The 72,089-nt window shown below is 35.5% G+C and overlaps 1 protein-coding gene across 1 annotated transcript; it reads left to right on the top strand.

Annotated features, from left to right (window-relative positions):
- Positions 1 to 29,427: 29,427 nt before the first annotated feature.
- LOC149553389 (cytochrome B561, amino-terminal protein) lies at positions 29,428 to 52,766 on the top strand. The gene is made up of 7 exons (XM_089788854.1): positions 29,428 to 29,835; positions 49,018 to 49,073; positions 49,209 to 50,215; positions 50,328 to 50,526; positions 50,746 to 50,931; positions 51,299 to 51,675; positions 52,237 to 52,766. The coding sequence occupies exons 1-7, from the start codon at positions 29,663 to 29,665 to the stop codon at positions 52,384 to 52,386; spliced, it is 2,148 nt and encodes a 715-aa protein (XP_089644980.1). The 5' UTR covers positions 29,428 to 29,662; the 3' UTR covers positions 52,387 to 52,766.
- Positions 52,767 to 72,089: the final 19,323 nt, after the last annotated feature.

Below are 72,089 nucleotides of genomic sequence, written 5' to 3'. Positions count from 1 at the left end.
GCACAACCGCTTAGCTTATTTGAAGTCTCCTTGTGCACTAGGGTTTCTTTGGCAACTCAAAAAAAATAGTGTTTCTCAACACTCCCACCCAACTAGACATCAAGTGTTTCATAACACTTTTCAGATGGTTTACCTACAGTCTCCAATGTCACAATACTCACTACCAAGATCAAGCTTTGAAGAAATGGCCAAGTGACTTACACACACACTTAAACACTTAAACAATTGAGCTATGTTGATCTTTATTTACTTTGTGTGTTGTCTATGATGATTTCTTTACTATGTACTCCCTCCCTAATAGTCTCTCGAGGATGTCATTGACTAGAAGACTGGGGGCATGGGGTATGTTTTCTTGATTTTTGCTTGTGGGTATACTTTATTTGTCTATAGTGTTTTCAAGTGTTTCATGCTGATCTTATTTGACACTTGGACTTATAAAAGTATCATCCTTGACTATTTTTTTTGCAAGACCACACTTGGGGGTTATCTTGGCATTTATGCCTTGATACAGGTGTAATCTTGCTCTACTAAACTTAGGGAATCTAATCGCATAGTCATCTTGACTGCTATGTCTTTGATGCTTAGATTGGATTTCCACATACCTATCTAATATTGATCATATTCATATCCTCATAATTGCACTAGTAATGGATATATGATCTCATGATCTCCCTAATAAATGCTCAATGATGAAATAAGAGTCTAAATGTTATGTGTCCCTTGCTGGTAAACCACTTTGCATATTAGTTCACATTTTAGGTTCATTTTCTAGTTTAGTCTTGTATTTTTGCATATGGGGAGAAGTCTCTCTTTATCCTTTTTTTTGCGGACCTGTCAGCTAACTGTTTTCACATTCTTCTTTGCTTTCTTTATCACGTCTTTCCCCTTCTTGATCTTTCATTTCGTATCTATCTTGCTATCCTATCATCACAAGGGGTTAATCTAAACATCAGATCCAATCCTTCAATGTGTTACACCTTTTCAAAAACATAAAAGTCTATACCATACACACGAGAGCTAACAACATCATACATAAGAGAGACACGTGAGCATAAATATCCAACCAAATGCATACATGAGCAAGAAACAAAAACATCACATGGAAACTAAAATGCTAAAACATCCATTTGAGACGAGTACACAAGATTGCCAATCGAATCCAATATCTCATATGTGTGTGTGTGTGTGTGTGTGTGTGTGTGTGTGTGTGTGTGTGTGTGTGTGTGTGTGTGTGTGTGTGTGTGTGTGTGTGTGTGTGTGTGTGTGTGTGTGTGTGTGTGTGTGTGTGTGTGTGTGTGTGTGTGTGTGTGTGATAATACATATACAAAAAGAATGAGATCCAAAATCTGGATATCCACCTCAAAAATAAATGATGTACAATCAAAACATCAGCCTTAGCCTATGACTGACTTGCACCCTTTGTAGTAGGTGGAGGTGGTGGCCTTGGTGGTGGAGCCTGTCTCCTATCCGATGGTTGTACTGTACCCTCTGATCTACAGGCCCGCTCAGAGTAGTCGAGAAGCCCCTCCCCTGGTAGTACTACACCCATGTAGGTGGCATAATAATATGCATCCCATACACTATGATGTGATGTCTCTCACCTCGTCGTGTCCCACTCCCTCCAGAGCTCATTTGCTTGTGCTCGCTCATCCATGAGCTGCTAGTCATGCACTGCAATAGTAACTCATGCTACTCTACCTCTAATGCATGGATCCTAGCATCCTACTCATCATCACCCCCTTCACCGGCTACTCTGGCTCTAACTCTGCTATCCTACCTATCGCCACCTCAGTAACACCTCCTCCTCCTCTGCCTCCTCCTCCTCCTCCATCTCCCTTGTTGCCTATGCTTGCATCCTCCTCCTCCTCGATCGGGTACCCTCTCCAACCTCCATCTATCTCACACCTCAGCCTCTATGTCCCCCTCCTGTAGGTAGCACATCAGGCTCAGTAAATCATGGGAAGGGGTGTCTCTGTATCTCATATATAAATATATAGGATCTGCCACATCTGGGTGATAATCCTAGGGAGTCACTACCAGAGCTGTTATATCTTGTACTGTTGTCTAACAATCTAGCATTAGTAACCATCCTAGGGCCTCATCTAAGCACATTCGAGTGTAGGTGGTAGTCTCCACCGATATCCCCTATCACTCTACAAACTACCACCATACTCGGCTGATCACAAACCACTCTATGATATTTGAGCTCTGACCCTCCAATGGCCTACTATATCACATATAATCTAGCTCCCAAGAATCTAACCATCTGTGGAACTCTTGGTATGACCACCATGTGAATTTCCTCAGCTCATCAAAAACACGTCGATAGTAGGTCACATCCCCACTATGTCTCTGTGGGATAAAACCTCTATACCCAAAAATGTAGGGTTGGCTCCACTCTCATGGCTGCAACCATGGTCGGATCACAATAATGTGCTCCCAAGCCTAGATCTGTGCTAGCATTGCACCACATGCCCATGAGCCACCTCCGTGGTACACTATCTCATGAAGCTTGTGATACATCTCTACCTATATAGCTGGCCCCCATGCCATCCTATGTGGCTGTGACACCAAATTACACACTAATAAACTCCATCCTAGTGTGAAGCCCTTCTAGCCTCGGTCTATCACTAGGGCCTGGGCTATCAATGAACATAACAAGCTCGACAAAGGGAAATCATCCCTATACTTGGCAATCAATCTCTCCCAGCCCAAATGATGATCTAGGATGGTCACATCCTGAAACAATAGTTGCATCCACGCTCACCCCTCTATTGGGGTCTGATCATAATACACCTATGACATCACCAAAGCTTTGCATCAGTATTCCTGACATTCAAAATCAAAATTGATAACACATGACCAAGAACTATTAATAAAACAACTTATTGGCTCACCATGACATGGCACTCGAAGAAACATCCTCTAAGGTAATTGAAGCCTCTCCAGTTAGTAAATGAAAAGTGTTATGCTCACTATGCCATCCCTCAGCTAGTGCAGTCAATAATTCATGGTTTGCCTGTATATGGGGCATCCATATGACCCATCACAAACCCATAGTAGATATGGTGGCCTGCTCATCATTGCTCAAAAGACCTACAACATGTAGCCCCACCACTTTGGGGGTTTTGATATGTAAAGCCATAAATACATCCCGTCAACACAAAATGCACAAACATTAGTAACATCTCAAAAACATGATCATAACGCAAAAAATTCAAAAAACCATGCCAAAACAAAGCTATGTGATACTTCTTTTAACTGTAGGTGATGCAATTTGTTGAAATTTTATAGCATGACACTTTTCTAAGGGTGTGTGATACAATTCTGTCGTGCAACATTTTGCACCAACCTGAGTGACATATAGGTATGTCTCAAATGACAGTTTATGTAACATGAGTGTGATACTACTTCAAAAAAATTATGTCATGCGATATTTCCCAAAGTATATGTGTGATACTTTTTAAGTATCGTGCGATATTTTGCACAAAACCCTTCGTACATGCGAAAAAGTACATAAAACAGCCCGAAAACACAACAAAAAGAGGTTACTTACTAGTGCCTCATACTGCTCTAGCCGGTTGTGCTTGAAATGGTGTCAGTGAAGAGGAATGTTCACCAATGCCATGATGCTCTCTAGACTACTCAAAAGCTCTCACCAAATCACAAAAGACAAAATGAATTTGAAAATGACACTTGGGCCCCTTTTATAGCTTCTGACCCTATTTTGACCTAATTTGTAAACTTCTTAGAATTGCGCAAAAATTGCACCCCTAACTAATTTTGACATCTTAGATCCATTCTGGGGATTGAAATTGAAATCTGAGTTCATCTTGATGGTCAAAATCACATTTTAAAATTCTACCTTCTTTTGAGCAGTTAGCTAACCTTCTGAGACCTAATCTCTAAATCATTGTTGGGGCATCTTCATTTCTTCATGTCTTCACCATTTCTATGCTTCATATATCCTTCTATTCACCTTTTCATATCTCAAATCACTTTGTACTTGATTTGACCTCATTTTTATACTTTATCTTTCGTAGTCAACTCTGGTCAAACTGGGGCACTCTCTCACTTCCTAATAGTCATTCTTTGGGTGTAATCATTCATCTTTCATCTTGGACATTACTATATCTTGATTTATTCATATTTAGCTCATTTCTACATTCCCCTTACATCATTTTGATTTTGATCCCGAGGGGGCAGAAATACTATATCATCGCTTGCTACAGCTGTCTATTTCTTAGGAGCGTGTGATTGATCTTTTCACTTGCTTTGATCTATTTACTTTGCTAGATGTTAGTATTCTTCTTGGATTTTGACATCATATTTTCCTAGTGCTTAGTACTATCACTATCAAGTTGTACATTCAGGATTCACTATCTCTTTCTGCATTTCATTCTTCGAAACCAGATACCTATTGCTGCCTACTTAGCTTCTATTTTCTTGACATAATGTGTTCTCAGATTGATCACACATTAGTCAAAGAGGGGAAAATGTAATCACTCAAAAATTTTCCTATATACTATTACCCCCCTTCTCAACATTTTGGCTAATTTAATTAATTATTTACTTAGACCAAATTGCTAATAATCAATTGATTTGATTATAACCTATAGTTTGACTATGCTATCCTAAATTCATTATTTGATTAAAAGAACATGTCTCATTTTAATTAAATATAAGACTCCATTCTCCTAACCCACTTAAAGTGCACACATAAAGTCCTTTTCTATTTTTGAAATTAAAAGAAAAGCTTATGAAACTTTTGTCTTATATGACAAGTCAACTTATTTTCTATTGGCTAACTTGTGTGTGCACATGGATCCCTCCCATTTTCAAACTCAATCATTGATCATCCACTCTTTCAATCTTGATCTCTACTGTTTGTACAACTTTAAAAGTAAGAGAGCTTCTCCCCTCAAAGGATCCATACTCTTGAGTATTGTTATGCTGTAGGAATTCCATTGTAGTGCTTGAGAGCTTCTTGTGGAGAACACTTTTTTCTTGCATTCATCCTTTACATTCATAGCATTTTTCTTTGCATAGCATCTTAGCTTAGCTTGCACATAGTGTAATTCCTATTTTGCAAGTAGTTTAGAACACATAGTTTAACTAGGATGGTTGTAATACTTTCATTTGTGTAGCTTAGTTACATTGTGCATTATGTTCTAGCATAGTTGCATTTTGCATTGCATATATCAAAGGTTCTTTGACATTTTCATTCTTTCTCTTGCTCAAAGAATCTCTCGTTTCATGGTTTACTAGCAAGGGCTACATCTCTAAGGCTTAGCTTAGAGCCATTTTGTGTTCATTGTATGCTTTTTTACTCCATGATTAGGGAGCTCTAAGCCAACATTCAAGCTTTCCAACCCATGGAAAACCTTGGATAGAAGGGTTTAGAGAAATGCACTCTTTTTGGTGTACAATATGTAGCTTTTGATTTTTCAGAAGTGACCCAAGTGTAGGATTTGAGCAAATAAGCCAATCAAATCCACAAAGCCTTCGAATCCCTGCATGCAAAAACCTGTCACAGAAGAAAAAGACGAGAAGAGGCAAGGGTTTGCTAAAAAATGGAGATAGAAGAAAAGTTGCTCTCAAATGAAAAATGCATAAGAGATAATGAAGAAAGTACAATGCTCATCCTTATAAAGGTGAGATAGAAACCCTAAACTAAAAAGCTAGGTTGCACATTATTAATTAATAATTAATTAATAATGCACCTACAAGATAGCTTAAGAAAAATAGAGTAATAGGCAACTTAATTAATTAAATCAAAGTGATTTAATTAATAAGTGCAAACAAATAATTACTCTAACACCCCCCCTTAAGTGAAGCTCAGGAGGTAAGCTAACCTAGCATAGCTATGAAAGCAGGAAAATTGGGTCCCGGCAACAAGGCCTGATCAGGTACCCAATCACAACAAAATCTCTATAAAGAGGAGAAATAGAGAAAACCACATGGGAAAAACCCTACTCCAAAAAGAGATAGAAAAGAATGTTCCAGAAGAAGAAACAAAGAGATCAGAAGAGAATCATTGAAGCATGAAGAAGTTGCAAAGCTCTGTCAAAAGTAACTGCTAATCTGAAAGACCTCCACTGAAATAGAACTTGACCAGGTAGAGAAGACTATAATCTGCATCGAATCAGGAGGCACACAAAGGCAATCAACTGAACTCAAAGATATAGATGGCATGAAACACCAAAGCCTGAAGAGCTGATCAATCAAACCAAGGAAGCATGAGAGACAACAGAAGAACCCCCCCTAATGCAGACAAGGGTGAGGTGACAAGCACCTGAAAAAGTGGGCCAAAAGAACTGCATGTCAAGGAACCACGATCAAGATGCACAAAATAGTACATGTGTGTGTACTGAGGTGATCAATCTCAGACACTTCATGAGGCTAATGTCACAGAAGGGACACTCACTAGACAAAGGAAGATGGCAAACAAAGGCAAAAACATCAACCCCCCATGGCACTTTATCAAAGTAGTGCATGTACAATAAGGCACAAGATATAATGAATCCCAAGAATACAGTAATCTGTATGAGTGTCCTCAGATGACACTACTCGAATCAGAAGGCAAACAAAGGCAAACAACTGAAACAAAAATACAGATGCAGTATGGCACTTTATCTCAGTGCGTTGCATAAAGATGCTTACAATGAATATCAACAATGATCAGAAAAAATATAAGGCTGAAACAATAGAAGGTAGAGCCCAAAACGAAGCAACTGAAGCAACAAAATCGATCCCCGGACCTGAAACAAACAGGATATCCACCAAAATGCTAAAACGAAAAAGACTAAATAGGATGTTCCTAGAACAGAATCTGGAACAACAACTAGCATCACTGGAAAGAGCACAGAAAGAGCTTTCCAGCGATATAAAGAAGTCCAAAATCGGAGATCGGATGCTCAAGATACGCCTCCCGGAGTGCAAAACAGAACATCCGGCTTTGACTGCCAAAACAAGCAACCAAACTGCATCAAAGCTAAAAAAAGCCTACAGAAATATCTCCATCTCAGAACCAGCTTTTCGGCGCATTTTTCGGATCGAAAAAATACGTCCGTATGCTCAAGTTACGGAGAAAAAACACCAGGCCCTTTGAAATGCATGAAAAAACTATTTTTTTTTAATAAAAAAAATTTTTAAAAAAAATTAAAAACCCCGCACCACACCATGTAGGATTTGAGCAAATAAGCCAATCAAATCCACAAAGCCTTCGAATCCTTGCATGCAAAAACCTGTCACAGAAGAAAAAGACGAGAAGAGGCAAGGGTTTGCTAAAAAATGGAGATAGAAGAAAAGTTGCTCTCAAATGAAAAATGCATAAGAGATAATGAAGAAAGTACAATGCTCATCCTTATAAAGGTGAGATAGAAACCCTAAACTAAAAAGCTAGGTTGCACATTATTAATTAATAATTAATTAATAATGCACCTACAAGATAGCTTAAGCAAAATAGAGTAATAGGCAACTTAATTAATTAAATCAAAGTGATTTAATTAATAAGTGCAAACAAATAATTACTCTAACACCAAGTAGCAGAGATCATAGAGAAATTCAAGAGAAAACATCCAAACATCACTCTGGTATAAAGGGGCACAAAACCCAAAAGCTAGAAATTCATTTTTGACACTTGGGAAAATTTTGGATTTTTGGAACTTGTCATCAAGGTGCATAGGTGCACAAGGTGTACAAGGTGTGTAGGTGCGCTATTCATAAAGGTGTGTTGAAAATTTTGAAGAAGTACTAGTGCATTGATAGTTAACTGCCAGTTGCTATTTTAGAGCATTCCATGTATTGGAAACATATTTTGATGGTAGATCAACTCCTAGAAACACCTAGAAAAGGTCAAGCTTCCATTTTTAGAGCTTCTAGTGACTCTCAGATCCTCTTGTAGCTTCCTTCTTCTTATCTACCCATTATTTTGTTGTTTTAAGTCAAGTGAAGGCTTATGGACCCATTAATTGATAAAAACAAGGGTGGAGTCCTACTTAGCACCATTTAGAGAGTTAGTTTTTATATGATTGGATTTGTTTTATTAGTTTTAAAGTATATGTTTGCATTAAGAGATCTCTCATTCTTAGCACAAATTCAGGAGATGATTTCTTATAAATACATGGATGTAATATGTACCCTGGGTCATTATTTTGATGTAATAATATATGCTATTAATTCTCTCATTCTAAGTGTATTTATTCTTGTCAGAGTGTGTTATTTTTGCGAATGCATGTACATGAATAATAATGGAGCCAAGGATTTTGTTGTGTTGATTTTATTGTGCAACCTTTTAGCTCTGGTGTTTACCTCATGTTAACGAATTTTGGTGACATACCAAGTTGGAGAAAAGATCACTTACTATTTCTACATAGCTTCTTGTCTCGCATGAGCATATTTTATGTGGCCTTGCAATTTGAGAAGTGAAACATCTTTCGGTTATTACTAAGTTCCCATTGACGATTGCATCAGTGAAATTGAGGAAGCACTGCTCCTATTTTCATTGGTTTCCTATCCGATCTTTTTGGCAATTTAACTTGCAGATGTGATGTTACCGTGGTTTATGTCCATTAGGAAATTCCCTTTCTAGTTATTTGCTTTAATCTATTACCTTATCTTTTTTATTTTCTTTTATAACACTTGGTTAAAGTATGAATTCATATAGTTGCATTGATAAATTGCATTCATCATAAAACATAAAAGACCAAAAATATATCTCTTTTGTGGTTACTTTTTAAAATAGTAAACAGATCAAACATCTTATTCGAAATTGGTTAGAACCAGCAAATGCCTCCTCATGAATAAACACGTTTATCTTCATTTGAGCATATTTTAGTAGGTAGCAAGATTTCCCAAAACCTTGGATTTGATCCTAGATTAGCTTTTCAAGAGAGGAATTTGAAAGGATTCTCGTCGTTTAGCATCCTACAAAATTACAACCCAATAATAGGTTTTTCAATTCCTCAAAGTCAATTATTTATCTATGTCATGTTATTTCCACTTTGTGCACTTTTCTAGGTAGCCTTTTTTGACTATGAATAACTTTGAGCTAGTTGACCCAGATGAAAGAATTCTTCCTTTGCGGTATTCTAAAGGTTAGAAAATTACTATGTTATAAGTTTGGGCCCTTGACAAATCCATTTGATCAGCTTTCAAATTTGATTCCAAGTCAAATTTCTAATATTTCATTTCTGATCAAATGTGCAAAATTGTTGGAAGCCTTGTTTGTGAGATCATAACATTGAATATGTGATAGATGAACCTAAAATAATTACACCCATGGATTATACTCTTAAAATAATTCAAGCATGCTAGTTTGTAAGTTTCCACAAAATTGTTTGTACACTTTACTAGGTCTCTTTCACTTGCAATAATCTATGTTTCGCCAAGTCTTCAAGTTCTGTAGTTTCTAGCAGTTGACTTTGCTGGCCTGCAAAATGTGCCCAATGATTCTTCATGAACCCAGATTTTGTCCTCACACTCTTCATGTCAGAGATGACTAATTCCCAATGTTGTAGGTTCCCAAGTGATTATTTCACTTGTTTTTTAGGGCCATTCTAGATGCAATTTATTTTTTTACCTAATTACTTGTAGGATGGAATGAAATTAGTAAGTTCAGTAGCTAATAATTTTTTATCCAAAACCCATCATGCGGTGGAATCTTATAGGTTGAGGGTTTGTGAACCAAATATAATATATTACAAATGTCATGGCTTGGTTATATACTTATATTAGTTTTTAAGGAAAGCAAATGGAGTAGTTTCTTTCAGTTTGGTACTTTGCTAGATAAGTTGCAAATCAAAATATAAGTGGATAGTTGACATTCATAATGGATTGAATGATACAGCCTAGTTGTTCAATCGATTTGAAGGGCCAAGTGATTGAGTTTGAATTTTTTTTAGTTGGGTCCATTTTGGACCCAACAGGCCTCTTTTTGAGCCAATTGACTCATAGTAATTGGTTGTCCTTTATTTATTCTAAATTTTCTTTCTGAATGATGGATCAAGATAAAAAAACACAAGCCATAATTTTTGTGACACAGATTACCAATGAATTGTGAGAGTTTTCATCTATACTGAATACAACAAAGGATGTTGACATTTTAATCAAATTTCACCATAAATATATGCATGTTTAAAGTGCAATGTATGAGGAAATGGCATTGGACTTATGTTTATTGTTGACTAGAGTTTTCTTGTTAAAGACAAATATAGACCTACTTAGTCAATGCAGAGACCATTCAAATTCCATGCTAGTGAAAGGGAAAGGGAGACATTCACATCTTTTTCTTTTTCTTTTTTTTCTTGCTAATTAATTTTAAATATTTTTTGTTCAGATTTAAGTTTAATGGCTCAAGTGTTGAATAATCATGCATTAAATGCTTGAAAATACAATTTCTCACAAAACCCACATTTTATAAACTTCCATGCACTAGTTTTGATTCAAGCAAATGGAAATTGTGGCAAGGTGGAAGAAAATCAAAAATGTTTTCTCGTGCTTGTCTAGCCATTTAGGGTCACTAGTGTCATTTTTTAGTGGTCTTTAGTTTTTAAGATATTTTTCCATTCCTTGGGGGAATGTCCCATCAGTGGTTTCTCATATGTGTGTTCTATTTGGATGAGCTAGTGAATTGAACATGGAGGGTTTATGTTTAACATGGAAGTACCCTTTCAATCCACAAGTTGGCATTAAGGATGGAGGACATTATCCAATCTTTAAAAGTAGATCAATGGAATCACAACCAATTCAACACATGATAGGGCTCAATCCATTATGGAGAATGACATTTTAATGGAACCCGGTCTGGCCAATTCATGACAAAGGTCATGATGCAAATAAAGTGGGGGTTTGTTGTACTTGGGAGTTTATATTCTCAAATCATCGCAAGGCTCATGCTTTGCCAATGCAAGTTAACTGGTTGATGAGGCCTTAGGTCATAGAAAGGTTTATCTCACATTGATCATGGGTCAACAACTTTTGTCATTTTTGTGACTACCTACTCAATAAGCTAATGTCTAAAAGCAAGTGTTTTTAAGACAAAGGTCACTGTTTGTGGGACCCACCAAGGTCAATTAAACATTGATATAACTAAATTTTGATTGAATAGGTCGAAGGACCTAACAATATGCTAACAAATGACCTTGGATCAATAGATGAATAGGGTCATGCCATGTGGCATGAATACCGAGGAGTCTAGTAGGACAAAGAGGTTGCAAATTTATGCAAACAAACCAAATTTGCAAAGGTTGACAAATTGGAAATCATATCTTCTCCAACTTGTAGAGTAATATCTGTTATTTTTAAAGCAACATAAGCCATGTTTGTGAGGTTTGGATCCCATGGTTTGGCATAGGTCACATGGGAAACAACTTTTTGTACAAAGAACATAGAAAGGTTTTCCCCGCATTAATCATGGTTCACTAACTTTTATCATTTTTATAATTGCTTATTCAATAATGTAATGTCTAAATGCAAGATCTCTTAAGACAAAGGTGACTATTCACGGGGCCCACCAGGGTCAGTCAATATTGATATAACTAAATTTTGATTGAACAAATTGAAGGACCTAAACATGTAGTGGCAAATGACCTTGGATCAGTGAACATATAGGGTCATGTCATATGGAATGCACATTAAGGAGGCCAAAAAGACAAAGAAGTTATGAATTTATGCATGCAAGGTCATCGAGGGTTCTCACTTGTTGTTACAAACCTATCTGTATTAGATCATGAGGATTCTTGGCAATTTATGGGTGGAGGTTACAAAGTTACACATGAGTCTCTGGTGGTTAGTCATAACTTCTCAATAGTTAGAGGCTAAACTATCTAAGGGGTTCTAAGGTTACGATGATGTTAAGATGGTGGCCAACATAGCTTTGCAGGGAGCATGTGCAAATTTTTGAGACAATCACGACATGTCATATGGCAATATGTCAACAGTCAAAGGTGTTGACCAAAATTAAAGGGAAAAATTATTGCAAGGTTTGAAAGTAATATATTAAAATAGGTCCTCCCATGTTGACATGATTAAACAAAAGAAATCCACGTTGGGCCCCTTTACTTTGAGCATCATAAAGGGTTTTAAGAAAATAAATAAATGAGAATATGTCGAAGGCGAGCATTTAAAAGGGAAGAAGAGAAATGTTGAATAAGGATAAAAATTTGGACCCCACTTTGTGTAAGAGGAAAGGCAAATAAGGTGAAGGGGTTCAAAGAGATTTCATCAGTTAAGTTTTAACCAATTAGAAATGACCTACTCATAAGGGCTTATTCATTTTACTTTTGAACCTATGAATTTTTTTCAAAGGAAGATGGTCTTTTATATAGTTGATACTATATAGTAGACAATGGTAATAATTTAAATGAGAGAGACTAGTAAACAAAGAGGGCATGATAGCAACTTTTAAAGAAAATAAAATAATAAGGGTAAGTTGTCTTCTATTTTTATTTCACTGAGATATTTTCAATAGTAACAATTTTTTACAACATAAGAAGTTATTTTCTATAGAGAGTATCTTCATGGTTCTTATTAACAATTACATACATTTTCTTGCCAAACCGTCTTCTAGGTACTCTCTAAAATTGGAGGAGGTTCTATCTGCTGCATTCTCTTATTATTACATCATTTTGGTTTGATTTTTGGTAGAGGTTTTTAGAAGCAGTTATGGGTACTTTTGGGTAGTTTGAAACAGAGTTTCACATCTTTTTTTTGGAGATATTTTGAAAAATTGTTGAGGCAATAATGAGGATATTATTTTCACTTGAAGGAAGATAGAAGAGAGCTTTTTCTTCAGAAATGGATGAAGAAAGATGATGTCAGGTGGAACTTGAAGATCGTATGCAACCCATTTCGTTTTTATATATCTTCTTCTCTTTTCTCATTGTACAAGGTTGGTTGTAGTTGTTGGAGTAAGCTCTTAGCCTATTATTCCACCTTTCCAACATGTATCTTGTGCTTTGGGTAGCATTTTGTATAATCTCTTGTTGACAAAATAATGAATCTAGTGTTGAGTCTTTGGTACGATTTAAGTTCTTGAGTTTTTCTTCATTGTAAATAAGAGATAACACTACATTTTAAATGAAAAGAAGGTTTCATTGGGTATGTTGTAAATCAATGAGGTTTGAATGAAATCAAACAAATTTTTATGCTCTTTCATTGTCTTGCTGTGAGACTCATGGTCCATCTTTCATGATTCAATCCAAGGGATTTACTAGGTGCTTGTTAGAGGTAATGGTTTTTTTATTCTATATGTGGATTTGATAAGTAGGATGAATGAAAATCACAATTATGAAGGTTTATAAGGTAGCACTTCACAGATCTAAAGTCATTTCATAAGTTACTTTACTTTGTTGTATTTTTTAGTGACTCAAATCCCCAATGGGTTATGCATTGATCCTAGCTATAAGATCTTGACTTTCTTGTCACTTTCATCAATGGCTTTTGTTGTAAACTTAAAATAAAAATCATGTTTCCCTTAATGTTTTGGACTTGAATGTAGACATTTACTTACTTGTGAGTTAAAAGATTGTGTACATAGTTGTTATTGTTGGAAATGGGCCAACATCCCTCATTAGATTTGTAACATGGCTTAATTGCCTCATGTGGTTCTATAAGACTATTGGTTGTATTGGGCATTGACAGTTCGATCTTTTGGTGCAATGACAACCCTTTCCTTTCTAATAATTGGTATCAGAGCTTGGTCATAGGTTCAAATCTCATAAGCCATGATGAGTGACACTGGGAGGGGGGTTTTTGGAAGTGGGCCAATGTCCCTTACAAGATTCACAACATGGCTTAACCACCTCATGTGGTTATTTAAGACTATTGATTGTATTAGGCATTGATGGGTCGATCTTTTGGTGCAACAAAAACCTTGTCCTTTCTAATAACTATACCTATTTTCTTATTGCACAAGTATAAAATAAAGGTTTGATCTTCTTTGTTTAGATTTAGATTTACATTTTAACATTGGTTATTTTGACAAATCTAAGGTCCACCTGCCTAGGTTTTACAAAGCTTGAAGAGTAGAAGGAAGTGTTTCCCTATTAGTTGTTATAGGTTCTTTTTAACTATGTTAATAACAAGAATTATCTACCCTTATGCATATTTTTTTGAGTTCTACGGTGGTTGAAATTCTATCAAATCAGGAGCCAACAAAATGATGACTCTACTAGGGAAATATTGAAGAAATTTCTTATAGTTATAGGGTTTTGGTGTCTATCCCTTTATCTTGCTACATATTTCTCAGTTTTGTTTCCTTATTCTAGAGTCAGGATTTGTAATGTTTCAACCTTGTCAAATATGTTGAATATAAAGAATATGATGAAGGAAATTGTTCTTTATCTACTACAATTTCAAACCGCTTGTGTTGATCTTCAAGTTGATTCAATTTTGTTTCACCAAGTGTGAATGGAAACTCTAGTTCTGGATCTATGCACTAGTTCATTATATAGATGGTTTTATGATAAATTTTTAGTAGGTAGAGGGTAGATTTGAAGCTTAGTTGTGCTCTTGACAAGGATTGAAGGAATTTGAGTGACTTGGATGATTGTATAGCATGCAAATGCAAGAGTTTCTAATTGTAGATGAGCTTTTAAATCGGTTGTTGTTTCCAACATAAAGATAATTTTCAGCCATCATACATTGAGGTATTTTATTTTCATGACTTCTTGTCATTCATGAAAGTTAGTTATACAAGTTTCCCATCAAGTGATCATCACTAAATAGGAGAATTGGTTGTTATTATCTTTAGACACTTCATGAAGATTGGAGAATTGGTTGTTATGTGAAGTCTTGGACTATGTTTGACGTGAGTTTTATAGAGGATTGCATGTGATTAGTGCTACAAGTTGTAGATTTAACAATTTGAATAAGTGGATAAGTTTTAAAGTATTTAAAGATGTCAAAGATTTATCCGCAAGGTATGTATCCCACTAGAAGTGTATGTAGCTCTTTCTATATCAAAAGATATGAGGCATTTTGTTTTGATGGGATTATGGGTTTCCCAAATGTTATTTCTAAAAATATCAGAGATGATTACCATTTTTTTGTGAGAAAGAAGTTGATTAAACAAGTCAGCATGTTCAATTTTTTGGTGACTTGATGAGTGATTTTGAGATTGTTCATGAAGATATTTACCTGAAGTTATTTTTTGAAACTTTGAAGGATGATAGTAGGGACTTGTTTTCTTTTTTACCAGCTTATTCTATTTCCTTTCAAAATGAATTACACACAACCTTCTTGGAAAAATTTGGTGAAAGGGTAAGTGTATATGATACATTTACTAATTTGTTGAAAATTAGGATTCAAAGTGATGAGCTAGTTCCCAATTTCAAATTCAGTTTTGCAAGAACATTAAGTGAAATACATGAGAATTGTAATTCAAATGATCTAGTATGTTTAACCATCTACGTTGATGCATTTGAAATGAGTGAGTTACCTATTGAGGGATAAAGAACCTAAGACATTGCATCAAGCATTTATGACAAAGATAGAGATTGAAAATAATATGAAATATGGATTTAACTAATAATCATTTTTATAGGAGAATTAGTTAGCATGATGCATTTGAGAATAAGAATGAAAGTTGAGTTTGGATTCAACTTCAAACAAATGTGTGAATACATCTATTATTGCTTTTACTTTGGTTTTAAAATTTATCCAAATGAGACTAATAATCATTTGTTGTTGAATATAGTTGTATCTAGAATTGATGATCATGAATTAATAGCTAAAAATGTTTATCCTAATGAGATTGCAACAGATGTATTTCCTTTTAATAGTAGTAATTGTAAGATTTCATGATGAACAAATCCACAGACCTGTTAGTGAACAGATTGTCCTCCAAGAAAATGTGTGCAAATCTGACCCTGAATGCCCAAGTGAAAGGACAAATCAACACCAACAGTTGGATATGTTATCATGGAATTGATAACCTTCCTCTAAATCTTATTGGGTACAGCTCCCTGTATGAAATATTCAATGAATTATTTGTGAATGCTTTTAACCAGAAAGCATAAAAGGATATCAAACATCTACTTGTAAATACAACGTAGATGCGGGAAAAACTAAACAAAAGAAATTAAATGGTAAATGACAAAAAGTCCATTCACCCTAACATACTACGAAAGATGAAATCAAGAAACACATTATCCATCTTCTTGAGAAAGTGCAGAAATGAAGATATAGAGATATAATGACATATTTCAGAGAAAACTAAAGTGACACAAAGATCACGATTAGTGGAAAGTAGATTGCTCAAACTCAAAGTTTTGACAAACAATTAAATTTCAAGTCTCCCTCCTCTAAAAGCATAAAGATGCATTTTCTATTAAAATCACCATTAAAGAAAGCTGTAACAAATCAAAATTCTCTTATTGCTAACACATAGTTCAGAACAGGAAAATGGAAACTTGCTCTACCTCCCACAGCTTCACAAGAAAATGGAATTAAAATTGGGAAAACCTCCCCTTCTTGCTGTAGCACCAAGTCTCTAGTATCAGAGGGAAAGATGGAACCCCTTTTGTTTAATTCTTTCACCATTTATAGAATTTGGTGGCAGACTATTCAGTTTCTATAACTGATTCTTGGAAATCTTTTCCGCTTCCCCTTTCCTTTTCTCTTAGACTTTTATATGTGCATAAGGTTTAATTTATAATAAAACAGTTTATTACAAATCCCTTTAGTATCATATTGGATTATGATAGACCACACTTTTCTTGAGAAAAATTGATCTAATTTTGTCTAGCCACATGTTAGTTAATGAATCATTATTTTTCTTTAGTCATCCTAAATTGACTGTAGGCTTCTTGCTGCCAGGTACTTTCGGTTCACCCTGTACTTGGAGATACCATGTGACCAAGGATTCTAGCTCTACCTTTGATGTGTCTTGAATTGCAAACTGTAAATACATGACTACTGCCTTCATACCTTGATACAGTTCTGCTAATCCACTTGCAATGACCATCCTGTTAACATAGCCCAATTGTATTGAAGGTGGTTTATATTCAAACTATGTAGCTTTGGGATTGAATGGAGTCCTCCTGACTTTGAATTTGATTTGCCACTAAAATGGGTAACTTTATCACCTGAAGCATGCCTTCTTCCATCGCCACAAATACATCGATATATACGAGCTCGAGAATCTTTAAAAGGCTCCCCTTCTGATTCATTGAGGATGTTGCTCACCGCCCTTGCAATTGTCTGATGGCACATAATTCTTATACTTAGAACAAAAAGGGCGAGGATCATATGTTTGCAATGGGCTTTGGAACTAATGGGTCCCAAGGTAGTTGGCTCCACAAGTTTTGTTGTGCAAGCATCTGATACATGTTTTCCATCTACGCCATGTGCATACGTGCGGTTGCAAGCATACCCGCAGGGTTCATGGTGGTTATTGTTGATCAAAAGACCACCTTCATCACACTAAACAACACAACATTCTGTGAGCATCATAGAAAACACGAGGCTTTGATAATATAAACTTGTGATGCCAGATCACTCTGTGTCGTGTGTGTGGAATGAAAAATCCAATAAATTTAATGGCTTCAAGGTCACAATACCTCCATATTTCAATTGGGACCCGATACTATTTTGAGAAGAACCAATCCAAGTATATGTGTTCTGAATAGAGACATTTGGTTAGGCATTTACTTCAACATCTATAATATTATAAATGGCCACTCCCAACCCATGGACATCCTCTACTTTATAATTGTTGTTGTTCTTGCCAAGTATGCACAGTCGGCACTCCAAATATTGGGGGTCGAGTTCTTTATTTTGATTCTAATTTCTCCATGTTTCTTTTTTAAAAGGTTGACCATTTTATTCAAAATATACATACGTTCTATCTTTTCTAAGACAAATTTCATGTTCATAGAGCACCGGTGACTCCAGTTACTATACCTAGACATGATGCATAGAAGCTGTGTATTGGCTTGTGGCTTCACGTACTCAAGCATAAGTTATATTTGCATTCACTTCATCACCTTGGACCATGTAGCTTCTTTTATACTTTGTCTTTAGCTTGGGTGTCGTGGCTTCTAACTTCTCTTTGATTGGAATATCTTGAATTTGCAGCAATGTGGCATCATAGTCTCCCACTCACGAAGCAACATTCCAGTTGATCACAATAGGAGAACATGTTAGAGTTGAGACCACATGAATTTCCTTTTTATCCATACTGCATTTCTTGTCATCATGGTCGAGCTCAGGCTCTGTTAGAGCCAATGTATATTTAAAAATTCTAATTTGTACATGCCCCTTCAGTTGGATGATCAACAATGTATGTAACCCATGCATAATCAATTTGAGAACCAATTGATGTTGCCCCCAATGAGTTGATTTATAAAGAGTTTTGAAAATTCATTTTCTTCACAACAAATATTCCTCAAATTCTCAGTATCTCTAGGATACATCATTCATGATGACCAAATGACATTTTCATGAGGTTCAGATTTCTTGTGGATTCTTACATTCAGAGTCTTTTAACCTTCTTCAGCAATAGGGTATAAATATCTTTAAAATTGAACTTTGAATCACTGGACCTTTGAATTTTTAGAACTTTGCTTGAACCAAACTTGTAAGATGGTCCATTTGAACCAATTCAAATGCATTTGAGCCTGCGCTTTGAACTTGCTTACTACATTTCTTCAAATAACTTTTGCTTCCAATTCTGAACCTACAAGATGAACCACTTTGAACCACTGAATCAAGCTACTTAATCATACATGTGAGCCTCTCACAATAGATAATTAAACCTGTATGAGCAAATTGAACTATTTTGAAACACTTTGAACTACTTCAAACTTCAGTTCGAAGTGGTTCAAAACTCTGCACTTGAAGTTTTGCAATTGAATCCTTCAAACTAGATCTTCGTCTTGATCTACACTTTTACATCTTTTGAAACTGTTGAGCTGATTGAAACTGAATTATGAACAGAGACTGTATTCTGGTATTAAGTTGAACACAAATTCTGAACCATTCTGAATTAACAAATTTGCATTTTCAAACCCATTTGAACTGCTTCGAACCTATCATACCCCATGAACATTTCTGAACATAGAATAAGCCAAATCAAACCAACAAGCCTGTAGGCTCAATGAATTATCATGAGTTGGAGCAGAGCATTTGAATTGCTGCATTCTGAACCCATAGGACCAATCTGAAACTTGCTTATGTTGAACTTGCAAGCTGAGTTATTTGAACCACTAAACCACTTCGAACTACTTCGAACTTTAGTTCAAAGTGGTTCAAACTCTGCACTTGAAGCGTTAAAACTGTGACCACCTTGGGTACTAACAAGACCTTAGATATCCTACATGAAAATAACCTGTTACAAGGAAGAAATAAAAGTAGAAGAGAAGGGTTTTCTCAACAAACAAGAAAATTATATTTGCTTGTTCAAAATAGAATGAATGAAATTACAACCAATCAATCCTCATGAAGAAGATCAAAACCCTAAAAGGGAAACCCTAAGATGTAAATGACATTTAATAATTACTAATTAATTATTAAATGAAAATGCAAGGTGCATAAAGCGAAATCTTAAGAAGGGAGAAAAGGTAATTTAATAAATGAAATGAAATTAACCTTTTTCTCTAACACCCCCTTAAGATGAGCAACAATGCAGCTACAAACAATGCAAGAAAACTACAATGTTGAAAGAAAACTTGAATCTTGACAACAAGGCCTGATGAGGTACCCAATCATAACCAAATCTCTATGAAATAGAGAAATAGAGAAAACCCAATGGGAAAAACCCTACTCCAAAAAGAGATAGAAAATGATACACAAATGAAACATCGCAAGAGAATCTCTCAAGACCATAAGTATAATGAAAGCCTCCATGATAGAAGCTTGAGACTTCATAGACCCCCTAGAATGGTAGAACTCCTATGTTGATGAACATACCAAAGTGGATCCAATTTGAAGGAAATAAAGGTAGTGGACAAGGATGATAAAACCCATGTATGTAAGGTGCAGTTGGAAGTCCTAGTTGATGCTCAAAGGAGAAAGCATGAGAATCCTAAAATGGAATCTCCAATGGAGGTGGGATAACAGGTGTGTTGAATCTGCCATCTGAGAAGAGATGTGTGTCCTTTGATATATCCTCAACAACTACAGTAGGTGGCTCGATGACTAGAGTTGCAATAGTAGGAAATGTTGAAGAGTAATCCTATGCAAGAGATGGAATCTGAATAGGAGGTGGACATATAGAAGTCACAATATTGGTTTCAGGAACAACACATAAGTTCAAGCAACTTGACTTCACCTCAGTAGACTCTCGTGAAAAAAGAGAGTGATTCTCTGATAATGGAGATGGTGGACCAAAATGTGAGAAGGAATATAGTCGGGAAGCATGATTGATAGTCCCTGTAGCAATAATATCGTCTATTTCACTATCTCTGATATGCACTGAATCCTATGCAAACTCAACTGTCTTCAATATCCCATTGTGTGTAATCTAATAAATAGATAGAAGGTTAGAGGACAAAGATGGAACACAAAGTACATCATGAAATGTATTGTCATCAATGTCAATAGAACATTTCCCACATATAGTCATATTAGTGTTGTTCCCCATCAAAATTTGTGGTGTAGGAGAAGCCTCAAAAGAAGAGAACAAATCCTGAGAAGATGCCATATGGTGTGAATCACCTAAATCCAACAACCATCTAGAAGAATGAGGAATAGTAGTTGCACATAGTGCATGACCCTTTCCTATATCTTTACCATCTAATTGAAATGATGATAATGAAGATCTATGAGAAGTAGAAGGAATATCAATGTTTCTCTTCTAAAGGAAAGCTATGAAATCATAAACCTATTTGGCATAGCCATCTAACTTCTTCTCATAGCAATGTGACTTACCATGATTAGGCTTATTACAATAATCGCACTTTGGTCTTTTTGGCTTTGCTTTACCCCCCTTAGGAGGAGGTGGCCCTAATGAAATATAAGTGCTAGAATCAATCTAAGACTCTATAGAATGAGATTTGAAAGTCTTCTCCTTCATCCCTGAAGATGACCGAGCTACCAATGCATGAGTTTGTGAGCCTATGAGAGAATCTAACTAAGAGAGCTTAGCTTTCTCTTGAGTCAAACAATCACAAAAAACCTCAAAGGATGACGAGGAAAATCTATTACCCAAAGCATCTTTGGTGGAATAGAAGGTAGAAGCAAAAATCTGAAAGTTTCCACGAAGCTTAGAAAGGATAAGACAAATGCATTCGATGCTAGTCTTGGTCTTCCCACAACCTTGCAATAAAGATCTTTGTTGATGGAACTTCGTCAAGAAGTCCTCAATGGAAGGAAAATAATTTGGTACAAGAGAGGTAAGCTTTGCCTCAATCTGAAGTGCCCTAAACTCATTCATTGTATCAAACAAGCCTTCAAGCTTGGTCCACATAGCTAGAGAGGTATTGCACCCATCAAGATGAAACTGTAGATTGCATGACCTCAAAAGGCCTCTATAAAACTAGTTTCACTGCATCTAAACAAGACCAAAACCCTTTTGATTGGAGAAACTGTCATCAAGGTCTTCCATGTGTGATAGTTACAAGGGGTCTGAAGTTCTAGACAAGAAGAGGTCTCAGCCATTGTTTTAGAAGGTGTTGGATTGTTTTTGAAAAAAATTCTAGTTTATTGATGTAAATAATAGAAACAATAATACAAAACACCCCCCACAATACAAAAATTGAACCCCAACTGCTAGAAGGAATGCATAAACAAGAAGAGGGCAAAAAAATTAGTTTAGAATCACATGTACCTTTGAGGAATACTTATTAAAAATATTAGAGAATCTGAATGGGGCTCAAGAAGAGCTTTCCAATGCTTTTTATGGATCGAAAAATGGAGCTATAATGAACAAGTTATGCCACCTAGAAGATGACAAATACCAATAAACTTCAAGCATAAAAATAGGTACCAAACTGGAAAAAAATCCAAAAAATACCTATAGCATTGTCTCCATCTCTAAACCATCTTTTTCACACTTCTTTTGGATCAAAAAAAGACCCCTATATGCTCAAGATATCACAAAAAACCACCAAAGCCTCCAAAAGACAAATAAAACCAAATGCTTGAAGGTTGAATGGCCATCAAATTTTAGCCCCTAAAAGATGATGTCAGCATTGTGCATTGCAAGCCTATATTAATACTTTCTTTCATAGATGTGACATGATGACATTAGCACTTTTCCATGCATTAAAACAAACTTTTAAAAAACAAAGGATTTTATAAAGTTTGAAAACTTTATAAGAGAATTTAAATTTTAAAAAAGCAGTGCTTTAGAACTTTTTTTTTGCAATTTTTATGAAAATTTCACCTCATAGTGTGTGCTAGAGGCCATACAGCCTAGTATGCCAAAAAAAGGGTCTACAATTTCTCTGTCTCCAAAATTGAAGTGCCTTATATGGATTTAGGGGTTTTTGGACATTCTGAGCACAACGGTGAGGTCCATTTTTTTCTCAAAGTGATCCAAAAATCAGAGACCCGCCTATTTACACACAAAAAATTGAAAAATCCCAATTTTCTTCTGTCAAACCCTCATTCTTCTTTTTCTTCAAACAAGAACAGGCAGCCACAAGCAAGGCTCTAATACCATGTAAGATTTGATGATGAAAAAATCCACAAACCCTAGATATCCTACATGAAAATAACCTATTACAAGGAAGAAATAAAAGCGGAGAGAGAAGGATTTTCTCAACAAACAAGAAAATTGTATTTGCTTGTGCAAAACAGAATGAATGAAATTACAACCGATCAATCCTTATGAAGGAGATCAAAACCCTAAGAGGTAATGACATTTAATAATTACTAATTAATTATTAAATGAAAATGCAAGCTGCATAAAGTGAAATCTTAAGAAGGAGGAAAAGGTAAGTTAATAAATTAAATTAAATTAACCTTTTTCTCTAATAGTAATGACGCTAATAAAGTTCCTAGTCACGTGGTTGCAACAAATGTGTCATGGTCCTATGAAGAGAATACACAAACTTATGTTTCACATGAGATTAATAATATTGGAAGTACTAATCTATTTTATATGACTAAAGTGCAATATGGAAAGAAGAAAGAGATAGTAAGAGTGAATGTTCTTGAACAAGTGAAGGTATGAATGTCTCATATGAATTTGAAAAATATTCATTTTCAAAGTCAACTTGCATTTGAAGATCTTGAGTGTAATTTGTTTCCAAAGTATGAAGATGAAATAACAATTGATAAATGCACTATTTATGAAGAAGATTCACCTAGTTTTGTAAATGATCAACATGAGGAAGTATGTGAAAATTAGAATGAATCATTGTTTGAACTTTTTGAGTCAAGTGATGAAGTTGCAAGTAAGTGTGTTTCAACATTTCCATTCCGTGATGCATTTCCCACAATATACAATGTTCATTTTTAACACTTATCTACTTTAAATATTCATACATTAGCATGTAATTATGACTTTGAAAAAAATTGGTGGCCTTTTCTTATTGATGATGTTGAAGAATTATGTGAATATAGATATGAGTATTACAAATTTCATAGCTTAATTATACGCTTCTATAAGTTTTTAAGGCTAGTAGATGAAGTAGTTTCTTTCATTTGGGTACTTTGCTAGATAAGCTGTAAATCAAAATATAAATGGATAGTTGACATTCATAATGGATTGAATGATACAACCTAGCTATTCACTTAGTTTCAAGGGCTAGGGGATTGAGTTTGATTTTTTTTTAGCCAAGTCCACTTTGGACAGGACTGACCTCTTTTGAGCTAGTTGACTCATAGTAATTATTTGCCCTTTATTTATTCCAAGTTTTCTTCTTCATGATGGTTTAAGCATAGAATAATACATGCCAAAATTGTTGTGACAAGAATTACTAGTGAATTGTGATTGTTTATATCTACACTAAATACAATAAAGGGTGTTGAGGTTTTAATCAAACGTCACCATAAATATAGGCAAGTTTAAAGTACAATATATGAGGAAATGGCATTAGACTTACGTTTACTACTAACTAGAGTTTGCATGTTAAAGACAAATGTAAAACTACTTAGTTAATGCAGATACTAATCAAATTGCATGCCAATGAAAGGAAAAAGGGAGACCATTACATCTTAGTCTCTATATTTGTTTCTTGCCAATTGATTTTAGATATATTTTTGTTCAGATTTAGGTTTAATGGCTTAAGTGTTGAATAATCATGCATGAAATGCTTACAAATAAAATCTCACAAAACCCACATTGTATAAATTTTCATGTAATGGTTTTGATTCAAGCAAGGACAAATGCGACAAGGAGGAAGAAACTCCAATTGTAGATCAAAAATGTTTTCTCATGCTTGTCTAGCCATTAAGGGTAACTAGCGCCATTTTTAGTGGTCTCTAGCTTTTAAGATATTTTTTCATTACTAGGGAGAACATACCATTAGTGGCTTCTTAGACATGTGTTCTATTTGGATGAGCTAGCAAATTGGACATGGATGAGTGATGTTTTACAAGGGAGTGCCCTTTCAAGCCACAAGCCTCCAATTAGTGGCTTCTTAGACTTGTGTTCTATTTGAACGAGCTAGCAAATTGAACATGGACAAGTGATGTTTTACAAGGGAGTGCCCTTTTAATCCACAAGCCGATGTTAAGGATGGAGGGCGTCATTCATTTTTTTAAAAGTAGATCAAGGGAATTGAAACTAGTTCAATGCATGATAGAGTTCGATCAATTATGGAGAATGACACTTTAAGGGGGTCGGTCTGGAAAATTCATGACGAGAGGTTGTGATGCAATTAAAATGGGGGGCTTATTATATTTTGGAGTTTATATGCCCAAATAGTCGTAGGGCTCATGCTTTACCAATGTCAGTTAACCAGGTGATGAGGCCTTGGGCTAACATATGTAGGCTAGCATGGACTTGTAGAGGAAAAATTGAGTGGAGTCCATGCAAGCATAATCAGATTGCTACTTTTCTCGAATGGCACAATAAGGTTTGTAGAGTGTTAATCCCTTGGGTGGTGTGATAAGTTGTTGCCCATGTTTGTTCAAGTGTTGATGATCCCACATGTTTGGAGGTTGTTTTCGTTGTTACAAAGTTATGAATGCAAGATCAGTAGTTTATGGGTGATAGTTATGAAGTTACACATGAGCCTCTAGTGATTAGTCATAGATTCTCACCGGTTAGAGGCTAAACCCCTTTACAGAGAGCACGTGTGGATATTTGGGCCAATCACAATGTGCCGCATGACACTATGTCAACACTCAAATGTGTTGACCAAAATTGAAGGAGAAAATGGTTGCAAGGTTTGAAAGTAAAATATTAAAATGGGTCCTCCCTTGTTGACATGAGATTGAATTAAACAAAAGAAACTCATGGTTGAGCTCTTTACTTGGAGCATTACAAAGGGTTGTAAGAAATTAAATAAATGAGAATATGTTGAAGGTGAGTGCTTAAGTGATAAAAAAGGGAAGAAAGGAAACATTGAATAAGGAGAAAAATGTGGACCCCACTTTGTGTAAGAGGAAAGGAAAATAAGGTGAAGGGGTTTAAAGATATTTTATTGGTTGAATTTTAAACAATCAGAAATGACATGCTCATAAGGGCCTACTCATTCCACTTGTGAACTTGTACAAATTTTTTAAAGGAAGATGGTCTAATATATAGTTGATACTGCATAGTAGATAAGGGAAATAATTTAAATAAGAGAGGTCATTAAACAAAGAGGGCACAACAATAACTTTTAAAGTGAAAAAAATACTAAGTAGAGGTTGTCTGCTATTTTCATTTCACATTCAATAGTAACAATTTGTTATAACATAAGAGGTTATTTTGCTACATAGAGCATCTTCATGGTTCTTATAGATAGTAAGAGACATTTTCTTACCAAATCGTCTTCCAGATATTCTCTAAATTTGGAGGAGGTTCTATTAGTTGCATTTTCTTGTTGTATACTTTTGGTTGGCTTTTTGGTAGTGGTTTTTATAGGAAATTATAGATTCTTTTGGGTAACTTCAAAGGGGTTATTTCATCTTTTTTTTGGAGATATTTTGCCAAGTTATTGAGGAAATTATGAGGATTTGACACTTGGCACCTAAAGATCAGATCCGACCATTTCTTTCTTTTATGTCTTCTCTTTTCTCATTCTACAAGGTTGGTTCCATTGGCTGGAGCAAGCTCCCAACCTATGGTTCCACCTTTCCAAAATGGTTCTTGTATTTTGAGCAACATGTTGTTTAGTCTCTTGTTGAGAAAATAATGAATCTATTGGCGAGTCTTTGGTAGGGTTTGAGTTCTTGATTTTTTTTTCATTATAAATTAGAGATAGCCCTATTTTTAAAATGAAAAGAAGATTTCATTGGGTTCTCTCCGTGTTGTAAGTTAGCGAGGTTTAAATGAAATTGAAAAAAGTTTTATGTTCTTTCATTGTTTTGTTGTGAGATACATGATCCATCTTTCATGCTTCAATCCAAGGGATTGAGTAAAGTGCTTGTTAGAGGTTATGGTTTTACTGATTCTACACATGGATTTGATATGTAGGGTAAATGAAAATCTTAGTTATAAAGGGTTGTAAGGAAACACTTCACAAATCTAAAGTCATTATGTACACTAGCATTAAAAGTAGTCTCAACTCTTTAGGAAAAACATCTCTTAATCTACTAGTCTCGAAAGCTTGCAATTTCCATATCAAGGTTTATTAATTAAAAATTTTTACAAGAGGAATAATTTCTTCAAGAGAATTTACGTTGTTGTCATAAGCAAGATTTAAGGATCTCAAAATACTATAGCAAACTTCATCTTCTAATCTAGTTCCTCAAGAGCTTTTTATACCCTTGGCAGTTTCCGTAATCCTTTGCACATATGACCTAGTAGATATATCTTCTTTCATTTTAACACTTCTAACTTAGATTTCTAATTCTACAGCCATCACTTTCTTTGTATGCACATTACCTTTGTATAATCTTTTTAGTCTAGTCCAAATATCATAAGCAAGATCAAGACCTTAATGAATTCAACTTTTGAAAGTGTAGTAATTAATGCTTCCCTTGCAATCATATTACATTGGAAGATATTTCTTTTCCTCATCTTTGCATGAAGTTAGATCACTTTCTTTCTTTAAATTAACTTATATCTTTGTAATTAACCAATAATCAATCCCCATGCAAATCAAGTGTGTTCGCATCTAATCCTTCCATCTGTTATAGTTCTCACCATCAAACTTCAGACTCCCTTTCCTACAAGCCATGGATCTCCTCAAGCTACGAAGATTCCTTCTTAAAGAGGACATGTTGCTATGATATTAATCATTAAGAAGTAAATTCCACACGCAACTAAGAAAGGTGGGAGGAGGGTGGGTGGGGGAGGGGGGGTGGGATAAGGGTGAATAAGTTGTGAATAATTGAACTTAAATCCAAACTTATTAATTCCAACTCCAACAATCAAAACAATGATGCATAATAAGAGAAAGTCATATACCATAACACAATTGTTGATAAGGGAAACCCTTGATCAAAGGGAAACCCTAGTGGGAATGACACCCACAAGATATTGCACTAATATATGTTCCTTGTGAAAGGATGTGACCTTGTTAGGAGCCAATTACAATGCATTCAATACAATAGTCTTCTTTAGAGGACAAATCTCTACTAGGAGACCTTGAACCCTTGTAGAAGGTTCTAACCCTCTTAAAGGTTGATAGGGAACAACTAGACTCACTGTTTAAATTGCTCAAAAAACTATGAAGATCAACACTTTTAGATAACATATCTAAAATGGTGAATTGACTGGTCTACAACTTACTTGCCAAAATAATTCATTTGAATCCCAACACAAAATACCAACTATATCTCTTCTCTTTTCTAATCATCCAAAATTCACACACACATCCTCTGAGTACATCTACGATTCATAATACACTTGATATGTTATAACCAAGGAAAACAACTTTCCTCTATACCCTTACTGAATAACTAATTAGGTCAGCATGTCAGAATTTCCCCAACATACAATTAATAACATAGGACTACTCTAAGGCATACACACCTTCTTTAGCATCATTAAAATGTTTACATTAAGGTTCTAACACACTAAAAATATATTTAATACATTTTACAATGAAGATCAATTTGTTTCCTCAACATAGTGCATTGCTTGTAAAACAGATTACATGTTTCACTTTATTGACCTTTCCATAATTATCTCTAAGGCTTGCTATCATGATAATAACATCACAAACATGTCTCCAACCACTATCCAAACTCACTGACATTACTTCAACCCCACTAATAAGATATAGCCAATATGCTACCATCTTTGTCAATATTTCTTGTACACTTGTCTACTACCAACCTTAACCAAATGAACTGTAAATCAATCAATACTCAACATAAACTCCAAAGAACATAAACATGATATCTACACTCATCCATGAACATAATCCTAAGCTCACATAGCTTATCCTGCTATATGTCAACTTTGCTATGCCAATAATATTTTTGCGATATGCAAAATCTCTGTATGCCATGATCACATAAGTATATGTTGTCATCAATGACAAACTTTGTCATCAATACAACACATAAAAAACATATCCAAGTGCCAACCAAACCGCTATTCCTAACATTGTTAGCCACAATGATCTACCATCCCATTTCCAATCCCATTTGACCATTTATTGCTCATTATGTCGATGTCTAATTCCATCCATCTATCTATCGAACTTTGCCTGTCTAGTCATGCCACATCAATATGTTATAATATACATACTCTTACCATAATACTGTTTTGGTAATATAAATTCTGTTCTCTCAAGTGCCTCTAAATGTCCACTTTCATCTTGATAAATCTTCTTGTGGATTAGAGAAGGTCCTCATTCAACTGGGTAGCTTATTTTGGCTAGCAACCATTGCTCTATTTTTTAAAGTGTAATCTGTGAAACTAATGACCCTACAAATATTTAATTTTGCTGCTTATTTTATCTTCAATTTTATTTTGAATAATATTAATAATATTTTTTCTGTATAAAAATTGAAGAAAAAGAGAAAAAATAAAAGAAGGAAAAAACATAATTTGTGAAACCACATTATACCAGTTTAATAAAGATATTTTTTTTCTTTTTTTTTTAATACTCATTTTCAATTCTTGAACCTTTTTTTTGATGGAGGTTCAAATTTTTTTGCCTAGTCTCTTTGGTTAAGAACCAAGGACTGAGGGATATCCATTCCGTCAAATTCACTCAGGTACGATCTTTGACCTCATCCCTTTTTAGATTTGAGAGGCCTTACACTCAACAAGACTTGAACCGTGATGGACTCTTGGTGATTCTTTAAATTTAATTTTAGCTTGCTTTGTATACTAGAATTTTTTTTTTCAAATTATTCTTTTCTTGTAATAAAAAATTTACATGAATACTTAAACTACTTAAATTAGAAAACATTTTAAGCAGCCGTACATAAAAGATTTATAGTCACTGGCTTTGGACTCTTTGCTAAGTTTTAGGCATGTCGGGCTTTTGCTAAGTTTTAGGCATGTCGGGCTTTTTAAAGTGCCAAAAGATTTAAAACAGGGGCGTTATTTGAGTTCTGAGGGAAGCGGATGTTCTTAACACATTGCGGCTCTGTATGAGCTAAATGACTATTGTCCTTGGAAATAATAACAAACTGAAAATCTCCAACAACTACTGCCATGGCATATCGTGGAAGCCCTCTCAAAAATCAGCCGAAGTTTATGGTATACGAAAACCCTGCCATAGCCAATGCATTATCGGCTACCAGCCTTCGACCGACAAGGGTTAACATTGTCACCATTGTCATCGCGTGCTTTGCTTCTTCACTGCTGACTCTTGGCTTTTATATTTGGTAATTCTTAGTATATTTCTTATTTCACTTTTGGATTAAAAGTTTGTCAACCTGTTCATGAAGTAGTAGCCAAAATGTATTAGCATCGGATGGGAAGGTCTTTTTGGTTTTCTACGAAAGGAGAAAAATGGATATTCTTAAACCTTAGAAACCCGAATGGATTTTTGGAATGTTATAGAGAAGTTGACAGTGTTGCAAAATGTTGTTTTTCTTTCTTCCTTTTTATTTTCCCCCAGCAAATTCCTCCCGAGCTGACAGCGTAGGGAGGGTATGAGGACGAGTTCTAGTGGGCAGGAGCTTCTTTTGAGGCCATTAATTGTTGAACTTGTTTCCGTGAAACTGTGGTTCAGCTTATTTTCCTTCTGTAACAAGTTTATCTGTTTTCTAATGTTTGTGTGTTTTTGGCCTGTTAAATGTTGCGTGAGGTTGTACGGCTCATGGATTCACAATGAGGTAAGCTTGAATGAAGATTCCAAGAATCGTAATTTTTATTTACATTGGAATCTAATCCATACTTGTCACAAAACAACCTTGCCTGCTAGAATTGTGATCCTTTAATTATAGTGAAGAGAATTAAATATTCATTCATGCTTTTTGGAGTGTCCTCATTATCGTTATACCGCAATCCCTTGGATCTGTTCTCCATGAATACAACTCTCATTTTTGCACGTATATTACATTACAGGTGAGCCTCTCTAGTGTAATAAATGGGAACAAATTTGGTAACCTAGAATGTCCGTTTGGTAGTGTATGGACCATATTACAGTAATAAGGATCAGATAAAAGGTGGTCTTTGCACCCATTCATTATACATTTACTCGTCTTTTACTAAATTACTACTAGATGCTTAAATCTTCTGCAATTCCTTATTATTGAATGTGATATATCATCTAGAAGAAATCTTGTACAATGCTTTTTATATCCAAGTATAAATTCAGAGTAGATGACATTGTTGGAATTATTTGTTCAATCCCACAAATCCATGAATCACGTGCAATCAAAACACCTGACACAAATGGAGATCAAGCAAGACAGACTTGCTCAACAACCTGAGAATTGTATTGATGCACAAAAAAATAATGATTACAATGAATAATGAATCCATAAAGAGAGGGTGAATGAAACCCTAGGGGAAGATTAAACTAGATAGTGCCAATTGTCAAAATCATAGTGAGTGGGATCAATTTTTTTGAGATTTTTGGGAGCTACGGGACTAGCTGTCAACTCCAACATGGTATTAGAACTCAATATCTGCTCTCAAATCATGTCATTGCATTACAATTTTGAGTTCCTTACATAGAAAATAAATTCCTCTAATCCTTAAAGAGAGGATGAATGCAACCCTAGGGGAAGATTAAACTAGTTAGTGCCAAGTGTCAAATTCATAATGAGTGGGATCGACTTTTTTTAGATTTTGGGAGCTACGGGACTACCTGCCAACTCCAACATGGTATTAGAGCTCAATATCTGCTCTCAAATCTAGTAATTGCATTACAATTTTGAGTTCCTTACATAGACAATTAATTCCTCCATGCAACTGCTTTAAAATATTTACTTGAAGTTTCTCAAGTATCCACTTTTACAAATAGGTCCCTCACACCTAGGCTAAGTGTAGATAATTTAGACAATTGAAGAAATCACCTTTAGTAGTTCTAGATTGCATTGGCATGTCATACTACATTACCTAGCATCAAGTAAACTAGATTGGATCACAAAATCCTTACATAGGTATGAAAAGGTTCATCTTTACAAGATCCTTTACAAGTACAAGGTCCTTACATAGAACATATTATTAGAACAGGATAATTACTTATAAAAATTGCTTACATATTGTCTAACTTTAAATTGTGGTTTTGGGTTGCACTGCAGAATCCATCATTATGAAATTAATAAGTTCGGATTTAAAATTCAACACCACCATGTAGATAAGAATAGTGAATCTGCAATCAATTTGAGAGCTTCACTGATTTGTAAATAGGGAGCCCATACCTTGGATACTACTCATCAACTATGGATTTTTAATGTCAACTCATTTCGCTACACCAAACACACAACAATCTAGCTCCTATGGATGTTTATTAGGGTTAACCAGACTTATTCAAGTGCTAAGCATGCAAGAAGATTAAAAGAAAGAACATGCAAAAGATTTGAGTGTAGTCGAAGGATTACCCAGGAGAAGCCCTAAAATCAGGGAAGACTTCGACTAGAGGGAGTTATGCTTCCTGCTTCAGTATCTTCACCACAGTACAATGGTGTACAGAAAGATTTATGGCAATGAAACAAAAGCTTCTAACCATAGTTCAAACTATTATTATCAACAACTTATCGCCGAGGGCAAAAAAAAGAAAAGATACTACAAATACCGGAGATAAGTCGGGAACTTAAAAATTGCTTAAATTTAATTAGAAATGGATTTTTTTTGCCAAATTTAATAAAGAGTTGCATGTTATGAGTCATTAAATGAATAAACAAACCAAACAAGCTAATCTAGATATATATAAATGCAAGTAGGATACATAATCACATCTTCATGTGGAATGTTGATGGCTGGTAGCCAAAGTCTGATAGTCTGATCTCTGAAGAAAACTAAAAATAGCAAATTGTTTTTGTAAAACTATAAGCATAAAACAAGTGTCAAGTACAATATCAAACTGGTCTACATCTTCCTCTTCCCCTTCCGATCAACTCTAGTAAAAACTTCTGGAATGGGAGGTGGTCTAGCCCTTAAAAGTTTGCACATTAGAAATGGTATTATAGAGTTTGTATAAACTTAGATGCAACTAAGACAAGGCAAAATGATTTTACAAAAAAAAGAAAAGAAAAAGAATTTTGATTGCTTACTTGTGAATCTGAATTTACTTGGAACATCTCTTCAAATCAGCTTCAAATCCACAAGATATCGCTCTAGAAGGTTGCAAATGACCTTTCTCCTGCAAACTCTTTCTCTCCTCTCTAAATCTGTTCTTCCGAACAAAAAAAAAGACTCTTGCCCTTTTGCTGGGCCATCACAGTCAAAACCTGGGTGTGGGCGATAAGTTTTTAATGTGTCGTGGTAAGTTCATGATTTATAACCTATAGATTGCACTTTTCTCTGTGACAAGTTATCAACTTATCTGCAATAAGTTTCTGTGATGACATGTTTTATCGCAGAGCAGAACTTATCCCAATAAGTTAATTTATCACAGATATATCTGTGATATGTTGAACAATGTTCTTAACATCTACAATCTTCTCTGCATCTTCAAAACACTTCATTGTTATTTCCATCCACCAAAATACAATAACATGGAGTTTATACCCTTTTGCTAACATTCTACTACTTGTAAAATAATTTCAGTTGCTTTTCCAACCTCTATAGCTTCCTTAACCTCAAAAAAGGAAGATTAGGTGTCCAACAAGCGAGATCTAAAGACAGAGCCCTCTACACTCCACTTTTTTTTTGGGTTGTAAGTTTTGCTACTTTTCACAGACTGAAGTTTGGACATTTGCTAAATCATTTAAACTTCTGCCCAGGTATTTGTATTTTGCTGTGATTGGTGGCTTCAATGATTTTGCCAAATTATGTTTCCTATAATTTACCAAAATAAGTTTTCTAGGTCATTTTAAGGTCTGCAACTTGCTTCCAAGGATTCCCTGAGATTTTTTTTACCACCCTACACACTTTCCTAACTTCTTTACAATGACTCATGCTCCAAAATAGCTTGCATTCTGACAAGTTAAAGTTCCCATTGCATGTTAATGTTTTCCTTGGCTGAGTGGAACCACTTTGACACCTTTGGTACAACTTCTATGACCTGGTCATGGATAACAAAACCTTTACTAGATCTGCAATCAATTTGAAAGCTTTACGCTTGGCTTCTTAAGATGTGTTGCTTCTATAAATAGATCTCTTTCATTTAGGGTAACTATTAGAGACTTAAAACTTTTATTCTGTGCAATTGCGTAACATCCTTCTTGTAGAATCCATGTACATGATTTTTAGATTGATATTTCAATCACACTACATTTTCATTATAAAGAAAATAATGAGAACTGATAGCATACATGATTCTCTTAAATAGAAGGTTATACATTTAAGTCATTTTTAAAGCAGTAATAATCCCAACCGGTTATAACTTCTTCAAACACCAAATTCTTTTATACTTCAATTGTTTGACATTTCATCAAACACTTTGCAAGCAAGAGATATATTGCATATGTAAATTCTGATTGCTTTCTAAATGCCAAACTTTAATAAATATGCTTCCAAAGAACACAGGAAACAACTAACAATGAAGATGCAATTGTTTTTGAATAACATTGATTACAAATAGGAAAATATGCATCTACATCAATAAGACATTAGGGCAACAAATTTTGATATAAAACTCTAATATAAGTTAGATTACAATAGATTTTACAAACCCTACTAATGCCCTAAATATCTACTCTCAAACAATGCAAAATGTAGTAGATAAAAACCTGGAATTGCTACAAAACATGAATTTTCCTATAGCAAATCACTATAGCAAATTCCGACTTATTCCTTACTCCACAAAGCTGGCCCTAGGCCACAAATTTGGCACAATGAAAAGACTGGTTTGTCTTCTCCAACAATCGCAACCCTTCAGAAGATATTTCACCACCTCAGTTATGCAAATCAATGGGAGTGTTCGTTCTCAACAATTAATATAACAACTGCAGAAACCCTTGGCTTCACAAGCTATCCAGAAGAGTAGATGGCAACACATTTGATGCTCAACAATGAGGCTGCCTTCCCTATTTATTCTTTTCCTTCACCCTTCTAGAAAGAAATAAAATATTATTTAACTGCACTCTCTAGAAGCTTCCCCCTTTCCAAGGCAATAATTAGTTGTACTTCTAGAAAATGCACTCTCTAGAAGCTTTCCCCCTTTCCAATACAATAATTAGTTGTGCTTATAGAAAATTAAATTAATTTAATATAAAGTCACCTTTTAATTTTAATTTATTTAATGACTTTATAAGAAATCAATTTAATCAATTTCTCCTTATTTCTCCACTTAGCCTTTGGAGAACTTAAAGGCTAAGAACTCCACTGGGATGCTAAAAAGATGGGAACATTACAAAAGCTCTAGCCTTAGCTTATTGAGAAGTCCAAGTTTTTGTAGTTCCTTTCAATGTCACGTAAGCTTCCCTAGTACATAAATATTGGACAAAATGTCTCCTACAAGAAATTGCATAAGAATTTTTGAGATAGGAACGTCTTAAATATGTGGGTATAGGGATCAGATGACTTCTCTGTGTCCTTCCGTGTCCAGTAGAGGGAACATTCCTTGATGTCCCTGCAGTGTAGGGGATGTCCTCAGAGATTGCAGGGGTGGCTAGGGCATTTCTTGCCATTGTTGGGACCATAGAGGACCACATGAGGGCACTAACACTTTTTTTGCAATTACTCAATAATAAAAATTTAAAAACAAAAAGAAAATTTCTGTAAAAGAATAAAATAATTGTAGTTAAGATTTGCAAATTTTTTTGTCATGAAGGACACATGGTAGATTGAATTCATCACCTATTCTTTCTTCCATTTCCAACTTTCCATCCGTTATTTTCAAGTTGAGTGCAGTAGATCAGTTCCTTCTTTATTGGGCTCTATTGAAAGAATCCTTTCGGCCCAAAATATATTCACCTGGCAGAAATTCAAAATAATATAGTTTTCTAAAGAATAATAGATAAAGTAATTTAATATGTGATAAATTATTATGAGTTGTAATTTATTTTTTATAGCCATATATTATAATAATAAATATTTAATATTTATTTTATGTGTAACAATTAAATATGGTTATATTATTTTTTTAGATATTTTAGTTTTGGGTTCTATAGGGGCCCATACTTGAAACCTAGGTTACCAATTTGTCTTAGGAGGCAGAGGCTTCCGCATCGGATGCGAGATGCTTACGGCCACCATTTGCAGGGCTTCCAGACGTATCCAGGAGCATCCGTGGGCCCAACAGGCGTTAAAGTTAAAAAAAATTTATTAAAAACATTTTCTATGACTTAAGTTGCCAATTAAACATGTGTTGTAATTGCTTTTTTAGGTTTTTTTTGCTGTGAAACCCTAAAATGACCCTAAAGGTGAATATTGAAGCATTCACAACTCATTTTGGAACTTTGTTTGCACCTACAACCACTTCTCATTTGGTCTCTAGTTTTCATTGGTATTGTGAAGCCAAGTTCAACATTTTCGAAGAGGATTGATCGAAGAGGGAGAGATAGCTTTCTCAAAGGAGTTTAAACCATTCAAGGTAAGTGATCAATCCCATTCTTGAGTATTTTGATGATGTTTTTTAGAGTTTTTGATATTTTTTTCAAGTTCTTGAAGATTTTTTTGAAGTATTTTTTCAAATTTTTTTTTGAAAGATATGCAGAAGCAACTTTGAGCATCTATTTTAGTAATTTTTTCTAACTTCTTTCCACTTGTATGCATGATGTTCATAGTTGTTAGGACTTAATTAAAATTTATTTATTTTCTTATAGAATAGGTTGCAAAAAACTAGGGAAGAATGGATACCGGTGGTAGTGCTAGTCAAAGTTCAGTAGGGGGCCAAGGAGGGGAAGGGACTGATAATTTCAAAATTGATATAGGTTCTCCTTTGTGGAGACATACAACACGGATATCACAGGTTTCAGTAGGTGGCTCATACTATTGGAAGTGCATTTATTGTCAAAGTAACAAAGGAAAACCTTTTAATAGCTCATATTCCGGAGTGAAGCTTCATTTTATGGGCCCTACTGGCAAAGGATTTGAAATGTGCAAAGGAAAAAATGGTACTGGGATGATTAGTGTAGAAATACTTTCATTTGTTAGAGAACAAGAAGCTGCCAATGCATTGATCAGTAGATTAAAAAAAAAGCTACTATCAAGGTCCTTCCTCAAAGAGCAAGTTGCATGCACCCATTGAACCAATTGCATCCTCCCAACACCCATTCTTGGAAGTACCTGTGCCAGGAGAGGATGAGGAAGAAGTGGGAATTTCAACCCACAAAAGAGGCCCATTGCACACCGCATTTAAATTGGAGGCAAGAGATCGTGTTGATGAAGCTATTGCACATTGCCTCGATGCGAATGGGCTTCCTTTCAACTTGGTGAGATCGCCATATTCGAAGGAAATGGTGGCAGCAATCAAAGAATCACTAGTTGACTACACAAGCTCGGGGTATGAAAAGGTGCGTACGACTCTATTGCAACAAGAGAAGGCACATATAGAGAAAGACCTTCAACCAATCAAAAAATCTTGGAAAACTTTGGGTCTAACTATTGTGTCAGATGGTTGGAAGGATACAAGAAACTGGCCACTGATTAATGTGCTTGCAGTTTCCCCCAAAGGGGCAATGTTTTTGAAGGCTATTGATTGGGAGGGGCAAGTGAAGGATTCCAAATTCATTTCTAAAATTCTCATCAAGGACATTGAGATGGTGTGTAGTAAGAATGTGGTACAGGTGGTCACAGACAATGCCAAAAATTGCAGGGGTGCGGGTTCTTTAGTTGAGATTTGGTATGAGCATATTTTTTGGACTCCATACACTGTTTACTCCCTTAACTTGATCATGTAGAGGATTGGCACTGAAGTAGAGTGGGTGAAGAAAATATATGAAGAAGGGGAGGACATACAGATGTTTGTGACCAACCACCACATGCCACAATCCATTTTTAGAAAATACTCCAAATTGGAGTTGCTGAAGGTAAATTATATTTTTAAAATTACTAAGTTTCATGGTTTTGTAATTTAGTTAAAAATTAAAATATATAATTATATTGTCGATTGACATATTGTTAACTTGCTTAGGTTGTTGAGACCCATTTTGCATCTCATACAATTGTTATGAGATAACTCCTCAAGGTAAAAGCTGCATTAAGTCAAATGGTTATTGGTAATCAATGGGGCGTATGGAAGATCTCAAATTTAGAATGAGCGCAAAGGATTAGGGATTTGATCTTGAATGAGAGTTGGTGGGCTCGTGTGGCATATGTATTGGATTTCACCGAGCCCATCATGACTATGCTCTGTTTTGTTGATACAGATACACCTTGCTTGGGGGATGTGTATGATGGCATGGAAACCATGGTTGAGAAGGTAAAACATTCTATACAAGCACATGAGAGTGACCCCATACAATGCGCAGCTGTAATAACCCCAACAGGTTATAATTTCTTCAAACACCAAAATCTTCTCTAGTTCAGTTGTTCGACATTTTGTCAAATACTTTGCAAGCAAGTTCCGATACCAATGTAATATCCTCTTACAAGGAACTAATATGCAAGTGCAATTCTTTTGGTATTTTCAATGCAAATACATGGAAACTAGATATGAAATGCATACGTACAACCAATTGACATTTTGCACTTGACATACAATAATGACTACAATAATGCCAAAATTTGATTCTGAATTATCACAACAAAATCATATGTTTATGAAGTACAATGATAACTACTAATAGTTACAAGAGGAAACTGATAATAGTGATGCCCAAGAATGAAAATGAATCAAACATAGATATTGTAGTGTGGCAGCATACATGCGTATTGTAGCAGCCAAAATCTATTCTCCAATTTAAGCACAAATAGAACTCCTAAATTGAAGCTCTCCTGAATACCAAATTCAATGGATATTTCACCACCTCAAATGGTTGCAACACTGAAGAGTTGACGTTCTCCAATGGCTGACTGAAATCAAAAACCTTAGTTTCTTTTCTAAACTTAATATCAGATGCAATTCACAATAATCGAATAATAAACAATGAATTTCTACCTCTATTTATGCTTTTCCTTCACCTTTCTAGAAGGAAATAAAATATTTAATAATTGCATTCTCTAGAAGTTTTTCCCTTTCCAATAATTAATGTGCTTTTAGGAAATTAAATTACTAGAAGTTCCCCCTTCCGATAATTAATGCACTCACTAGAAGCTTCTCTCTTGCAATACAATAACTAATTGTGCTTCTAGAAAATTAAATTACTAGAAGTTTCCCCCTTCCAATAGTTAATGCAATCTCAATTAATTAAATAAATTAAATATAAAGTCACCTTTTTATTTTATTTTTTTTAATGACTTTATAAGAAATTAACTTAATTAATTTCTCCTTATTTCTCCATTTAGCCTTCGGAGAATGTCAAGGCTGAGAACCCCATTGAGATGCTAAAAAGACGTGGACATTGTAGTTCGCCCTCCCTGAAATTGCTTGTCCTCAAGCAACTTCAAGTCCGGATGGTGCAAAATCTCCTCATTCTCCAATGTTGCATCCTCTACTGGCAGGTCCTTCCATTTCATCAAATACTCCCTTATAGTGCACTGCCTCAAGTTCCTTTCCCTGAAATCAATGATAGCGTTTGGCACCAATATCAATTTTCCCTCATCATCCAAGGGTGGGAGCACTGTAGAAGGAACAATATGATGTCCTAGCTCCTTCTTGAGGCGTGACACATGAAAAACCTTGTGCACCTTGCTCTCTGCTGGCAAATCTAACTCATAAGCCACCTCTCCCATTTTCATAATAATCCTTGAATGGACTATAGTATCGTGGCTTAAGTTTCACGACACCACTCTTCTTGAGAGTGGATTGATGGTAAGGCTGCAACATAAGATACACCATATCTCCAACCTCAAAAGTCCGATTTGCCCTCGTCTGGTCTGCATTCTGCTTTTGCTGATTCTGTGCTTTGGTTATATTATCCTTGAGAGTCTTAACAATGTCTGGACTCTCCTGTAACAAATCACCTGCACTGGGCACTCTACTGTCACTCAAAAGAAGATCCATAAAATTGGGTGCCTCATACCCATACAGGGCCATAAAGGGTGACTTCTGAATAGAGATGTGATAAGTGGTATTGTAGCAATACTCACAGAGATGAATCCACTTTACCCATGCCTTCTGTTGCCTTGCTATATAATTTCTGAGATATCCCTCCACCCATTTATTCACTATTTGTGTTTGACCATCTATTTGAGGGTGGTAGCTAGTACTTAGAGTGAGCTTTGTCACACACAACCTGAATAGATCCTACCAAAAATGACTCATAAACTTGCTGTCTTTGTTACTAACAATGCTTCGAGGTAAGCCATGTAGTCTGAATATCTCCTTGAAGAACAACTTTGCCACCTGTGTAGTAGTGTATGTAGTAGTGATCGGAAAGAAGTGTGCAAATTTCGTAAGGCGATCCACAACCACATATATGTAGTCCATGCCTTGGGCTCTAGGCAGTCCTGTGATGAGGTCCATAGATAAACACTCCCACTTCCTATCAGGAATCGGAAGTGGCTGAAGTAAACCGCTTGGATAGGAGTGTTCCTGCTTATTTTGCTGGCAGGTGGGACACTCCCTAATATATTGAAGTACTTTTGCTTTGAGCCCTTTCCATGTGAAGCGCTCTCTAATCTGCCAATATGTCTTGTAGAAACTAGGATGTCCTGACATAGGTGAATTATGAAAAGATTTCAGAACCATCCTCCTCACTGTTGAGCCTGGAACCAAAAATATTCGCCCTTTGTAAATGATGAGCTCATTTACAAGGGTGTATTCGCTGTCCTGAATAGTTCCATCTATGAATCCGGCGGTCCATGCATCCTTTGCATATTCTGCAAGGATCAAGTGTCTCCAATCCTCTGATATATCTGTCAATAAGCTCAAATGGGGCCTACGTGATAAAGCATCAACAACTACATTCTATGTCCCCTTAAAATATGCAATAACAAAGTCATAGGACTGTAACTTGCTCACCCACTTTTGCTGTCTATCATTGAGATCTCGCTGCCCCAAAAAGTGTTTTATCCTATTATAGTCGGTTTTGATACAAAATTTGCTACCTACTAAGTATTGCCTGAATTCAGCCAAAGCATGCATAATGGCTAACATCTCCTTATCATATATGCTTAAGCTCCGCTCTGGCCCGCTTAATTTCTTGCTCTCATAAGCAATAGGGTGCTTGTCTTGCATAAGCACCGCTCCAATGCCCTCTCTGGAAGCATCACAATGTAGCTCAAAAGGTTTGCTGAAATCTGGTAACGCTAACACTGGACAGGAAGTCATCAACTCCGTAAATTTCTCAAAACACTCCTATGCTTCAAGAGTCCACAAGAAAGCTCCCGTCCTCATCAAATCTGTCAAGGGTGTTGTATGCTTGGAATATCCATCCACAAACTTCCTGTAGAAACCACGTAATCCAAGAAAGCCCCTCAATTGTGTAAGGTTCACCGGTGAAGGCCACTCCACAATGGCACGAATCTTTTCAGGATCCATGCATACGATGATGTGACCCAAATACAACAACTCTATCATACCCAAATCACATTTCGACTCCTTTGCATACAAGGACTCTATGCCCAATATATCCAACACCGTGTCAAGGTGAACCCAGTGCTCCTCCCAAGATCTACTGTACACCAAGATATCATTGAAGAAGACAAGTACAAATTTCCTCAATCGAGGATGGAAAGCCCTATTCATTGTTGCCTAAAAAGTAGCAGGTGCATTAGTTACCCAAATGGCATAACTACAAACTCAAAATGGCCACAATGACATCTTAAGGCTGTCTTCTCGATGTCCTTCTATCTAACTCTGATTTGGTGATAACTTGAACTCAAATCTATTTTTGAGAAGAAGCAAGCTCCATGAAGCTCATCTATCAACTCATCGATCTTGGGAATAGGGTACCTGTTTTTAATTGTCTTCCTATTAAGCACCCTGTAATTAATGCATGTCCTTAATGTCCCATCCTTCTTCTTCACCAACACCATTGAAGAAGCTAAAGGAGACTTTACTTGGTCTAATGTGGCCCATAGCAAGTAACTCCTATATGGTTTTTTCAATTTCATCCTTCAACCTCTTCGGATGCCTGTAAGGTGTAATCATGATGGGCTTAGCCCCCTCCTCTAACTCAATGATGTGCTCAATACCCTTGTCTGGTGGTCTACCTAGTGGAATGTCACTAAACACCTTAGAGTGTTTAACTCTAAGCTTCTGAATATCAGGAGGATATTCAGTCTTCTGCTGCCCCTCATGTGATGGCATTAACATGCACTCTGCCGCTCACTCTACCTGATCATGTTGAATCAATCTTGCCATCCTCTAGAAAGAGACCATTCTGAAATCACTGTTCTTGATTGCCTTAAGAATCTGTGTCTTCTCATTTACTTTAAACCTCATCTCCATCTCCTTGAGATTAAAAGTGAACTCGCCAATATCGTGCAACCAACTCATCCCAAGGACTATATTTGTATCACCCATAGGCACAACATAGAAATTTGCTTTAAAGGCATAATTATTAACTTCCAATGGGAGTCTAGTGATCTTACGATCACAATTGAGGGCATAGCCATCAACTACCCTCACTCTGATTTCCTCAGACTCCTCTGTTTTTATGCCATGCCTTTTCACCAACCTAGCATCAATGAAATTATGAGTAGCACCGGTATCAACCAAAGTTATAACTCGCTGTCCAGCAAGTACTCCTCTCATTCAAAATGATCCTTCTTGCTTAATACTAGTGAGACGAGCTTCCCTAAGTTGCCCATCTCCTTCCCCATCCATGAACTCCATTTTAGACAAGTTTTCAGCCTTGTCTTCCTTTTTTTCACCATCTATTTCCGCTATATCAGATTGCCAGTCTGAATTATTTGATTTTGATTCCTCATAGTATGCCCACATAACTCTATTAGCTTTGCCCTTTGGTCTAAGAGGACAGTCATGGTTTGCATCATAGGGTCCCTTACAGTAGAAACATAATTTTTTCTTTCTCAAATCAATTAATGTTTCCCTGTTAAAAGATGTTGGAGTTTTATTTTTAGAATCATTTTTAAAATCAGTCCTCTCTAGTTTTTTATAAAATGGTTTGTTATCCTTACTAGAAGATGCTCCTTTGGATTGAAATTTGTTTGTTGGGATTGCATGTTCCATACTTCTTTCATTTTTCATAGCTTCCTGTAAAAAAATGGGATCAAATGCTTTTATCCAACTTCTCAATAGTTCGGATAAGCCTTCAATGAAAAGAACTATCAATCTACGCTCTGAAATGTTTGGCACCATGACTGCCAACCGCTGAAATTCACCAATAAAATACTCCAAGATGCTTGTTTGTTTCAGCTGTGCTAATTCCCTTTAATAAACCTCTGGATCTTTCTTGTTAAATCTTTCAACCAACCTTTTCACAAAGTCCTAGTACTCTGTCACTTGATTATGTTGAAATGCTACCATACCATGGTACCACCAATCATGTGCTACTCCTCCAAATGCAAAGTGGCGTATTTGATAGCTTCAATCTCTGTCATTGGCCTTAGTGCCAAAAATGTGTCAAGCTTATGAATCCAAGCTTAAGCTGTTATCTTTCCACTCCCATCAAATCTAGGCATAATAAGCTTGCCTGTAGTCCTCTTCAGCTCACTATTTTAACCCCTAGGCCTCCTATCCTGTCCGAGTGACTTGTAATGTTCTCTTCTTTGATTTACAAAGTGTTCAAAAGTCATCCTCTCCCGAACTTGCGGTGCCAATAATTCCCATTCATCACTTGCAGCCATAAGGATATTTGCAAATCTCTCATCCTCAACTTCATCTGCTGGTTCTTGTACTGGTTCTTCTCTAACAAAGGTAGGACGTGTGGGCCTGTCTGCTGTTCTGGAAAGAGTTCTATGAGCTCTAGGTGATCCCACTGCACACCTGTTATCCTCTTGTTCTTGATTCCGTCTATCTTGTGGATTCATGCGCTCAACCATGGTGGTGAGTGTCTGCAAAACTTGTGCCATTCTCTCTTGTCCTATAATCATTGCTCTGTAAAATTCCCTTGTTTCTGGATCTTCATTACTATTGTCTCTTGGTGGGCTACGCTCTTGCCTGTCACCCATGGTGTCTGGCTGCCTGTAAAAATCTTGTTCCTTGTCAAATAAAGCTTGCCTGTGAATGGAAAATCTGTGAGAGCCAACCCCAGGTGGCTGCATGTGATTGCTAAACCCTCAGGATGGCAAGATTTAGCTCTGATACCAATGTAGTAACCCCAACAGGTTATAACTTCTTCAAACATCAAAATCTTCTCTAGTTCAGTTGTTCGACATTTTGTCAAACACTTTGCAAGCAAGTTCTAATACCAATGTAATATCCTCTTACAAGGAACTAATATGCAAGTGCAATTCTTTTGGTATTTTCAATGCAAATACATGGAAACTAGACATGAAATGCATATCTACAACCAACTGACATTTTGACAAACAATTGACATACAATAATGACTACATTAATGCCAAAATTTGATTATGAATTATCACAACAAAATCATATGCTTATGAAGTATAATGATAACTACTAATAGTTACAAGAGAAACCTGATAATAGTGATGCCTAAGAATGGAAATGAATCAAACATAGATACTGTAGCACAACAACGTACATGCATGCTGTAGCAGCCAAAATCTATTCTCTAATTTAAGCACAAATAGAACTCTTGAATTGAGGCTCTCCTGAATACCAAATTCAATGGATATTTCACCACCTCAAATGGTTGCAACACTGAAGAGTTGAAGTTCTCCAATTGTTGACTAAAATTAGAAACCTTAGTTTCTTCTGCCAACTTAATATCAGATGCAATTCACAATAATCGGATGATAAAGAATGAAGCTCTCACCTATATTTATACTTTTCCTTCACCCTTCTAGAAGGAGATAAAATATTTGATAATTGCATTCTCTAGAAGTTTCTCCCTTTCCAATAATTAATGTGCTTTTAGGAAATTAAATTACTAGAAGTTTCCCCCTTTCAATAATTAATGCACTCGCTAGAAGCTTCTTTCTTGCAATACAATAATTAATTATGCTTCTAGAAAATTAAATTATCAGAAGTTTCCCCCTTCCAATAATTAATGCACTCTCAATTAATTAAATTAACTAAGTATAAAGTCACCTTTTTATTTTAATTTATTTATTGACTTTATGAGGAATTAATTTAATCAATTTCTCCTTATTTCTCCACTTAGCCTTCGGAGAATGTCAAGGCTAAGAATGCCACTTAGATGCTAAAAAGATGGGGACATTACAGAAGCCTTATGCAAACAAGTGCAAGCAATTATCAACGATTGTTGGAATAAGATGACTACCCCATTGCACCTCCTTGCATATGCCTTATCTCCTAGGTACTATAGTGAGGAGGTAGTTGGTATGCATGGTAGAGTTGCACCATTTGCGGATGAGGAGGTTGCTGAGGGGTGCTACAAAGCTCTTACAAGACTCTTCCCACTAGAAGAAATGTATGAAAAAGTGAGGGAAGAATTTGGGTTGTTTGCTTTGGGGTTAAGGCATTCTCCATTTGCACTAAAGGACCAAAATAGAATGGAAGCTATCACATGGTGGTACATGTATGGTCAAGCTTTCAAGCATCTTCAACCTCTTGCAATCAAGGTCCTATCACAAATAAGTTTTTTATTTTGTTTTGTAAATTTGTTTTAAACTTTTATGTTTACACTTGCATTCTAGAATTTAGTGTTTCACATATTCTTTAAAATTAATTTGCTTTTCATTTTTATGTTTTGTGACAGCTATCTAGGTTGCTAGTTCTCTTGCTGCCGAAAGGAATTGGAGTACATACTCCTTTATCCATTCAGTGAAGCGCAACTGGTTGGGCTCCAAGAAAGTTGAGGACTTGGTCTTTGTCTACACCAACTTGCGTATTTTGTCACGTAAGAATGATCATTAGAAGGGGCAACAAAGCTTTGGGATGTAGCCCTTGAGTGTGCATATTTGGATGCAACACTTCATGATCTTATTACAGTTGGAGACGGTGATGATGATAGCATGGCACGTGGTGCATCTAGCTTAAGTGGAACCATGCTTGGTTCAAATGATCTTTCAGCAGTTGGAGATGATGATGAGAATGTGGATTTTCTTGATTGATTGAATCTTCAGACTTCAATCATTAACTATGTTTTTATTTTGTTGGAATCTTGAACATGACCTATTTGAACTTATTGTTTAAGACTAAACGCTTATGTTGAACAAGCATATATTGATATTGATATATCATATGAATTTTGAAACATCTTGAATTTTGATAAAGGGTTAAGTATCATAGATTCATAGTCATATTATCAAATGATTTGTTTTTGTATATTTCTTGCATTTCTTTGCATATATTAGTATATTAGATATTTCTTGCATTTATTTTATATATATATATATATATATATAATAATAATAAATATAAAATATGTGCCTTGATCTTCTGTATGTACCGTGACTTTTGTTCTTAGTGATATAAATTTCCAGTCGATGATCTGAAGATGCTTGTATGTCCTCTGTGCTATGATATAACTGTGATAATATTCTTTAACGATCTGAATATCTTTTCTCTTTTGGTATGCTTTCCTTTCTATTCATTTGCAGCCTGGCTCATGTTGAAGAAGTAGGACCACTGCAAATGTGTATGAAATGACATTCAATGTTGATAAATACTGAATATTGATTTGTAATTTTGAATCTGATAATTGTAGTCACCGAATTCCAAAGGGCAGAACATGTATTTTTTTTGATGTGTTTCCTTGGGATCGGATCTGCATTATAAAGGATATGAATAGACATATCCACGAGTGGACATGTTTCCACAAGGTGGAGACATGCCCGTTCATGGGTATGTCTCATGAAAAGGTGCCTCTTCATGCCTGACCTCTAATCAGGTTTCAACTCCTAACTCCAAAGGATTTCCTCAATAATAGTGTTTTATATATATATATATATATATATATATATCTCACATAATATTTAATATAATATTCATTTCTTCAATATAATCTGTCTTAAGCTACAAAACTTCAACAACAGGCATTGTTTTAGTACACAGAAACACAGATCATAAATTTTTTGCTACTCTGGTTATAATAATTGTCAATATTGTGCCATATAAGGTGTGTTGCATCATATTGCCAGCTTGTTAACATTGGACACTTGCTTATTTCTGACTAATTCTGATATCTTATTTTCATACTTCGTTATTTATAGATTTCTATTATTGATATATTTTTATATTCTTTCTACTTTTAGTTGTTTTACTTATTTTGAGATAAAAAGGGGTTTATATATTTCATATCTGTATTTAAGATTTATTTATGGGTTATTTGCTAAGTTACCGATTCAGATGCGGACTCAGAAATGGATGCAGGAAGCGTGATTTTTTTTTGGGAGGCATGTGGATGCGTGTGGATGCGTTTGTGTATATATATATTATCCATATAATATAATATTGCTAAATATTATTTTATATATATAATATTGCTAAACATTATTTTATATTTATATAATATTGCTAAACATTATATATATATATATATATATATATAATTGTCTATCTACTGGCTCTCACAAAACGCACGACATTGCTCTCACAAGGCAATATATAATTGTCTATCTCTTGGGAGTTTATCGAGTGCTTACCGCTATTACAAATTGTCTATTAGCTGGCCATACCAATCTGGGTAATGTTGGGAGTTTTGGAAGAGCCATCCAAGGTTGGAGTAGGACTTTACACATTCAAAGGCTTCCTTGCTATATTCATACCTGCTAGAGGGTCATACTCCCACAGAAGGAGCTGTCTATGTTAGGGACTGCTACAACAGTTCCATATAAGTCTGAAATACTCCTTTAAGGGTGTTTTACAAGCTGATTGAGGCCCATACCAGGCCTGTAGCTGAGTTCTGGTCAGCGACTGAGTCTGGGCAGTGATTTGGTCTGTAAAGTTCTAGACAGCAATAATTCTCTCTCTCTCTCTCTTTCTATATATATATTACAGAAGTTAGCACTCAACAAATGCATCCTGCCGGCATCCAACACGCTTCCAAATGCATCCCACATCCGTTTGCATCCGCCTCCAGGCTCTAGGAGGCCGCATCGGTAACTTAGGTTATTTGATGTTTACTTTTATAATTCTATGGATTTTCATACATTTTCTATATGTTCTTGATATTTCTAGGGGATTGGGTCACCAATGTTTTTATCCAGCTGTTAATATTTTAGAAGTTTTCTTGAATTTAGAGCTATGGTTTCCCTATCCCTAAAACATGTCCTATAATTTCCTCCTGACCTTGAAAGTTGAAACTTTATGGGACATAAGTAAACTATCAAATGAGTAACTGTCATTCATCTACAAAAATTCAATTTCAAGCCTTTTTGAACATAGGCATTTGCCATTACCATAGTAAATATTACTAGTGAAACATGGGGACTTGCGCCCCTCCCAAAACCTCTAAGCATAGTTTGCAGACTCAGACTCGGACTCGGAGAGTACTTGGCAAGCCCAAAATTTTCAACTCCGAAAAAATTCGGCATTTACTCGACAAAAACTCAGGGAAAACTCGGCAACTCAGAAAGTACTAAAATTTTTAAAATCTCTTAAATAAACATATATGTTTTTGTAGAATACAATTACAAAATGTATTAAATTAGTAACTGACATTTCAATAGAGAAAATGTGTAGTTTTATAGCACTAAAATGATGTGAAAAATGCATCTAATCAAATGTTTTCCCTACATCAACATTTTTACTTACATTTTTTTACATCTATAAATATGCGAGAGTTAAACTTGAGAGTACTCTCCCAGCAAAAAAACTTGAGAGTACTCGGAAACTTTGAGAGTACTCGGAGAGTTTGCAAACTATGCCTCTAAGTACCTGTCCCCATCTCCGATACGTCCCCACGCTAGGTACTTGGAGTACCGGAGTACCCTCCCCTCCGCCATTCCACAGCAATGCTGTAGCTGGGACGGATACTTGAATTTCTATTTGATGATTTTTGAATGCTGCTATTGGGTATGTACTATGTTAAATGATCAATGGTTTTGGTTAGGGTTGTGATTTTGTTATTTTCAAGTATTTCAATTCGGTATTTCATACGGAAACATCATTTCATAACTAGCATTTCAAGTTCTACATGTGTAGCATACAACATCCCCTGCCCCTCTGCCATGCCCCCACCGTCCCCTTGCTGTCCCAAAATCGAGGCCGTTTGTTCCTCCGTCCCAGAAACTCATCCCAGCGTCTCGACGTCTTGATGTACCCCAGTATTGGTATCACACTGATATTTACCAAAATTCAAATAAAAACGCAAAAATGAATGTGTGGATTTTTTCTTAAACAAGTGGGGTCATTGCAAAAGTCTTTAGCATCATCTGACAAGAAGTTTTATGAATTGTTGCAGGGAAGAAGTGCTTATTGAAGTCATAGAATCTATTGATATCATCCAATCTTTTGGTTGTAAGTCTTGAGCTCTGTTTTATTTTTGCAGAAATATTTCAATCCACTTGTGGTTTCAGACTAAAATGGATAGAAATTTGAATTCTTTACTGTATTAAAATCTAAGACTAGTCTATCTGTTTCTTGTGATTGAAGATGTCTTCCTGAAGACAGCAGAGTTTGCAGCTGGTGTGGCATTCTTGTCATCTATATCGGCTCTCCATAATGCCATATCATTGCAAGGATGGGCGGATTCAACAGTCGGTGTTTTAAAAAGCCATTCTCAAGATTCACCAGCAAAATCAAAATCAAACCAAGGTACACCACCCTCTGGTCTCACAGAACGTCAACATGAACTCCTAGGGCTTAGAAAGCGAAATGTGGAACAGGGAGACATGGAATCAACTTCAGATGTTGGTACTAGACAAAAGCCACCAAGATCAGGACAAAAATCTAATTCATCCCCCTCAAATTTGTTAGTGCCTGTTCATAAATCATCTTTGAGAAGTTCTTATGGAATAGGACCTGGTCAATCTCAGTGGACTGGATTCGAGAGACGGGATGTGGGTGTTGGCAAGTCTTTGTCTTTCACTTCTCCTTTAGCAAACAGATCACCGGGATCTCAAAGTACCTTGTATCTGTCAGTATCACCTATTTCACAGGTACTGGGTCAAAGCTCACCCTCCCGAGATAAGCATCTCACAACACCATGGTCCAAACGGAGGTCTTCTCTTACAAAGGAAGATATACCCACAGAAGAAAAGCTTCAAGAGTTTTTGGCTGATGTAGAGGAAAAAATGACAGATTCTGCATCTAAGGCAACATCACCTGCAAACCAGTCTCTTGTGACGCCACCACCGACCCTTCGTGGAGTGGGTGGTACATCTCCAGGTTCTGTCAACTCAGGATCTATCTTGGGCACTCCAAGAACAACTCCCTTGCGGTCTGTCAGAATGTCTCCAAGTTCACAAAAATTTAGCACGTCTCCAAAGAAGGGAGAGGGTGACCTCCCACTTCCGATGTCAATAGAACAATCAATAGAAGCCTTTCAGAATTTGGGAATATATCCTCATATAGAACAATGGAGAGACCAGCTTCGGCAGTGGTTCTCTAAAGTTCTGCTAAATCTGCTTGTTCAAAAAATTGCTACCAGTCATATCCAGGTTATCTATTGCTCCTGTTGCATAAATCTTGTCAAATGCAATAGTGTCACTTAGATTCCCTATTTTTGAATACAAATCAGGATTACAAGTTTTTTCTTTATTTACAATATAGGTTATCCAAGCAACAGCAAAGCTCGGTATTTCTATCACTGTAACACAAGTAGGGAATAACATACCAGATTCTGGAGTAGCCACTGCAGCTTCATCTGATAATTCTTCTAACGAATGGCACACAACGTATACTCTTGATGAGGATACTATCCTCCATCAGTTGCGAGCTACTCTCATACAAGCACGGCATGCACCTCCGAGTAAGTTTTGTTACTGTTTAACTTTGTTTTACTTTCATTGAACATTCTCAATATAATTGAATTTGCTTTGATTAGAAGTGTGCTTGCAGTTATATTGACGTCCTCAGCTCAACATAGAACAGAGCATTTTTCTATGCCGTGTTTAAGATATCTGATGATTCATTGTATTTAATTGATAGTTGGCTATCTAACAGTTTTTAACATTTTGCTTAATTATAGCTCCACAGCCATCATTACTAGGCCTTCAACCTCCACAAAAGAAACCTTTCAATCCTGTTATACAGGAATGCTTGGATACTGTAACAGAGCATCAGAGGCTTCGTGCACTGATGAAAGGGGAGTGGGTCAAGGGTTTGCTACCACAGAGTAGTGTTCGTGCCGATTACACTGTACAGCGGATCAGAGGTAGACTTTTTTGAGTGGAATTCTAGATTAGGCAATGGCAACAGGTGTAAACTGATTGGCATGTGTTTTAAATAACAATAATCTAATCAATTGAAGAGTTTCTGGAAAAAGGTTGTGTCTTTTGCATCAATGTCTTGGATCATGCTTCATTGTCACTGTTTTTCATCCTGATGATGGATCAGGGAGTGTGATCCAAAACTTTGATGCAAAAGAAAATAGTTTTTCTCTCGAAATTCCAAATGAATCTCTTGGACTGAACACTTCAATTTTATTAATATTAGTTTCATTAATTTAATTTCATGTTTCATATTGCTTCGGATTATCAAAAGACTTCCTAGTGATTGTATGGTTTATCTGCAATTTGTAGAACTTGCTGAAGGAACATGTGTGAAGAAGTATGAGTTTGCTGGGGGTGGGGAAGTCTATGACAAAGTGCACAATCGATGGACTCTGGAGCTGCCTACAGATTCACATCTTCTACTTTACCTTTTTTGTGCACTTCTTGAGCATCCTCAGTGGATGTTGCACGTTGATCCTTTGGCTTATCCTAGTACACAGTCCAGTAAAAATCCCCTATTTATTGGAAAATTGCCTTCCAAGGAACGATTCCCAGAAAAATATGTTGCTGTTCTGTCCACTGTCCCTAGTGTTTTGCATCCTGGCGCTTGTATACTTGTGGTGGGAAAGCAGAGTCCCCCAGTTTTTGCAATATATTGGGACAAAAAGCTGCAGTTTTCCTTTCAGGTATCTTGTTGTCTCTGAAATCTTTCTATGAATGAGGTTTTCTATTTTTTGTATATCAAGGGTACATACTGAGATGTGAGGATTTTCATAATGAAACACTGGTCTATTGATTGGAAAACTTGTATCTGCTATCACAAAGTGTATGCCAGAGAACATACCTGCTATCCATTTTATAACTTCAGGCCCCCATGTAAAGTCCTGAAAAGCTGTAGTGGTAGGCTAGAAAGCATTTTAATTTTTAATGCTTCCGTCAACTATAACTAGAATAAATAAAAAATTGTACGAGTTTCAAATTTGGGACTGCAGTTAAATAAGCATCTTGCAGGTCCCCAATGTTCAACTGTTAAATTCTTGTAATGAGAATAATCAGGCACACTTGGGTCGCCACATCCTTACTAGACTTTTGCTTGTCTTATTGATAGCAATGCCTGCTAGATAGACATATCTCGCTTTAAAGGTTTCTTCTGCCTCCTGCTTGCAACCTATGGTACCTTGCAATTGTTAATATGTAATTTAAATTAATTTATTACAGACTAAAAAATCATTTTCTTGTGTTATCAGGGTCGAACTGCTCTTTGGGATGCAATATTACTTCTTTGCCACAGAATTAAGGTGGCCCATGGAGGAATGGTCCAAGGAATCAACCTTGGCTCTTCCGCTTTCAATATACTGTCAGTTTTGGAGACACAATCACAAGGTTATGTACCATAATGCACATACTTTTTCATCTTACAAAGGCATTAATGCATATAAACACACATTTTTCAGTGCCTCAGTTTTGTTGATATGCTACAAATCAAAGACATCAAATATTTGTTAGAAGCTAATCATGATGGTGTCATTTTTCCTTTCTAAATTTTATGTGTAATCCCCAAAAGCTCCGTTTCTTGCAACAATCATAGTTGTGCTGCTTGATGAGACTGATATTTCAATCACTTAGGATGGCTGCAAGAGTTACATCAGTATGCACAACCATTGAAGAAATTCCTTCGTAGGGATATGGCACTCTGAAGAGAGTAATAACTTCTTGGCAGTGATGTTATTTCAATTTCATATATTCATATATAATGGCATTACATGATTTTTGTTTCTTTTCCGACTGAAACCTGAGTCATGATGTAGGACCAAGGCATCTTCTATTTATGCTTTATATAATCTAGTCTCTGTGACTATGATATCCTACTCATAGTACCTTGACTTAAATTGGTCATTTGCACAGTTTCAGATAGAGTAAACTATATATAGCTTAATGTAGATTGCATGCTATATTACTTAGTAAACTATGGAGCCTGCATTTATATATTGTTTAATGTAACCACCAAATAAAATGTGTAAAACTATATTTTGGCAAGTGTTTGCAGTGTGCTTTTTTTCATGCTTGTAACTTACATGTGCAATGCATATTTTACTTAGGTATTTGGGAGTGATTTAGAACCATTTGGTTTTAAATTCTAATGCAGTATGTAATCAAGACTCTTAGAACAAGGAAGCTTAAAGCTTATTCCTTTCAGCTGATTGTTGTAATAATGTCAAAGCGTGGCCTATTGTTTTAAAACAACAATCTAGGTTATTTATTAGGTGTATTGGTAGATAATGATTAATTTGGCTGTGTAAATGATATGCCCTATTTTGAATGAACATCCAATAACAATAAAGCAAACAATTTTAAAGGATAGAGTTTGGAGGTGTTTTATCACCTTATTTTAGGCAACAAATTGCTTTTATTCATGACCTATTTTTTTATGATAATTTGACATTAAGTTCTTGTGAAATTGACATGAATTTGTACATTTGTGTCAATGAACGTGGACTTGTTAATGTAGTGGGTCAGTTTCAGATTTAAACACATCTATTGGCTTTTACGTTCTAACACAACTAGCATCTTGCATAGCTTTCTCTAATAGTGTTATTCATTGCTTCCCCATGACGCCCTCATGTATTTGTCTTTCTAACATTTGGCATGTTGCCACTATTATATCTTTGATTGATATATATATATATTTTTTTTTCCTTTTTTTGATTTGAAAAAAAATGGTTCCTTTCTAGTATTCTTGTAGTAGCTCACCCTTTCTTTTTAGAATCTTAATCTATCATTGCTATCAATTTTATCATCTTTTTCCATCATTGTATCTCTGATGCTTTCCTCTTAGGTTTATACCTAGTACCACGCTATTTTATTAGGCAATAGTTTTGAACTAGGACACACCTATGTTGAATTTCCCTTCGCAATATTGAAGGTTTTAAACCATTTGTTAACCATTAGCTGACATTTTTAAAGTATGTAGAAAGTCAAAGTTGTTCAATCACTTGAGATCCTTGATATGTGTTAATATCGTTCTTAGAAGTGGTCATAATAAATAATTATATTTTATATTAAACCTATTTAAAAAGTGCACAAATAAGCTTGTAATTGTGAAAGGGAGTTTGTGTTGTTGAATGTGGATAGCTGTGATAGATGCCTACTCTGTGTATACCAACATGTTTGATATTATTTTCTTTAGCTTCTCACCTCTCTGATGTTCGAGATCTTATTCTCCTCCTCAACGCATGCTATTTTATTTTCTCTATGCTTTCTCAATCGATGTGATTATGCGACAACATTTAAGTTCTTGCGCTCATTTTGTATTGAAGGTTTTGAGTCTATCGTGCTCTGTACCTGCTTATATTTAATTATTATGTGGATACCATTGATGATTGTGGCAGCAAATATTTATCTTCAAGGTATGACATGGTATTTTAAGTGTGTCCTGTCCTTTATCGGGACTTCTATTGTTATCGCGATTCCTCATTCTTGACTCTAGCTATGACTTTCGCTACCGTCAGCCATTTCTTTCCTACCTGTCAAACCTTTACTTCTTGTCGCCTCTTGTAACCGTCGACTTCTGATATTCCTCATTTTCGATTTGTCTCGTGCGATTTTAGTCTTGTTTTTCATATGGGTGATTACAACACTGTGTGATGCATATATCGGAACGATCATTTATGGAGTTCAATACTATAGTTGTGGCAGTTTTGTATACCATCTTTTATGATCGACGTTCTCTCTTGTGACTATGTGCTCTTCAGGGGTTCATATCGAGATTAGTTTTTCTTAGAGTCAGATTATTACATTTGTGTGTGGAATTGTTGCATGTTTCAATTCATGTCTGAAATTGTGAATTTAGGAAGACTGTCGATATCCTTATTTCAGTACGTGAACTTTTGATCATTTATTCAACTTGATAAAGTTTTGTAATATTTTTTTGTTGAAACTCAATAAAGGGTCTGCATTTGTGTGGGTTGAGCTGTTTCCCTTGCGAGGAGGGTTTTTCCGTCATTGCTTAATCTGTATATCTCTGGTTAAAAAATTTGATATGGTAGTAGAGCCAAGTTGTTGAAGTATTTCGATAACAAATCATAGGTTTTTTTGATTGTCAAGAGGAGAATCTAGGTCTCTTATTTCATGAAAATCAGAGTTAATGATCAACTTGCTGCCATTGGTAAATCTTTTGGTGATAAGGATCTTGTTATGCTTGTTATGAATGTACATCTTCATTCTTGAGCGCCATTCATTTAAGGCATGAGCATTAGAGATGAACTTTCAAAGTTTGATAGCTTAACAACAGATTGCATTCAAGAAGAATGCATATTGGAAGCAAGAGGTGATTGCAGTAGAGCAAATTTTAAAGATGATCACGTGCTTGTAACCCATACCTTCAAAGGAAAAGGGAAAAAAATGAAATTTTAAAAGATTCAAAGATAAGAGCTTTGAGTCCACTCTTGATTTCAACAAAAAGAAAATAGATGTTTCTTGACATAAATGTTTTAGGTATGATTAATTTGGCCATTATGCAAGGGATTGCAATACGAGACCAATCTCAAGTCATACCGCTAAAGTTGCAAATGCAAATGTGGAGATCCTTCTCTTGAAAAGGAATCTATCAATCATTCTAAAGGCTTTCTCTTTATTTTTGTGCTTTCTAGTAACATTCCTAGTAATAGTGATACATGATTGATTGATAGTGGCACATCTCGCCATATTATTGGTTCCAAAGAACATCTTTTTGACTTGAAGGAAAATGACTCTCATTTACAAGTGATCATTGATGATTGTTGGAAACTACAATTGGAACAATTGTTATGTTTTCATTGATGTCAAACCCTACTGGAGAGACATTTACTAACAATGTATAGTGCCATATCAGTTGATTGATGAAGATAATTTGAAAAGATAGATAATTAGATGAACTAGTGAAGTTGTAGATTAAAGAGGAGCAAGTATGTTTGAATTACAATGGACACATGATTAGTCAGTCTTTGATAAGATGTATTGTTTAATTATTATATGAAGTGAAGAAGACAATTAGTTGATGTATAGAAGAGAAAACATGCAATTGAGTAAAACACTAAATTTAGTTTAGTGACGATTTTACTAGGCTAATGAAGTAGAAGATTAAGGAACTTAAAGATAGCCGAGTAAACAATATTAACCAAGTCATAGTGATGGCCAAGTAACTTGAAGAAGAAAAATGTAACAGTGACCAAGTGAGATAGAACAATAGAGATTGTGCTACAGAAAGTTGACTAAGTAGAAGAACACAATGATGCCCGAGTGTCAACAAATAACAGTTTGTGAAAGGGTCAAGTTTGAGGTCGACATAGTTGAATTTTTGGATTGGTCAAAGCGTGTGGATGATAAGGATTGATGAGATGCTGTATTTAATGCACATATTGAGTTTTTTTAGGCAATCAAAGGCAAGGATTTAAAGAGAATGACAAAACGATGAATAGATTCATTGAATCTGATCAAACCCTAAGATCTACGGTGATGTTTAAGCGACAAAAAATCAAAGCTACCTAATTAAGGAGGTATAAGAGATGTTTTCTAAGGTTGGTTTGTTATTGATTATTGATTTTGTGGAGAACCTATGAAGAACATAGCGGCAAAGGAAAAGTGTGAGAAATTGGTGAACTGTGATTGCTTGAAGGGCTTCCAAGCATATCAGAGGAGATCATAATAAAGTTTAGTCAATGAACCAACAAATGAGCCGAATGGAGATCTGAATTTGCAAAGTAAGTTGTATTTTAAGAGATCAAACTTGCTATTACTTTTTAACCATTGTGGCAGTAAAAAATCCTTTAATCAAGGTTGACCTAACAGTTATTTTGTAAATACTTTAATCAAGGGGACATTTTAGTGGAATAGTCCAAAGTCCTCTAACCAAGCCACTCATAATAGGGTGATTAAATCTTTTAATAGGGTCACACTTAATAATGTGTTTTGTAACTTTTAAGAGGGTTGGCTCTTAACCAAGCACACTTCAGAAGAGTGAAAAGTGGTAGTATGTTACTTGGTGGTTTTTTCTGGTTTTTTCCAAATTGAGTTTCCAGGTTAAATCTCGGTGTCAAACATGTGTGAATGTTATATGTGTGATGAATGTTATTTATTGCTAGTTGACATTTACTGAATAATGAGCTAACTGATGAATGAATATGTTAAGTTGTTGATAGTATGCTATATGGATCAAGTGGTTTTAGAAGTTTGAATAAGCTGTTTGTAGTTAGAAAAAGTGGAACTAGTACATCTAGACCTAAGGATAATTGATTCAACCCCCTAGGCCCACCCCTTCTTAGTTAGTCTATCATTCTAATCGTGATGATGTTAGCTATTCAGTAAAAGGTGTTGGTTCTACTTTCTTAAGTAGGATTGTGATATTCCTCTTAAGTTAAGTGATGTGCTATTTGTTTCCAATATAAAAAGAAATCTGATTTGTATATCAGCCCTAGAGGATAAAGGATATGATGTGGCCTTTGATGATGTTTTTGACATGGAAAAATAATTTGAATTTAAAAGCACTCATGAAATTGGAGTTTGTCATGATAGTCTCTACAAACTTTTAACACATCCTTTTCATGCTCTTTCTCTAAACTCATTTGATTCAAGTGAATTATGAAACAAGAGGTTAGGTCATTTAAATCTCATAACTCTTTCTTCCATGGAAAAGTTGTTGTTGGTCTTCCTAAACTAAGTCAAGATCATGAAGGAGTTTGCAAAGGGGGCACTTTAATTAAGAATATTAAGAACACTTTTCCTAGTAGTGAATCTAGAACTAAAAATATTTTATACCTTTTTTCATTTAGATTTATGTGGTTCAATGTTTGTTGTTTCTACTAGTGGTTATTGGTATTACATTTCATTCATTGATGATTTCTCTCGCGAGTGTTGAATTTATTTTCTTAAGTCTAAGGAATCCGATGAAGTGTTGTCTCAATTCAAAGAATTGAAAGTCTTGGTTGAATATCTATCTAATAAAAGGATTAAGATTTTAAGATCAGATAATGGAGGAGAGCATGCGTCCAAATTTTTTCATAATTTTTGTGTCGAAGCTGATATTAAGGAGGAGTTTTTTGTTCCCTATAATCCACAATAAAATGGTGTAGCTGAAAGAAAGAATAAAGGCATTCATTGAAGCAACAAAAGCGATGATTCATGATCAAAGTCATCCCACTTTTGTACGGGTTGAAGCTTGCAAGACAATAGTACACATTCAAAATCATTGTCCTCATCACATTCTTGACAACATGACTCCTAAATAAACTTTCATAAGTACCAAACTAGACATTAGTTATTTTAGAATGTATGGTTGTCCACTTTATATACACGTTCCTAAAGAGAAAAGAACAGAGTTGGAACTTTCAAGAAAGAGAGGATTTTTTGTTGGCTATAATGATTCTTCAAAGGCATACATAATTTATGTCCCAGGTCAAAAGCATATTGAAATCAATAGGGATGTCACATTTGATGAATTTGCAGCTTGCAAATTTTCAAAGGACTCAAATTTAGAAAATGATGGACATGTTGAAAATTCTGAAGAACTTGTGTTGGCTGATCCAAAATCTTCTTTAGAGTTTCAGAAGGAGTTTAATGATACAAAAATGCTGGTTCATCTCCTCCTTCTAATTATATTGGTCTCCCTCCAGGTTCTTGTTCTACTTCAACTAATAAGAAAACATATCTATGGGCTAGACACATTATGGAAGAAGTTGAAAACTTTACAAACCCTCAAGGTACATTTAGAGAAAGTAAGAGACCTCTAAGTTTTCTGGTTATGTTTCTCTGATGATTCACATATTTGCTTTAGAATCCTCCAATGTTGAAGAAGCCTTCAATCAACAAGTATGGAAGGATGCAATGTTGGAAGAGTACCCATCTATTCTTAAAAATGATGTTTGAGATATTGTTCCAAGACCAAAAGGTAAATCTGTGGTTTCTTCTAAACGGTTATTTAAAATTAAGCATGCTGCTGATGGTAGTGTAGAGAAATATAAGGCTAGATTTATTGCCAGAGGATTTTATCAAGAGGAAGGCATAGATTATGAGGAAACTTTTGCTCTCATAGATTTCTATTCTTTTATTAGAACTATTATAGCTATTGTAGTCGTGAAAGGATGAAAGCCTCATCAAATGGATGCTAAGAATAACACTTTTAAGTGGAGCTATTGGAGAGAAAGTCTACATTGAACAATATTAATGATTCATAATCCATGATAAATATAAATGATAATAAAGTGCTGATCCTTGTGCTCTATGTTGATTTGTTTCTAACTGGTGGTGATGATTTGATTATTAAAGTAAAAGTGAACTTACTACAAAGTTTGAAATGAAAGACCTTGGATTATTATATTATTTCCTTGGACTTGAGGTATGAAAAAAATAGAATGATCATTTTAAGTCAAGGAAAGTATGCTATAGATATTCTAAAAAGATTTGGAATATTGGATTGTAAATAAATAGCCATTCTTATGGAAGCAAATCTAAATTTTTTTACATGGGGATGCAATTGTTTTAGATTTCATCGATCCTACTATGCATAGACAAATTATGGGTTATTTAATTATCTAGTTGATGCAAGGAGGGAAATTAGTAGCTAGGGCCAGAGGCAACCTAACTATCCAAACACCTTGTTGAGTAAAGACAACGGAAGCAAACAAATAAGAGAACAACACCAAGGAGAGAAGAAACAACAACATTCTTTATTGATTCATCAAATTATCCATATACATGCTCCTCTGTGAGGCCTTCTAGGTTATGACCAATAAGATTTACAAATTCCTGACTCTAAGCCCTCCTCCTTACTTACTAACCTAGTCTAAACACCCTTATTATACTTGCCAAAACGACTTATAGAAGATTCTAGATCTTTACATGATAGAAGGTTGACCTTTAAAGCAGTCTGCATACATCCTGAGATAAGATCCTTACATTAAATTTGTGATCCAAATTAAATACACAAGACGGTTCAAAAACTAAGAACCAATCATGGAAGATTTGATCAAAGAAGGAACCAACAATCAACAAACATTAGGTTCACTCGATACATGAAGGAACACTCAACCAACATTGGACAACTCAACACATACAAGAACTCGACAATTATTGCAGCTCGACAACTATTGGAACTCAACATTAACTAGCAGATTGAACAAAGATGAGAAGGATAACAAAACAACCTAGGATGCTCTTGCATCAGACAACCAGGATTGAAATAAGCGATTCTCCTGAATCATGCAAGTGTTACAATCTGAGCTGAATCTAACTCAGATTAAGAAATACATGTAACACCTTCAATTGGTCTATTCTTCCACTTCACCAAATATTCAGAGTAATCTTTTCCACTCGTGCTTTTACCAAATCTCTAATCCAATATTTGTTTAACCTTCTCAATTTGCTTCTTAGGATAATCATTTGATACAACAACTTCATCATTTGACTTGTGATACTTATGCAAATCAACAACATTGAATATCCATGTCATTAGGTAACTTAACTTCATAAACATTACCGATGTCAAACTTCCTTACAATCTTACAAGGTCCAAACTTATTCATCCTCATTTTACTATATGTTCCAACAAGAAATCTACCTTTCTTCAAATGAACCATCACCTCATCACCAACTTGAAAAACATGATCTCTCCTAGACTTTTCTGCATTCTCCTTATAATTCTAATTACTTTGTTCCAACTTCAACTTCAACTTCCACTTGAAATCTTTTTTATCTCCTCTTATAGTTTCAGTCATAGCATTACAAATAGAATTGAAATTTTTTATATACTTTCTATAGAAACTAGCCAAGCCATGAAATGATCTTACCCACATTCTTAGGTGTATGTCATTCCAAAATTACTTTAACCTTCTCAGGATCCATTCTCAAACCATTAGTTGAAATCACAAATCTCAAATACACAATCTCCTTATGCATAAATGATCACTTCTTCAAATTAATCAACAACTTCTCCTCTTTCAATCTCTGCAATACTTTTCTAACATTCTCATGATGTTCTTCATTAGTCTTACTGAATATCAGAATATCATCCAAATAAACAATCACAAACTCACCAAAAAATTTCTTGAGAACTTCATTCATCAACCTCATGAAATTACTAGTTGCATTAGTTAAAACCAAAAGGTATAACCAATGATTCATACACACCATCTTTTGTCTTGAAAGAAGTCTTCCTTTCATCACTTTCTCTAAGTCTGATATAATGATAACCACTCTTTAAATCAATCTTAGTAAAATATTTTGCTCCACTCAAACAATCCATTATATCATCCATCCCTGCCATAGGAAACCTATATTTTACTGTTATCTTGTTGATAGCTCTGGAATCAATACACATTCTCCATTCTCCATTCTTCTTATGTTTTGATACAACAGGTACAACACATGGACTCAATCTTTCTATGATCAAAACATTCTGCAACAACTCTTGCACTTTTCTGTTAAGTTCTTCATTCTTAGTAGGTGTCAATCTATATGGTGCTTTATTCAAAAAAATAGCTCTAGGAATCATATTCATACAATGACTTATGCTTCTTATTAGTAGTAAATCATCAGGTATATATTCAAAAACAATCTCCTTGTACTCATTCAACAAGTTTTTAATTTCTGTTGGCACTTGGCTTACACTATCTTCTTTTGCTGTCATTCAGCCTCTATTGTTATTTGTTGCTCAGCCTCGATCTATCACTTTGTCACTACTAGACTCTGTCGCTTTGCCATTATTATCATAACTCAATCCTCTAGGGCTTATCACAAAACAAACTTGGTTCTTTTTCATCTCCTTCTCAAATTGTTTTCCATTAACCATGCAAACTCTAATATTAGCACAATTCACTTCATCAGGAGCTTCAATAGAAGTTGGTAACAATATTTTCTTTTCTCTATTCACCCAAAGTGTATATTAATTTTAATCTACCATCATGCACAATAGGTCTGTCATACTACAAGAGTCTACCCAACAAAATATGATGACAATCCATAGGCATAATATCACACATAATTCATCAATATAGTTTGCAATCTTAAATTTCACAATACATTGTTCACTTACCAATAATTAATGCTCATCATTGACCCATGAAGCATGATAGGGTTTAAGGTGTCTCAACCTCTGGAGTTGCAACTTTGAAACTAGCTCCTTTGATGCTAAATTTGCTGAACTTCCAGTGTCAATGATTACTTTATAATATTTTCCTACTATCTTACATCTGGTGCTGAAAATACTTCTCCTTAAGACAGATTCCTCATCAACTATCTTATTACACAAAGTTCTCCTTACCATAAGGTTTTCTCCAACCTTAGGTTCACGAGGTGCACCCTCAAGATCTCCTTGAATTACAAAATTTCTATTACCTTGTTCATTTTCATTAGAGTACCTACACTCAAAGGATCTATGCCCTTCTTTGCCACATCTGAAACAATTACCATGAAAACCACCTCTAGAATAAGAATTACCTCTTTCTCAATAAGAACTAGTACCTCCTCAGTGAGAACTACCATCTTTCCATCCGGTCTTACTTTTATCATTACTTTTCCATTTAGATTTTCTCTTATCTTGCACAAAATTGTTAGATTTGCCACTTTCTCCATAAGATCTACCTCTTCCTCTCTAGAATCTACCACCTCTACCTTTCTGTCTTTTCTCATGCTTCTTTTTCAAGATCTCATCTTTCAACGCATATTGATATGCTTCTTTCACACTTTCCAATTTCACAAAACTTATCTCATCTTGAATTCTAAATCTCAATCCATTCAGGTACCTTGCAAGTTTTTCAATCTCATCATCTTCATGTCTAGATCTGATGTCTAGTCTATAGAATTCCTTGGTACACTCTTTCACAGTCATGTCCTTTTGTCTCAAATTTTGCATCTTCCTCAACAAGCTAACTTGGTAATCAGTAGGAAGGAACTTCTTCTTCATCCTGTTCACCATTTTTTGCTAGGTTCTAATCTTCTCTTTTTCTCTTCTCTTTCTATTAGTTTGCAAATGCTCCCACCACAGTGAGGCAAGATCTTTCAACCTGGTGACTTCAATCTTCACTTTCATATTATTAGGAGTACCTTCAAACTCAAATAAATTCTCCATATCAGAGATCCAATTGAAGACATCATGTGGTGGAGGGAACCCAAGCATACACACGTTTCTATAAGGTCATGGAGATTAGAAGTTACTAGGTAAAATAATAGATGGCTTGAAAATCCAAAATTGTAAGGCTAAGGCATTCATTGGTGCATTATAAACCATGAATCACCTTGAGTCACTAAAGGATTCTGAGCATTTATTGCTTGTTTTATTAAGACAAAGGTGTTTTCATCATATTAAGTCATTTTACACTTGTCTAGATCGATTCCAAGGTCTTGGTTGGTTAAACCATCGAAAATGACACAAGTTGTCATAATGAAAAGTTGCATTTTGGAGAGATAAAATTTCAAATTTTGGTTATAACTGGTTGTGACCATTGAGGGATGTATAATTGAATATTTTTGACATCTTTCAAATACACAGACACATAGTGTGATGATTTGGAGCATTGTGATTAATAAAAACCCAAGTTTTACCTTCATTTTTTCTATTTTTTGTACTTGTACGATTGTATATGTATTGGTAGAATATATTTGATCACATGGTTGGTTAGAGGGATGAACTAGTTTTCCATTGCATTTGGTTTGGCATTGATTTGAGCATTCTATCAAAAGTTATAGCAAATTTTGTATAGACAGGGTTGAAACCTTTACCATTCAAGGGTGTTTAGGGAAAAATGAGGCCCTAACTTGGTTTTTCACAAGTGGAATTTCATAAACACTTTGGGAAAACAAGTTGGGGATGTATATTAAGGGATTCCAGAGTTTGGAGGTGGAACTCAATGATTTGCTATTTTTATTGACCGACCCTAGGTCACATATCCCTATGCATTTGACCTTTTGAATTGCAGTAGTGTGCAATTGAATGCCCAAACCTGATCAATGACCCATGAAACTTTGTATTCAGAGTAATTTGGAGTAGAGGAACACATCTAGGGGTTTGAGGTTTTTTTTATGCACCCATCTTCTTACACTTGCTTTGTAATCTATGTACAAAGTGGAGTTTTGGAATGCTGGAGTAAGATCTCATCCTAATCTCTTGAAGTTTGATAGAAAGTCCAAAAGGGTATTTGAAACTATAGTTTTCTTGGTAGGCCATTTGAGGGTTTGGAGAGATAAGTAGGAAAACTTGAGAAATACGCCTAATTGGTCTCCTAGCCCAAGTTGGGTTTAGTGCATTATGGGTTTGTGGGGATCAATCTAATAGTTGATTCACCATATTTGGACATATAGAACATCATCTAGGACAATTGGAAGAATTGGTAGAAGGCATAGTGTGGAGTTCCTTTAAATACCCAAGTCTAGGGACTTAAGTCCTAAAGCCAATTTTGCACCAAGTTAAGAATTGAACCCTAGATCATTTGAAGAGCCTTAGAAGGGTCTGAATTGTGTGGGAGAATAGCCTAGAAGTCCTAGAAGCCATCACACAAAGGAGAGGGTCTGGAACCTCTTTTGGAGAAGTGGGCCTAGTAGATAGTGAAAACCACTTTTCTTGCTGTGCTCTATGCATCGGGTGGTATTAGAGAAAAAAAGGTCTTAGGAGAAGACAAAGATGGAAAATGAAAATGAAGAGTTTGAGTAGGAAATTATTGCAAGAGTAACTAATGTTGATCTGGCCAAGATATTGAAGGAGGACATGGCCAGGATTAAGAAGATGGAGGAAAAGATCAAAAAATTGGAAGAGATGTTGAAGATTCAGATAAGGAGATTTAATAAGAAGAAGAACCAGTAGGCATGGGAGAATTAGAGAATAGAAGATTTATTGAAGCCCTTGGAAAACTAGGAAGGAGAGAATCCAAAGTTGAGTTACCTGAGTTCCATGGAAAGATGAATCTAGATGAGTGTATGGATTGTCTTGAGGTGGTAGAAAACCATTTTGAATGTGAAGAGGTTGCAGAAAATCAGAGGGTGAAGTTGGCCAAATCCAAACTAAAAGGACTTGCTCTAAGTTGGTGGAATTTCCTGCAAGGTGAAAGAGTTGAGAAGGAGAAGAATCCTATTTCCACATGGAGGATGATGAAGGCTAAGATTAAAGGCAATTTTTGCTTGAAGAATATTTGGTATTTTTTACAAAAAAAGTTACACAAATTGAGGCAGAAGGACATGGATGTAAGCACCTATACTGAGGAGTTTCACAAGATGATATCAGGGCTAAGATCAATGAGACTGAGAAGAAAAGGTTGGCTAGGCATCAGAATGAGATGAAGTATAGTACACAAGATGAGATCAATTTGTTTGGTCTAGATACTGTACACAAGTGCTTCCAAATGACACTAAGGGTGGAAGAGAAACAAATGAGAAGAGGAGAACAACAATTAAGAGGAAGAGGAAATAATTTTATCAGTAGAGGAAGGTTCAATGGCAAGGGATACAAGACACAAGATGAGAACAACAAACTAGAACAAGTGGGGGAATCTAGTCAAAGAGGAGGTTTCAGAGGTAGAAGATCAAAATATAGAGGAAAATTTGGGGGAAGAAGACCATGTGTGTTCACTAGTAAGTGTTTCAACTGTAATCAGATTGGACATTAGTCCTTTAGGTGTCTTGTAAAGCTTGGATCAAACAAGCAAGGGGGAGAAAGAAGAGTGCAATTAACTCAAGAAGATGGGTATAGCAGCCTCCTAACACACTACCATGTCTAGACCTATAGACTCTGAGTATGGAGAACATTTAATGATGCAAAGGACCTTGTTGAAGATACCTACAAAAAAGGAACCAACCCAAAGGAAGTTTTGGTCAAGATCACATGCAAGGTTAATGAGAAGGTATGTAAAGTTATAGTAGATTCTGGTTCAACAAATAATATTGCTTCCATATAAATAGTTGATAAACTAAAATTGCAGAGGATACCCCATCCTTATCCCTATAAGGCCTCATGGTTGACCAAACACAAGAAAACCTTGGTAAATGAGCAAGTTTGGGTAAAGTTCAACATAGGGGAGTACAAAGACAAAATGTTATGTGACATATGTGAAATGGATGCCTTCCATCTCCTATTAGGGAGGCCTTGGAGATTTGATGTAAAAGCTAGGCATGATGGGGAGACTAATGTATACCACATAACCAAGGGGGGAGTTAGATACACCATGAACCCTTTGCCCGAGGAATCAAATGATAAGACAATGAAGGGTACTGTCATGCTTCTAGGAGAAAAGGAGTTTATGCAAACCATTAAGGAGAAGGGTACCCTATGTTTTGGGTTGGTTGTTAGGCCAAAGAAGGATACAATAATGAAGTCTAGTGACAATAAATAGGTCTGGCAGGTTGGCCCTAAGGAATTAAGGGATCTTTTGGATAAGTATACAAGTTTGATTGTAAAGAGTATGACAAAAAATTTTCAATCTCGTAGGGAGGTTAGCCACTGTATAGATCTTATACCAGGATCTGCCTTACCTAATAAAGCAACCTACAAAAAGAAGAATGAGAAATAGATAGGAAAATAGAAGAATTGTTAAGAAAAGGGTTCATAAGGAAGACCATTAGCCCTTGTACAGTTCTTGTAGTCTTGGCACCTAAAAAAGAGGGAACATGGAGGCTTTGTATTGATTCAAAGGCCATAAATAGAATCACAATTAGATACAGATTTCCCATCCCAAGGATTGAGGACTTATTGGATTGCTTGGGAGGAGCTAAATACTATTCAAAAGTGGACCTAAAAAGTGGCTATCAATAGATAAGGAAAAGAGGGCGAGATGAATGGAAAACAACTTTCAAATCAATTGAAGGGCTCTATGAATGACTAGTGATGCCTTTTGGGATTTCAAATGCCCCCAACAAATTCATGAGATTGATGAATGAAGTTTTGAAACCTTTTATTAACAAATTTGTTGTTGTTTATTTAGGTGACATTGATTTTTAGTAGGAACAAGGATGAACATCTATGACACTTGGACCAAGTTTTGAAGAAGCTTCATGAGGAGAACTTTAAGATAAATTTGGAAAAGTGTGTCTTCCTACAAATAGAGCTTATATTTTTGGGATTTTTAATCTCTCACAATAACCTCAAGATGGACCCCACAAAAGTTGAAACAATCCTTAGCTGGCCTACACCTAGAACTGCATCAAAAGTAAAGAGTTTTCATGGCATGTCAAGTTTTTATAGGAAATTTATAAGGAGTTTCAATGATGTTTGTACCCCTATGATTGACACCATTAAAGGGGGTAGGAAATGATTTTTTTTTTTGCACTAAGGAGGCAAATAATGTATTTGAATACCTAAAGACTAGAGTGTTGTGATAGCCTAATTAGACTTGGAGGTTTATTTAGTGCCGTTTCCCCCCATATTATTTCTATAGGGAAGATGGGGTCACGAGGGGCAATGCCCCAAGTGCACTCACTATCGCTGTATAGGGTGGGGTCGAGGGACAACATCCTCGCAGGGGTTTTCAAAGCCAAAAATGCCCTTATATTGTAAAAGGCTTCGGCTACTATTTTTCTATTATTCTAGCCCTAATTTTGTAAGTGGAAAAAGCTTGTATAAAAAGGCTTAGGGTTAGGGATTTCATAATGTGATGGTGATATTGTAGCTTCTTGTGGCGGTATTGAGCTATAAGGGATTACAGATTGTAATCAGGTTGTAATCATTGGATAATAATAATAATATTGTACTTGCTGCTGGTGGATGTAGCCTAGGGATTGGGTGAACCATGTTAAATCTTGGTTTCTTATGTTCTCTTTTATGCAATCTACTATTTTATGGTATTGGTTACATTTGCATGTAACTATTATTTTTGTCTAAGCTTAATCCTAACAAGTGGTATCAGAGCTAGACAATTTTTTTTTTTTCTTTTATAGCTAGACCGTCGTCATTTCTTTTTTGGCGATCCTCTATAGGAAGGTCTCATGGTTGAGTGGAAGCGATGGTAGATGAGGGTAAGCTGAGGGTTGACAAGTTTAATGGACAAAACTTTCAGTTATGGAAGATGCAAATGGAAGATTATCTTTATCAGAAGGATTTATGCAAGCTGTTGGAAGGATAAACCAAGAATCAAGGATCTATGTCAAATGACGAATGGGATCTTTTAGACAGAAAGGCACTTGGAAGCATTCAATTATGCCTAACACCATCGGTGGCATTTAATATTACACAAGTGAAGACAATAGAAGAGTTGATGCTAACCCTAGCAAAACTGTATGAAAAGCCGTCTACTTCAAACAAGGTATTTCTCATGAAGCATTTATTTAATATGAAAATGACAGAAGGTGGATTTGATGCAGATCATTTAAATGAGTTTAATACTATTACTAGTCAGTTATCTTCTGTGGGTATCAATTTTGATGAAGAAATTAGGGCTCTCTTGATTGAAAGCTAGAATGGTTTGATAATGGATGTGAGTAATTCTATTTCTAGATGTAGTACACTCAAATATGATGATGTGATCGGTGTTATTTTGAGTGAGGAAACTCATAGGAAATCCTCAGGTGGATCTACATCAGGAAGTGCTTTGAACACACAAAGCAGAGGCAGAACGACCAAAAGAGGAAATAATTCTAGAAATCGTGGAAAATCAAGAGGAAAGTCAAAGAGCAGGAGGTCTAAATTGAGAGGACCAAATGACTACTAGTACTATGGGAAACCAGGGCATAAAAAGAAAGATTGTTGGATGCGAAAGAAAAATGAAGAAGATAAACTAGATGGAGACAAGGAGACAAATGTGGCAAGTAAAAAATTCAAAGAGGATGCTTTGCTTCTACCTTTAGAAAGTGTTGATGATTCATGGGTTTTAGATTCTAGTGCTTCATTTCAAGCTACACCTCACAGAGGTTATTTCATTGATTATGTCCAAGGGGATTTTGGGCTTGTTTATTTAGAGGATAATAAACCCTGTCAGATTGTTGGAAAAGGAAAAGTTAAGATTAAGTTGCAGAATGAGAATCATTGGCTACTACATAAGTTAAGACATGTTTGAAGGTTGAGTAGAAATTTAATTTCAGTAGGGCAACTCGGTGATGAGGGTTGTATAGTTACTTTTAATGATAAAAATTGGAAAGTTTCAAAAGGTTTTGTTGTTGTAGCCAAAAGTGTGAAAGTAGACACCTTATATCTTTGTACAGGTCATATTGTTCCTTCTACTTTAATTGTTTCAGAGAAAAATGAAAGTTCAAGAACAGTTGTTGCAGTTGAGTAGGGAGAACAAATAGCTGCTGTAGATTTTGATACAGTGCTGTGGCATAATAGACTTGGGAACATGAGTGAGAAAGGTATGAAAGTACTTCATTCAAAGAATGTTTTACCAGGTTTGAAATGTGTTAATATGGATTTCTGTGAAAATTTTGTGTATGAAAAACAAAAGAGAGTGAGTTTTGTGAATATTGGGAAGGAAAACAAAAAGGAGAAATTAGAGCTTGTGCATATAGATGTATGGGGACCAACTCAAGTATCTTCCCTTGGAGGCTCTCATTATTATGTTACATTTATTGATGATGCAACTAGAAAAGTATGGGTTTATTTCCTTAGATAGAAATCTGACGTATTTCAAACTTTTAAGAAATGGAAATGCTTGGTTGAAAATGAGAGTGGTAAGAAATTAAAATGTCTCAAATCTAATAATGATGTTGAGTATTGCAGTCACAAATTTGAAGATTATTGCTTTGCTAATGGTATTCATAGATAGAAAACTGTTCCAAGGACTCCACAGGAAAATGGAGTGGCTAAACGCATGAATAGGACTATAATGGAGCGTGCAAGAAGCATGAGGTTGCATGTTGGGTTGCCCTTAAACATGTGGGTGGAGGCTATCAATACTATTGTATATTTTATTAATAGAGGCCCCTCTACTCCTTTGGGTTGTGGTATTCCAAAGGAAGCATGGGCTAGTAAGAAAGTGAGTTATTCTTTTCTCAAAACCTTCAGTTGTGAAACATTTACTCATATAGATTCTAAAAATAGAACCAAGCTAGAAGCTAAGTCAAAGAAATGTGTATTTTTTGGATATGACATTAATGAATTTGGTTATAGGCTTTGGGATTTTGAAAATCGTAAAAGTATAAGAAGCAGGGATGTCATATTCAATGAGAAATTGTTGTTCAAAGATCTATTGCAGCAACATGAGAAGAAAGAAAATGATTATGTAGTGCTGGTTGATACTCCAAAAGATGATGTTCTAGTCATTCCTCATGATGTGCAACAACCAAAACAACAAATACCACACACCCCAATGAATGTTAGTTGGTCGACAAGGATGAGTAGATCTCCAGAAAGATTTTCTCCTTCCTTGTATTCTATTTTACTTATTGATACTGGTGAACTTGAATGTTATGATGAAGCTGTGTAGGTGGATACAAAGATTTAGTGGGAGTTTGCAATGAAAGAAGAAATAGACTCTTTACTGAAAAATAAGACATGAGAGTTATGCAAGTAAAAAGGCTTTATAGAATAAATGGGTTTACAGGTTAAAAGAAGAGGATGAAGGTAAGAAAAGATTTAAAGCTAGGTTAGTTGTAAAAGGATTTGTACAGAAAAAAGGCATTGATTTTGATGAGATGTTTTTTCTTGTTGTTAAAATGATTTCTATTCGTACTGTTTTGAGTATTGTGGCTACTGAAGATTTGCATTTGGAGCAGCTTGATGTTAAAACAAACTTCCTTCATGGTGATTTGGATGAAGAGATGTGTATGGATCAACCACAGGGATTTGAGCTCAAAGGTAAGGAGAACTTAGAGTGTAGATTGAAGAAAAGTTTATATGGCTTGAAGCAAGCACCTTGGCAATGGTATCTAAAATTTGACAGTTTTATGCACGAGCATGGATATAGTAGGTGTCATTCAAATCATTGTGTTTACTTTAAGAGGTTGGATGATGACATGTACATTATTTTATGTTTATATGTTGATGATATGCTTGTAGCTGGGTCTATAACATGGATCATATTAAGGGTTTAAAATGTCAGTTAGCACATGCATTTGCTATGAAGGATTTGGGGGCAATAAAACAAATCCTTGGTATGAATATTTGCAGAGATAGGAAGAATAAGAAATTGACATTATCTCAGGTTGATTATATTGAGAAGGTGTTGCAAATTTTTTTTATGGAGAATGCTAAAGTTATTAGCACACCTTTACTTGGTTATTTGAAGTTGACTAAGGAGATGTATCCCAAGACATAAGAAGAGGAGGATAAGATGTCCAAGGTACCGTATGTTTCAACTGTAGGAAGTTTGATGTATCCTATGGTTCATACTAGGCCAGATATTACACATGCAATGGGAGTTGTTAGCAGCTATATGAGTCATCTAGGAATTGAGCATTGGAATGTAGTTAAATGGATTTTCAGATATTTGAGAGAAACATTTAGTAAGTGTTTACACTTTGGGGGCTCTACTACTAATTTACACAAATATGTTGACTCAGATTTGGCTGGAGATATTGATACTAGGAGGAGTACTACAAGTTATGTATATGATCAGTCTCCAAGTGGGAGATTGTTGTGATGTGGATCCTAATCAAACTTAAAGGTTTAGTCAGCGTAGTTTTCCCCCATATTATTTCTATGGGGGTTTGGGGGCAACACCGCCAAGATGGGGTCAAGGGGAAATGCCCTTATAGGGTCTTGGGGTAGCGCCCTAGGTGCGTTCCTTGTCATAGTATAGGTAGGGGTCGAGGGGCAACACCCTCGTGGGGGTTTTCGGGGGAAGCGCCCCTGAAGACAAAAATGCCCTTATATTGTAAATTGCATCAACTACTATTTTTTATATTATTCTAGCCCTACTTTTGTAAGCAGCAAAATCTTGTATAAAAGGCTTAGGGTTAGGGATTTCATAATGTGATGGTAATATTGTAGCTTCTTGCGATGGTATTGAGCTGTAAGGGATTATAGACTGTAATCAGGTTGTAATCATTAGATAATAATAATAATATTGGACTTGCTGTTGGTGGACATATCCAAGGGATTGGGTGAACCATGTTAAATCTTGGTGTCTTGCGTTCTCTTTTATGGGATCTACTATTTTATGGTATTGGTTATATTTGCATGTAGCTATTATTTCTGTATGAGGTTAATCCTAACATA

Source organism: Cupressus sempervirens, chromosome 6, assembly GCF_028749045.1.
Source record: "Cupressus sempervirens isolate cs-2001-9-10 chromosome 6, ASM2874904v1, whole genome shotgun sequence".
In the NCBI taxonomy this organism is placed as follows: domain Eukaryota; kingdom Viridiplantae; phylum Streptophyta; class Pinopsida; order Cupressales; family Cupressaceae; genus Cupressus; species Cupressus sempervirens.
This window is presented reverse-complemented; position numbering and strand designations above follow the sequence as displayed.

Bases quoted from the DNA above. Each gene is read 5' to 3' on its own strand.
- LOC149553389 (XM_089788854.1), top strand. From the start codon at position 29,663: ATGGCATATCGTGGAAGCCCTCTCAAAAATCAGCCGAAGTTTATGGTA. The intron at 50,216-50,327 runs GTTATCTATTGC...TTTACAATATAG, and splicing joins TTGCTACCAGTCATATCCAG to GTTATCCAAGCAACAGCAAA. The intron at 50,932-51,298 runs GTAGACTTTTTT...TGCAATTTGTAG, and splicing joins CACTGTACAGCGGATCAGAG to AACTTGCTGAAGGAACATGT.